A 69,058-nucleotide genomic window follows, 5' to 3' on the forward strand; every position below is an offset into this window, starting at 1 on the left:
GACGGTACAAAAGCCAGATCTAATAAGTCTTGATTATTGAAACATAATTAAAAGAAAAGACAAAACATGAAGAAGAAAATAAAGATAAAAGGTATCTTTCCTTAGGTCAAGAGTCTTCTGTTGGTCAAGATCTCCGGAGTCTTTATATGCCTTAGGGGAGACGATGACACCGAATATTAAAAGCTCAAGTCTCGGTTTTTTTGGAGAGAAAAGCGCTGCGGCTAGAGTTTGCGAGAGAGAGAGCGATATCCATCCAAAGATTCATGCTTAAAAGTCTAATTTTGTGACCCTTAAATCTCTTACTTGCACTTTTTTGCTCTAAAAAATTTCTTTTCACGTTTTATTCTTATAAAATTGATTTTAGGCATTTTAAGCCCTTCTAAAATAATATATCCATAATATCAATGAAAAGTTACATATTGCAAGTGTATAGCTAGCTTTATGTGTGTATTTTTTTTTTTTTTTTGAAAGATTTTAAGTATGTATTTAACAATATGACTAATTATATTACTAAATAAATTTCATAAAATAGTAAAACTCCCATAGTAAAAATTGCTCTTAGTATATTTTACAAAGTAAGTAGCAATATTACTAAAATACACATTATTAATATATATATATATATATATATATATATATATATATATATATATATATATATATAAAGGAGAGCTAAGACCTTTACTATCAATAATTCACTATTCACTTTCAGGTAAAACAAATTTTACCTTTAGATTTCAAAATAATGACATTTATACCATCAGAAAAATTAAACATTTGTATTAAGAATTAGAGTGTTATCACTGGATTTGTCTAAATCTTTCCAGAAATATCTTTAGTTGAACCATATATTTTATAATTTAGATATTTCTGAAACTTTTTTTTTTTAATTTTATCGTGTGTTTTTTAAACTCCCTTACTTATGTTTAAAGTAACCTGCGCATAGTGCTCGGCAAAAATAATAGGACATCTCATACATCAAAAATAATCAGCAATACAAAATAATTTTTTATTTTTCTTGTAGTGTTCATCAATGTTTATGTTATTTATATTCAATATTACTAGCTCTAAATAAGACAACACTAGTACACTTTTACCACCGCGCCACTCGAGTTTTTGTTAGACAATTGGAATGTAGAATTTACATCTTTTTGTTTGCTTGTTTGTTAAATAATGGACTGAGCATTATTAGTTAAAAAATTTATATCTTGATGTCTAAGAGACATATGCTTATAATAAACCTCTATTTTTATTTATTTATTTATACATATATATATATATATATATATATATATATATATATATAACTATGTTTTTGCAATGCTTGTCGATAGCTTGAATTGTCAGTTAGCAATATATTTGCAATTTATTGGTCAGCATGCGCATATAAACGATTTTTCCATAATTTGCCAAATTCGCATCTTAAAAACAAATCTAGAGAAGATCATCGAATTAATTCACAATCTTTTATCCAAATAATGAGGAAATATCGTTTGTACAAGCCTTGTCACCACATCTACACTCTCCTTCAAGAATTGACAATATATAGCTTCACTCACGTGAGAGGAAGAAAAATAAAATTAAATAGCAGAGCCACGTACCACATACAGTGTAGTGATATATCATCTATCTCTAAAAAAAAACGACAATCTTTTTTAACCACAATTTTATTTGCTTGGAATATTTTCTGATTTTCCGGATAACGACGTTACCAAAATCTCTTTCGTGGAACACTTTATTCAATTCACCTAGGTAATTCTTTTACGCAAGAGAATCAACTTTCAATTCTGGAAAAAAAAAAATAATAATAATAATTCGAACTTTATAAACCTTTCTATTACGGAAACCAAGGAAACGACATGAAGTTGTAATTGTTTTTTTTCTTTTTTTGCCTTCTCTAGTCTCCACATAACGTCGTATGATTGTTGCTAAAAATAAAATATCCAGTGTTTGGTTATTTTCAACAGCAATATTTGTTTATTGAGTTGCTTCAACCGCAAGGCAATGGGCAATTGAGAACGGTCAGTTTCAAGGATACCGTCCTTAATTTCTATGGGCTGAAATCAATCGAATAACAATCACTCATCTTTTAACACACGTGGCCAAACTTCATGGTCTTTTAAATATCAATTTTTTTTAAAAAAAAATGTTTCGTCTAATAATAATAATAATAATAAATAATCTAAAAGAAGACAAAAAAACAAAAATTGAGTCTGAATTTTGCACGTGGTATATATTTGGTTAAAAAAAAAAATCAAAGTAGTGGTTAACCTAAGTGATTCTTGTTATGTGAACGAAGAGCAAGAAAACTACTCGTGGAATATTTTGAGTATTATTTGGGTGGAAAGATCTTGCACGTATACCATGAATTAGATTAGTTCGTTGGAACTATTGTGGGGTCGAATAATCATGTCTCTATTATTGTTTATCCAAGATAAGACAAACCGATAGACAGGAGAAAGTGGAAGACAAATACCCTAATATTCAAACATAAATTATTTCATTGTCCGAGAACTGCTAGTTTTTATTTAATGAAAAGCCTTGGAATATCTTGATAAATATAAAACTTAAATAACTAAAAAAAGCTATATAAAAAAAAAAATCAAAACTCCTATAAAAAAAGTGAATAATGGATCACAAATAAATCATAATTATTAACAAGAAATTATTATTTTTTTTTTTTGAGGTAACACATACGATCCCCATCCATCCTAGGTAGGATCTTGGCCACTCTTGTTATGAGGGATTTTTTCTCGTCCAAAAAACATTAAGGCTCAACCCAAAAGCGAAAAAGCGCGATAAGCCCTGTCCAAGAAACAGAGCGGAACGCTCGGAGACTTGACCGAAGGGCATGAAGCGACCCGCTTCCATTTCAAAAAGTGGGGCTCGCTCGAACCCTTTGTTTCCATCTCAAAAGGCCGGGCTCGCCCGTTTCCATCAAAAAGAGGGTCTCGCCCGAACCCTTCATTTCCATCTCAAAAAGAGGGCATCGCCCGAACCCTTCATTTCCATCTAAAAAAGGGGACCTCACCCGAACCCTTCGTTTCCATTCCAAAAAGGGGGGCCTCGTCCGAACCCTTCGTTTCCATCTCAAAAAGGGGGCCTCGTCCGAACCCTTCGTTTCCATTCCAAAAAGGGGGCCTCGCCCGAACCCTTCGTTTCCATCTCAAAAAGAGGGACCTCGCCCGAACCCTTCGTTTTTATCTCAAAAAGGGGGCCTCGCCCGAACCCTTCGTTTCTATCTCAAAAGGAGGTCTCGCCCGAACCCTTCGCTTCTATCTCAAAAGGGGGTCTCGCCTGAACCCTTCGCTTCTGCCTCGAACAGTGGGGCTTGCCCGAACCCTTTCGCTCCTATCCCCAAAAGTTGGGGCTCGCCCAAAGCTCCTCACTCCCGTCTCAACTAGCGACTCGCTTGAAGCAACCCCGTCTCCAACAGGGCATGAATGACCTTAACCCCTGACCCGAAAGGAGAACCCGGGTAAATGACAAACCTACCCCAACTCCCACCACTTCACTATAAATACCTGAGACAAACACTTATCAAGGGCTGGCTTTTTCTCTCTCTAACAAGATTATGCCAAATTCTCTGCTCAGCTATTTCTCTCTCTAAAAACACCATTGAGACGGAAATCAAGAACCCAAATAAATCAAAGCCACTTCACACAAACAATTTCACACAAAAAGAGGAACAATCTACTTCCATTTTCTCTAGAGTGGGAGAAGAAAAGCTCACTCTCTCTCAAAACCCAAGGCTCTAAGCCAAATTATGTTCCCTCTACGAGAGTGTCCAAGAACTTGAGAAATCAATTCTCATGTTCTTCATTTGATAAGAGGAATATTCCATCACTAATCTCACATATTCGAAGACACGTGGCCAAGTCCGCTCACGTCACGTGTCCGTAAGTGTTAATAAAAAAAACGGCTTAACAATTTTCAACTTTTTTCAATTTTGTATTTGAAACCTTATGCATTTATTTTATATGTATAATTAAAGGAATACTTTATCTAGCTTATTATTTTATTTATTCTCATAGACCTTTTCTATGAAATCACTAAAACTTGATCCTTTCATCACCTAGAGTCAACTAAAACTATTATATAAGGAATTTGATTAATGATATAAGGAGTTTCAAAATTATATGCATAGAGACTATGAGGGTTCTTACCAAAGATTAAAGAGAAACTGACACATCTATCACCATCTAATAACTCATTTATCATTTTTCACAAAAATCATAATTTGGACAAATCTACTAGTAAATCTTGGAGAGAGAACATTTTTACCCTCCTTTTCTTTTCTTTCCTTTTTTTATGAGTCTCGCATTATTCAACAAATCTGGTTTTTTTTTTAATTTGGGTTTGTTTGAAGATTTGTTGAAATTTATATGTCAACAAGTGACACAATTTGTTGACATATATATGTCAATAAATAACAATACTGGAAAGTTTGTTGATTTGTTAACATATAGATGTCAACAAATGACATGATCTATTGACATATATATGTCAACAAATGACATAATTGTAAAGTTTGTTGATTTGTTGACATAGATGTCAACAAATGACATAATTTGTTGACATAGATATCAACAAATGACATAATTTGTTAACATAGATATCAACAAATGACATAATTTGTTAACATAATTGTCAACAATCGACATGATTTGTTGATATATGCGGTATTCCCTAATATAATTGCGTTATATACAGAATTTGTTAAAATAACTGCGGATTTTTTTTGCGATGTGCAATTTGGGATAAATGAAGACACTTACTTAATATACTCACACCTCTACCATGAGCCTTCGTACCGAAGAATCTAGTGCGGAGTTCATGCGGTATTTGTCGTATTAAAATCATGGTTCTTACCACATGGCTTCCGAAAAATCGGATCTTTTGTGCTCCAAAATAAGTAGCGACCATGGAGATTTTAAATCCTCGATTTTACTTTCTAATGGAGTCTTTTTTTTTTATTATCATCGTAATTACTGTGAGGTAGAGTTCGGCCCCATAAATAATTGGAAAAATTGTACAAAATAGCCATTTGAAACTTATTGATTAGCAAAATATCCAAAATTTCAACTTTTCAGCAAAGTAGCCAAATTTACGTTTTCAAAATTTTTTGGACAAGCAAGATTAAAATTTTTGACGATTATTATAAGCAATTTATCACTTTAAAAAAAATTAATCTTGGGGTAAAAAAATTTTTCGAAACCAGGTTACTGCATATTTTGGATATTTCACTAAATTAAGACAAACCTTGGCTATTTTGCAAATTCATAACTTTAAATTGGTTATTTAGCTACATCACCCTAAATAATTAGACAATGGGCCGTCAAAGCCCAATGTTCATCATAGCCTATTTCGTTGAAACAATTTAAATATAAACGATAAGTATTAATTGATTTTTATTTATTATTGTCGTAGGAATCTAATATGCCACTAGGGTCTGGCCCAAATCCATTTACGAGCTCATAGTGTAACCGCCGAGGTTATGGCGAAGTCGAAGTCAGGACAGGAGAAGCGATCTCGTCTTGAAACCTTGAGAGTTAACGATTTCTACCGAGCCCATTCAAACATAGAAGCGATGTGGCAGAAGAAGAGGGGATGAAGGACGAAATCACCAACACGTGTCTCCGAGGATCTCTCTGTCTCTCTCTCTATCTCTCTCTTGTATTCTTGAGCTCGTCAACCGTGTTCATAATCAATCGAGCTCATCTTGTATACTTGAGATCGTAATCTAATGAAAATCGTTTGTTCTAGAAGTTTACTTGTCCTTAAGACATAGGTTTATAATCGTCTTATTGTTTCCTTGCGACGTTTTTATGAGGTCCACATAAATAAATCGAAACAAATAACCTTTTTGTTTCCTTCGTGATTGTTAAAGCTCAAAAACGACATCAACAAATATAATATATAATATATAAAATTATTTCTATTTTTTTACAAAAAAATAGAAAAATAGCCAACTTAAACGTTTGATATTGCTAAATAGCCAAGGTTTGGTAAATATTAGGTAAATAGTCATAAATGATGACGTTGTTTAATATAGCAGTGGTTATTTACTTAATATTTACGTTTGTAAATATATAAAATTGGCTATTTACCTAATAACCAAACATTGGCTATTTAACAATTTCCAACGTTTAAGTTGACTATTTTGCTAAATTACCATTTTAAATATTAAGTAAATAGTCACTGTCATATTAAGCCACATCATCATTTATGACTATTTACCTAATATTTACCAAATCTTGGCTATTTAGCAATATCAAATGTTTAAGTTGACTATTTTTCTAATTTTGTTGTTTTTAATATTACTGCTATTTGTTTTAAGGATCAAATTGAATTCTAGTTAGTTTATGAGTGATTAACAAAAAAATTAAACTAATTGGTGTCTAACTGCATGGAACGAAATTACACTGTGGACTAAAGACTGAGTAATTGAGGCCACAACTATCCACCAAATATTTAAAATAGCTGCTTTGTTTTATTATTTTTAAGCAATTCAATAAATGGGACATTTCATTGATTTGATTTTGTAGTCCATAATCCATATCATTTGCAAGTTCCAAGGGTGAGTTGAAGCATGCAAAATTTATAATAAATCGATTTTCGGACGGTAGTTTTTCCCCTCATAAAAATAATGCTAGTTTTTCCAAGTTCAACTACCAAAAAAAAATTGCTAGTTTACTTCACGAGCGTTGAAAAAGGCTTTGGACAATCTTAATATTTCTCTGATAACCTACCTTCACTTGACCGTTACATAAAAGTCAAGGGACCGATCAAACCGTACTTTTTTTAACAACCCATTTCCTTTTTTTTTTTTCGAAGCCACTGAACACACAAATTATTGAATGAAACTAAATTAAGCGAACTAAATTTACACTCAAAAGAACTAAGCATAATACAACGAGGGATACATAAATACAAGCAACATAATATGAAACTTAACTCATATTCCATGCGCCAAGCATTATCATTGTGTTTCCTTGGCATTTAACTTAAAAAACATGTATATATTTCTGTTCATAAGAAATTACATGTTCATAGCCTGTGGCAAATACGTTCAACTTAACAATGTTTTTTTTTTTCTTTTTTCTTTTTTCTTTTTTCTTTTTCTTTTCCGTTCATAAATGATAGTAAAAAGTAATTCAAAGAGACCTGTTTCTGTTGTGGAGACTCACTGATAGCCATATGTTGGAGGCATAGTAGTTCTGGGATCTCCGGGTAGCGGTCTCGGCTTCGCGTATTCAGCGAAAATAACCCAACCGTCAAGAAACTGCACAACCAATAGAACACTCGGTTTATTTATTTAATCATGTTTTAATCTATTTAATCACTTCATACCATGTATAGATATATAATTAGGATGGGTAGTCAGGGTTCTGTTAGGAAATACAAGGAAAAAGGCAATGGAAGGGAAAATAAAGAGAGGAAATCCAAATTTTTAGTGATGGAAAATAAGAGGGAAAGAACATAAGTAAAAAAAAAAAAAAAAAAAAATAGGTGCACCTCATGTAAAAATCATGATGGATTTTATTTTCCCCCGATTTTACATGAAACATAGAATCCCTTTAGTTATATATTTTCCCTCCTATTTTCCATTCCATTCGATTTTCTTTCAATCCAAACAATTTCAAGAGAATAGGATGTATTCCATTTTCCTTTCCCTCCTATTTTTTGGGTTCCAAACGGGGCTTAGGAACCTAAGTATTGAGGATATAGTAATTATAATAAGGGATAGTAAGGGATTGAATAGAGAATACTAAGAAGTTATAGATAGCTTATAATAAAAAGGTTAGTAGAGAGAAAGGTATGGAAATCGTAGGAGAGATTGGAGCAAGGAATGAATTCAATCTAAAAGAGCACTGACCTCTCAAAAGTATAATATCACCAATTGTACTTCGTTTTGTTTATATTTCAGTTAATCCACATGTATTAGTACATATCAAGTTCACAAGCAGAATTGTTTAGTTAATTATTTTACATAATTTTATGTAGTGTTAGATTAAGTTTAAGAGACTCGGATAGAATAGCAGACCTCTCGAGTTATATCAATAAAACTATTTTGGGTCCTTTGATACGACCCAAGATAATAAAGAAACACAAAAAACTATTTTATTCATGTCCTCGAGAGGAGAAACTGATCCAATCCCTCCAGTTACACTACTCCGTCACTAAGGAAACTTAAATTTTTAATTGAAAATTACTTTTTCAACCCTTAATTTATACCAAAAAAAAAAATTAAAGAAATAAATTACTAATTTACTCCAGTCTAACACATACAGATACAAGTAAGAATCTGATAAGACCCTGAATATTCCATTACTCAGAAATAAGAAAATACAAGATAGTTACAAGCTTGGCTTGTTCTCTCCCTCGGGAAACATCCCAATTTTCAATCGATTTCTCCCTTTTTTTTTCCTTCGCTCTCCTCTTACTCATACTAACAAATTTCCTTAACTAACTATTAATGTCTAATTACGATACTACCTTTGAGGTCTTAACAGAATCCAAGATGATACCGAATATTTGACACCAATAATTGTAACTAACAAAGAAAAAACTTCGTCGGTGTATCTGAGAAACCACAAATATCTGGATTTCAATTTCGCAAAACTGTAAGAACTAAAGAAGCTTCTGAAAAGTTCGTACTTTGAGACTCCAGAGAGGTAATAAAGTAGTGGTATTCCCGTGATCTGATCCTGTTTTCTATATTGCTTTATCTCCAGAAAGAACAGAAAGAGCACAAACTTCTTCTTTCTAGAATATCTCATTTAATGTCACTTCTTACTCAACAGACATCAAACGAAAGCTAGCATAGTATCTTCAAATGGCAATGAAAAAAAAAACTAAAAACCGAGAGAGATTAGCGAGATCCGACTCACCTTTCCGTCCATGCCCTCGATACCCTTTGCAGCGTCAGCCAGAGTGGCATATTTCACGAAACCAAACCCCTTCGAGTACCCCGACACCCGATCAGTCACCACCTTTGCTGTAAATCGTCATAAATTTATTCCCCCCATAAATTAACAACATATATTTACATATATATATATATATATATAGAGAGAGAGAGAGAGAGAGAGAGAGAGAGAGAGAGATACCATTCACAATTTCGCCGAACTGAGAGAATGCCTCATGCAATTTTTCTGTCGTTGTTCGCTTACTAAGCCCTGTATTTGATGAGATAATAAGAATGGCCATAGCAAAGAATTGAACCGAAAATTTGACACACACGGAATGATAAACCCTTTACTTGTAGAATATTCTCATAGCTGGTATACACACATGTACTAATTCAAGTTATTGGACTTTTCAAATATCAATGGAATGAACTAGCTCTCTCTCTCTCTCTCTCTCTCTCTCTCTCTCACACACACACACAACCGCTTGAATTTGGGTGCTTTTGAAAGAGACTCATGAAGTTATAAATATGGATAATGAATAACACATTGACCAGATTGACGAGTGAGCAAAAAGAAGCACATCATTATTCTGTTCTCAGAAACACCTAACGATCTCAAACAAAAATGTAGCAATAATATTACAATATTACCAAATAAGAAATAAAATCCCAACTCAAAACACATGGATGAAACAAACTATGCATGGCAACTAAATTAGGGAAATCGACAAACTGACATAGAGAAATCAGAAATGAACAAAACTTAGATCCATAGAAAGAGACGAGAAAGCGTGTTCGTTACCGGAGACGAAGAGGTTAGTGCTCGGCTCGGCTTTCTCTCGACCCTGCGGCGCGGCTGAAGCCGAATTCGAGAGGAACGAAGGCGTCGAGAACAGGCGTCTCGTGAATTCGCTTCCTCCGCCGCCGCGACATGAAGCCGCCGCCGCCGCTGCCGCCGATCGGAGAGCCATGATCGTTAGCTACGGAAAGTGGTGGTTACGACTTTCGAGGGTTTAAGCTAAACCCTTTGCTCTGAAATTATTTTGGGAAAAATCGAGAGGCGCGTCTGAAATGGAGTAATTGACTAGGGCCAAAGTCTCGGCCCAATTATACAGTCCAACTAAGTAATTTTTAATTTAAACTATTATTATTAGGGTAATTTAGCAAAATAGCCAACTTAAACGTTGAAAATTGCTAAATAGCCAATGTTTTGTAAATATTAGGTAAATAACCAATTTTCTATATTTACAAACGTAAATATCAAGTAAATAACCACTGCCATATTAAGCCACGTCATCATTTATGGCTATTTACCTAATATTTACCAAACCTGGGCTATTTAGCAATATCAAACGTTTAAATTGGCTATTTTTCTAATTTTTTGTTATTATTATTCTTTTTTTTTTTTACATGGGGGTCAAGAATCAAAACTTCTACCAATTAGGAATTACGATTATGTGTGAGTAATAGTAATTGCATTGTATTGTGTGTGTCTGATTTTTTTCAATCTTCTAAAATTGTGAGATCATAGTATATCAGGAAAATGATTTAGAACACCGATTTCGAAAATGAGAATTTCAAAAATATATGTTTTTTGACTGAATTTTTTTAAATTATTAGTTTTAAGCGAGAATTTGTTTCAATCGCATAATTTTTTTTTTCTTCTTATACATAAATGCATTACTTGACCGAAGACAAAGCATTTTATTTAATTTGTAATGATTGGCTCTAAAGCAGACCTAGATTGGACCCGATTGCGTTTGGAGTTTGGACTGGGCCTTTTTGACGGTGTGGCTGGCCCGGCACGGTGGTCAATACTTTGTGAACAACTTAAGCCCTTCAATAGTCCCGAGCCGACCATTTTTCAATCGGCAGGGTCAATCCAAAACTTCTAAAAAAGATGATTGGGACGAGTGGCCCACATGCGATACAAACTCATTAATATTTTTCTTAACATGGACTTTGTTCCATCGTAACATAATGAGATGATCTCAAAATGGGTGCATTAGATTTTTTCGCTCGCGAGACTACAAATCTTGAAATTAATGTCGACCAAGTGTTGAGCAAAGGAGTAGTTCTTCATATGGTAGTTTTGATGACTTGGACGGTACGATCGGTAAGATAACCCTCATAATTTTGTCAACTTTCAAACAAGTATTTGTTTTGTTATTTTTTTTAACATTTTAGGTGATGATCAAGGTGATGAAGTATGTGGTGGTGGGCCTATTGACGTTGGCTGTTAATACGGTGGGTATACAGCGGTGATGGTAGAAACATACCACCATTAGATGAAGATTACGAACGTTTGCATCCAAATTTTTTTACACGGGGATATGAACGCGACCAACAAAGAGGTATACAAGATGTAATGTCAATATTGTCTAGCAATGACGTTGATCAATTTTTCCGATTTTTTTAATTGCTTTCACTTACTCTCGAGGGTTCGAAAGTTTCAAACCCAATGTCAAGTAATGAGTCTTATGACCTGTACAAAAATCAACATGCGTGTCACTCAAGTTATCACGAGTCTTACTCTAACAACGACTACACAGCCTCATTACCAATTTTCGGCACCGGCATCCTTGTCGTCGTCCCCGAAGGCGTTGCAATTTCAGACGTTGTCACCGTCAACAACAAATTAAATGGCGAATAATTTGTGAATGCTAGGTTATCGAGTGTACTCTATTTATTTGTGTTGAGCTAGATAACTACAACTACGACATGCATCTGCAAGTGTACTACATGACATATGCTTATCGCATAACGTAGTATGAATATGGCATAGCACAGAACGAACAACCTCGCACATTTCAACAGTCTCAATGATTTGATTTTTTTTTTTTTCGTTAGGGATTTGTGTTTTTTATGTGTATGAAAACTAATTTTTTTTAATTTGTGTAAGAAAAATATACTTTAAATATTTTTTGTTAAAACATCTCGCGGGATATATTTTTTGCGATAAGTCAAATACCGCAACATACTGCAATACGGTGGTATTCTTTAAGCCTTAGAAGCAAAAGTTCTCCACACAAGTTATATTACTCAATTCTAAGGCTTCTTCTTCTTCTTCTTCTTCTTCTTCTCTCTCTCTCTCTCTCTCTCTCTCTCTCTCTCTCTCTCTCTCCATTTTATCTTTCATGACAAGATAACAGACCATTACAGTCAAGTCAAACAAAGCCAATCCTATTCCTAAAAATAAAACGAACCAAACCAACTAAGAGTTGAAATACCATTAAGAAAACTTGAATTCAAAACAAATAAGAAATCCCTCCCTCAGTCCCCCATTTTATGTTTTATCACAAGATAAAAAGACAACTACGCTCAAGTAAAAACCAAGCCAGTCTCTTTCCTAAAAACAAAACAAAACGATTGAGACCGAAAAACCCCCGAGAAAACCTGAATTCAATTTGGCAGATGATTGACAGATGATTGTCGATAATTGACAGATGATTCAATTTGATAGATGGAAATACAAGCCAAAATTCACCGGCACACCATGCTTTCGCCGAAAATACTGAAAAATTGCTGAAATTCCATGAAGACACAGAAAATAAATCACGGACGTTCACTTGCACATGAGTAGCGGTGAAAAAAAAATACAAAAAATAAAAAAATGGCCGGCTTTTTGCAATTTCTTTTATCCTTGGACTGGAGTACAAAACACAAATCCTCAAAAGGGTCAAAAAAAAAAAAAAAAAACCAACAATAAGATAACATACATATGAAAATTTAGTTGTTCTACTCTCTGTCAGCAATAATAACCTACAAAAGTCGGATTTCGATTTCTAGACTTTCTTATTCTGTTCCTTTTTTCTTCGATCACTTCTTGCCCTTAGCCTGCTTCTTTCCCTGGGGCAAGGACTTGGTGTTTTGGACCCGAACTTTGCGATGTCGAGTCATCGCAAACTCACCGAACTTGTGGCCGACTTTGTCCTCGGTGATCTTGCAGGGCATGTGGGTCTTCCCGTTGTAGATCTGGAATGTACAGCCCACAAACTCCGGCAGAATCGTCGATCTCCGTGACCAGATCTTCCTGTTCATCAGCTGCTCTCTTTTGTTCTTTGCCTTCAACAAGAAAGCGTCCACGAAACAGTCCTTCCATATCGTTCTTTGTACCGGCGGTGCTGAGTTTCCAGTAAAAAAAAAAAAAGACTCAGTTTTTCGAACAAAGGTTATTTTTTTCGTCCATGGTTGGCTATGGAAGCTTAGTTTATGAGTAAAACAATTTGAGCTGGGACAAAATTCTTGTTGTTAGTTAGTTAATTAGCTAAGTGCCTGTGTAATGGGACTAATTAGCAAATAAAATATGAGATTAATCTTCACTCTCTATCTGTCTAAAAGTCTATCAGGGTTGGCCTATGAGAGTTCAGTTTTTTTAGGAAAAAACTACAGACAAAAATTGAGAAAGTATAGGCTCGTACCAACCCAATAATAATTTTCAAGTATCTGAAGGAGAGGCAACAAAAAAAAAGAGAGAATTCACTATCCTCTTTTGTTTAATTTACTTTCTTGGTTCACTTCCCTTCCAATGGTTATCAGCAACAAGATTAATATATACATATATATATAATAATAAAAATAAATACATTATAATAACATCAAAGACCGGCCATAGCTGAAAACTATGTCCTCATAAACAAACTGACCAAACATATTCCTCAACAATATACTTGATAAACAAAGCAAGTTCTAGTCTTGAATAACTCAATCTTAGTTATATCTATTTCTTGGACACTTGCGATTCAAAACTAAAATCAAATCCACAATCCATTGATTTCCTTTACCTGAGGACGACGATGATGCAGAGAAAAACACAGATGCTTTGATAATAAAAAAAAAAAGTTTCATTAATATATTTCTTTCTTTGCAGTGCTGACTTGTATGATTGTATATTTTTTTTCAACTTACATACAGGAAAAACGATAATCCGAGATTCAACCGAATAAAATTAGTTTCCTTCTAAAAGTTCCGGATTGTGAAATGTAAAATTAGGTATAGATATTAGCAAAAACTCATGTAAATTGGAACTATCAAACAATTCAGATGCGTCGCAACAGCTTTAATCGGCGCAGATTGTATTCACTAAGCGATTCCCCTATCACTAGATTGTTTCTGAAATTGAGCGAAGACTATTGGATCGAATAACAAAACAAAATTGAATGAATAAAAAGAACAATGAACAGTCAAATTTATAATAGAGAGAAAGAGGACATACCGGAGGGAGCGGCGGAGGTTGAGAAGAGGCGACTGAGAAGTATGCCACGCGCCGCCGTATCCGTCGCCTTTGCGGCGGCGTGGTATGATTTCAACGCCGCCATGGCGGTCGTCTGGCTCGCCGGCGATTTGAGAAAAGAAAGCGGTAAGGGTTTTGTTCTTTGAGGAAGAGAGAGAAAGAGAGCCCAGTCCAGTCCAGCCCAGCGTGGGTGTGAATGTGATCGTAATGCTTAATAACAAGAAAGGAAAAAACAAAAAGGAAAGGGACATGACTAAATTAAATTAAGGGCCGGCTAAACAACTAGTCAAAACAACATCCATATTTTAAAATTATAGCCCAACTATTGATATATTTAAGAAAATAGTCAATTTATCATGACAACATTCCAATATTCCAATAATACCCTTAAGTTAATATTATTAACTATCATAGTAAATAATATCATCCATAACAAAAAAAAATTAGTAAATCTAATTAACAATAACAAAAACTACCGTAAATCTTATTTGTCGTAAAAAGAATAACAGTAAATCTTATTTATAACAAGAACAATAGTGAATCTTATTTACCGTAACAAGAAAAAACAATAAATGTTATTCACCGTAACAAGAACAACAATAAATCTTATTCACCGTAACAAGAACAACACTAAATCTTATTTACCGTAACAAGAACAACACTAAATCTTATTTACCGTAACAAGAACAACACTAAATCTTATTTACCGTAACAAGAACAATAGTAAATCTTATTTACCGTAACAAGAACAATAGTAAATCTTATTTACCGTAAAAAGAACAATATTAAATCTTATTTACCATAACATTTTCTAGTTAATCTAACAGAAAAAGTATCAGAGATGAGGACTAGGTAATATAACAGTAAATACGATTTACTAATTATTTTCGTGAACAATCGAGAACAGTAAATCCGACAGTAAATCATATTAATCATTGAGTAAATCATTCGTTTCTATGGTAAATATAACAGTAAATCCAATATACTACATATTTTAACAATAAATATAACAAAAATTCAAAAGTTCTGATCCACAATGTGCTTCCGGATCAGAAAATTCAAATTAACGACTAATCAAATGAAAGACATTCACATTTAATCATTAAAATTCCAAAACCATTCTCTCTCAAGGCAATAATTCAACTAATAAATTACTGGATAGAAAAAAAAAATTCCAACGCAAATGAATGACTCAATTCCACACACCAAAAAGGGTCCCAAATAATATTAAAATTGGACGGCGAGTCTTAGCCTACAGACATTTCTAAACTAAAACAATCAGTCAAATTAGGAGACTTTCCAAACACCATAAATTTCTGTATAAAAAGCCCAATAGTGATGTGTAACTAAACCACGAATCTCGTCACAAGATTTTCCCTCAGTCAGGCCTTGGAATTATAGTTACCTTTGGCCTCTCCGCCGCAGCAACCACCGGCATGTCTGTGAGCGTAGCCGTGGCCGTGATGATGATGACGCGAAGCCGGAACGAAGAAGACGAGGAGGAGGAAGAGAACGAAGATAAGAGAAATCACAGTTGCGAGAGACGTGGAATCTAAATCTCGAATCGGAGTGAATCGCGATCGAGATCGGCATCATGCTCAGTCGGACATCGTCGCCATCAGCATATCGGCGAGCTTTATCGGATTTCGAGATTTTCCTCGCAGCCATGTGAATGAAACAGAAGCTTTGGCTGAGTCGACTCGGAAGTCGGAATCAGCGGCGGCGAGTTGGAGATGAAGTCGATCGAGGTCTAGATCTTCTTCAATGGCTTGGAAGCCCTTCGTTGACCGAACGCCGGAGACGACGACGGAGCTCCGAACGCCGGAGACGACGACGGAGCTCCGAACGCCAAGATAAAGGCGGAGTTCTTCTGAACATATGATTCGTGTGCGTCGCTGGAGAAACAGAATTGGTTAATTGGGAAGGGTATTTTAGGTACAATATTTTATTTTGGCTAATTTATTAATAAAACGCAAACCTTGGCTATTATTTTAGAAGACCCCTCACTAAGTGGCTACTTGTTTACAAATCTCTTAAATTAAGGTACATTTCCATTTTTTTTTTTTCAAAAATTTATCAAATTAGGACTATTAAAAAAAAAAATTCTTTTTCTCGATGGGTTGAACGGGAAAATAGAAAAAAAGAGAAAAAAATAAGAGATTTTATTGGGGAAGATTGTAGGTTGGTAATTAGTATGATGGTACAATAGGTAGAATTTTGTGTATCTCTCATTTGACTTTTTTTTGACCGGTCCTGGTTTGGTAAATTTTTGAAAAAAGTAGGAAAATGGAAATTGGCCTTAATTTAGTCATACTTTTGGCAATTTTCCAAAAGGAAATTACAGTGCTTATATAAATCTAAAAAAATACTTAAATTAATAATTGTGTACACTAAAATTTGTTTAATAATCATAAAAATATAATAATAATTTTAAACAGATAAGTTATAGGTAGGGTCTTGGGTAGGGTACTTAAAAACCATACCCTACTCATACTCATATAATTTTAATGGGTAATACCCGTACCCTATCAATTACCCATTTATTTAGATAAGACCGTAGGGGTCTTGCGGGTACGTGTGTATATGGGTAAAATTGTCATCGCTACACATAACTTATTTAAACTCCCTACATTAAAATTTTAGTCGGGAATTTCTAAACATTAAGAAAATAGCTCAAACTCAAGTAAGACGCATGCGCCGTATTATGAAGACATAAACATGAATTAAACTATTTTTTTTTATGTTTGAATAATTGAACTATAATTTTCATTGAAGGTAACTATTTTACTATTTCATATATATTTTTTTTTAAGTGCTTATAAAGATATCGAACTCAAAAGTCCAAATCATATTAAGAATTAGTATTCAAAGTACAACAAAAATAGCACTCGAATTGTGAACAGCAAGACAAACAAAACATTGTGGTTTTGGTAAACAAAAAAATAACAATTTGATTTAAATTCTCAGTGCTAACGGAATAAATTTATTACAAAACAGCAATTAAGAGCGATTCTAATGGAGAATGTTCATGTTTAAGTGGAGCTTATCTGGATATCATCTCGAATTGTTATTGCATTGTGAGTACCTTATAGTCCAATAATCATTGGAGCAATAGTGCTCAAATATGACATCAATGCTCATTAATATTTTATTTATAAATGTATATAAAGTGAAGATAAAATTAATGAATAATAAATAAAATATATTAAAATAATAAATGGGCAACTTTTAATGATGCTTGTATTGGATCATTTTGTAAAGAGCGTTGCTAATCATCACGGGCCACGACCAGGGAACGATCCACACATATTTTGACACGTGGCACTGTGCTGCCACGTGTCAAAATATGTATGGATCGTTCCCTGTCGTGGCCCGTGTCACAAAGCTTTTCCGTTTTGTAAAAATATGACATAAAAGTAATAAAAATATATTATTTTTTATGATGTGTTATATATAAACATCTTCTAGCATTGAAGTTGCTCTAACAACAAAGTGTGTAGCAACAAAACACAGACATGTTCAAATTAAAAAAAAAAAAAAAAAAAACCATCTAATTACTAAAACAAAATCATCTAAATACCACCAAGATACCGTTATTGTTAATTTTTTCTTACTGAGAAAAAGTAATTTCAGGTATATACTGAGAGATACCAACTATATTTTAAACCTCGGGTGAGACTACTTTACACAGTACATGATTAGTTAGTCCAAAACTTTAATTCATGGACTAAATTGGTACAACACTAATAGCTTAGGGACTATTTGAGTAAAAAACATAACTTTGTTTTCATCTTCTATCTGTCAAAGTCAAGTGTTTTTCCTTAACCCCAAAATTGGTATCTTAACTTATGCCAATAAAAAACAAAAGACCATAATAAACGGTAAACTCTCTCAAGTCTTCTACCTTTATAAGGCAAAGAGAGGACCAATGTTTGCCAATCTATTCTTGTAAATGAAACAAAAAAGCTCTCTTAAGCTTTACGGCTAAGATAATTCATTCTCTTTCTCTTGTATACACATATGTATATATCTAAGATTATTGAGAACAACAAAGCTAATTAAGTTTCTGAAGATTCAGCAACATGAAACTTATCATTGGGATCTCTTTATTGCTTACAATCATCACAAGTGTTGAGTCTCTTAGCAAAATTGATTTCCCAGATGGCTTCATTTTTGGAACTGCTTCTTCAGCTTATCAGGTAACAGATTGTGAATATATATCGTAATAGTATTTTATACTTTTAAAATAAAAAATTGAAATACTTTGTATAGTTTGAAGGAGCTGCAAATGAAGGAAATAAAGGGCCTAACATATGGGACACATTCACAAAACTGCCAGGTGTGATTTTATTTTTTTTTATTATTTTTTTTTGCAGTGCCTTAATAGGAAGGCTTATTTTCTATTTTTTATTTTATTTTTTTTATATATATATATTTTTTTAATTTCTGGGCTAACAGGGAGGATTTTAGACTTCAGTAATGCAGACACAACTGTTGATCAATACCATAGATTTGAGGTACTTTAATCTAAAGCTTTGATTTATGTCACAACCATGATTTCTGTGATTACTTGGAATATAAGTTTTTTTGTCGAATTCAAATGAAATCTGCGATTTAACAATCAAGTGGATGTATTAAGAACAAGAGAATCTATAGAGAACCTATCATTGTGAAAATAAGAAACAACAAGAACAAGAAAAGCAGTTTTAATAAGGAGATGAGGATGACCTGAGGAGGATGATGTGTCACCAACCTAATATTCTTAGAAAAGTCAATGTCATAATCCAACATATTATTATATCAATAACTGAAGAAATGCTTTTACAATTCTAAATGTAGAGTGACATAGACTTGATGAAGGATTTGGGAATGGATGCTTACAGATTCTCAATTTCATGGTCAAGAATTTTTCCAAGTAAGATCATTTTTTTCCAAGCCAAAATGACACCAATAATTTTTTTTTTTTTTTTGTTTCATAGTAACTAATTACTTCCTTTTCAACAGATGGCACAGGAGAACCAAACCCAGAAGGGATAAGCTACTATAACAAGCTCATTGATGCTTTGCTTGAAAAAGGTACTTATTTTTTTTACACATGTTTGTCTTTGAATGTTGTAACATAATAGATTGAATGATTGATATGGAATTGAAATCCAACGTGTGCTTTTTTCCAATTAGGAATGAAACCCTTTGTGACTCTATACCATTGGGATTTACCACAAGTGCTAGAGGACAGATATGAAGGATGGTTGAGCAAACAAATTGTGTAAGAATCAATTATAAAAATTAATAAAAAAAAATCTATTTTTTTTTTATATTGGGGGTACTTAGAAGAAATTTCAAATCATGTGACAGAACGGATTTCGAGCACTACGCGGCGACGTGCTTTAGGGCTTTTGGGAATAGAGTGAAGAATTGGATTACGTTCAACGAGCCTCATGGTTTCTCAATACAGAGCTACGATCTAGGCATCCAAGCTCCCGGGAGATGCTCGATCCTCGGAAACTTGTTGTGCAAGAAAGGAAATTCCTCCGTCGAGCCCTACATCGTGGCTCACAACATCCTTTTGTCCCACGCTGCGGCTTATCGTTGCTACGAAAAAAACTTCAAGGTATTAAAAAAAAAATTTCAAGCATTACATTTATACCAAGTTTTTCGATGAATAACATTGTTGATTTTGGTGCATAAATAGGAGAAACAAGAAGGCCAAGTAGGGATAGTCTTAGATGCCAAGTGGTATGAACCGATTTCGGATAGTGAAGAGGACATCGATGCAGCGAGTCGAGCCATAGATTTCGAGACGGGATGGTAACATTAAACAAAACCCTTTTTCAGTATACTACAAATAATACTCGCAAAAATAATTTGACAATTTGTTAATAATAAAAGTATAATAATAATAACGAAAACTGAAAACGAAAAAAAAAAACAAGTGTTATTGCGACGAAATGAGCCAATCTATATGGTTACATTTTTCCAACATGAATTTTTTTGAAGCAGGTTTCTAGACCCACTTTTGCTTGGTGACTATCCTCAGTCGATGAAGAGGCTTGTTGGGGTGAGATTGCCGAAGATTTCTCGAGCAACATCTAAGATCTTGTTGGGTTCTCTAGACTTTGTTGGCCTAAATCACTACACCACATTGTACGTTCGGAATGATAGGACTCGAATCCGAAAGTTCGTCTTGCGAGATGCCATATCAGACTCGTCAATCGTCACTTCGCGTAAAAAGCGCCGCAAACTTTATTTTATTTTATTTTTTTTAAAGTACTAACAATATTTTTTTTCCCTTATGAAGCATACAAAGGAGGAATTGCAATAGGGGAAAAAGTATGTCCCAAGGATCTCTAGTTAACTAATTAACTACTAAATATTTTTTAAGAGTACAATTAATTTACTTTTTTTAGGCAGCTTCTAGTTGGTTGCGAATTGTACCGTGGGGGATTAGGAAGTTGGCCAACCATGTCAAAGACAAGTACGGAAATCCCCCAGTAATTATCACCGAAAATGGTTAGTTTCTTAATTCTTTTTTTGGTTCTTAGTTAAGAAAATTAATTTACGTATTTTCCCTCTTCAGAGAAAAAAGAAAAATCATTATTTAACATTGTTCCGATTTATTCGGGAAAAAAAACACAGGCATGGACGATCGGAATCGACCTTTTAGTTCGTTGAGCAAGGCTTTAAGGGACCAAAAAAGGATAAAGTTTCACAAAGATTATCTGTCACACTTATCTGCTTCTATAAGGTGATTTTAAAGAGTGTTTATTATTATTAACATTATACTTGCTTAACACAAAATCCCAATTTAAATACAGGGAAGATAAGTGTGACATTAGAGGGTATTTTGTTTGGTCAATGCTTGACAATTGGGAGTGGAATTTGGGCTACACTGTGAGATTTGGACTCTATTATGTTGATTACAAGAACAACCTAACAAGGATTCCTAAAGATTCTGTCCAATGGTTCAGAAGATTTCTCATGTCATCTAAAGGTGAACTAAGCTACAAGACCATTTGAGTTGAGCTATAGGAGAGCAAATTAAATGTCTCTTGTTTAATTGTTTTGTACAAAATGTATTGATTCATTGATGGGAAATGTAACAAAGAAAAAAAAAAGGTCATGAAGATGGGAGAACTCACCAATCTATAGATTACAAAATTGTTATGTATATGCAGAACAAAGTGGCCATTTATTGTAATAGTCCCTGTAGATTAAAATAAAATAAAAATATCGTACTATTCCATGAACGATTGTTAGTGTAATAATCTAATAATATATAATATTCCATGAACAATAAGACTACAAAGAGTGAAGAAAAAAAGTCTTAGTCATATCGCTTAATAATAAGCGGAAAATAAAAGATAAATTGTAATAATATAACTTAAATATATAATGAACTTCGATCAAAAAAAAAATATATATATAATGAACGAAAACTATATAATAGATAGAAATACCAAAAATAATAATTTAAATCAATAAAATCGGATAAAGCTAAAATTAGAAAAAGGAAATGAAGAGTGTTGAAGCTCGTTTGACGATTTTCTTAATGCATTCTCGCTCTTTTATTGGGTGCTAAAAACATAAGCAACCGTTTCTCAAGATACAACGTACGAGACAAACAAAATACCACATGTGTCAGAGACTACCACCAAACCGAGAGAATCGTATAGACATTTATTTGTGTGTAAAGCTAGCTTCAGCTATCTTCTTCTCGCCCCAATTGAGGAAACCGTTGGCCTTTTATAGACTTAACATCAATCTTGAAAATGGGCAACATCAATGCTCGACAATAATAAGTACGTAATGAATGGAGTTACAAACATTAAGCATAAAAAGGTTAAAAAAATTAGCCCAATCTTAATGCCACGGTTAAAACACTTAGCCCATTAGTGCACACTTAAAGCCACATTAAAACGTAAAAAAAACGTTTTTAACATATTATAGTTAATGAAGGAAAAATTGGGTTGCCTTTGGGGACCCAAACTCTTAGTCAAGAAAATTATATATAAGCACTACAAAATAGGCCTGTACATCGGGTTAGATTTTTCGGTTTTATACTCTTGTTTAACCCAACCCGAAATAGTCAGTTTGCCAATTTTTAAACCAAAACCGAACCGCTTAGAATACGGAAACCAAACCAACCCGAACCAATAAAGAACGGATTGGTTTGGATTAGTTTGTTTGGGGCGGTCTTGGTGTGTTCGAGTTATTGTATATTAGTAACGTGAATAAGTGTAAATCAATAATAAAAAAAACAACAAGTCAATAGTAATCTACACACAAGAGTTTTTAGATAGCCTTACATAGAGATATCATTACTATAACTCAAGTTCAGTGTACCTTCATGAATTTAGATACAGCCTTGCAGACACATCCTCAACACAAAATAAAATTTACAGATACAATCAAAATAATATATTTCCTATTTGTTCAGTTTAGTCTCTCATGCTCAACACAAATTAAAATGTACAGACAATTAGCAATAACATAAAGGTATTTAACATGAGAAAAGTTGATGCACATAACAGAGTAGCTTCACATGTGCAAGAAAAAACTACAAGAATCGCTTATGAGAACATCATATCAGAACAATAATAACTTAATGAGAACAAATGTTGTTGGTATTCGTCTCAAGATCACTGCACAGAGAGTGACCAAGGCAAACACACACAACACATTATTTGTATTTCTCCATGAACAAGAAAGAAAAAAACGGCTATTTATATTCACAAGCCTCTGGTTTTGAAACTAAAAATAAACCTAACCCAACAGTAAAAAAAAAATCACATTTGTAATAAAATAAAAATTAGAACCTGATTTGGTTTACGATCTTCGATTGAAAATCGTTTCTCCGATTTGGGCATCGGTGAGCGTCGGGGGTCAGAGGTGTACGGCGGACTCTGATTTGATTTTAGAATCTTTGAGTGAGAAACAAAGATATGATTTAGTCGCAGAAAGTCATATTAGTAGTACTATGAAGTGAATGGACTGGAAAGTTGGAAACATTAGGTTAAGAAAATTTAGGGCAAGAACTGAACCCGATCGTCGAACACCCACGGTTTGGTTTGGGGAGAGCCGAAAATGGTCGGGTCTTTGCGGGTCGGCTTCGTTGGGTCAGCCGGGTGGTTTGGCTGGCCCGTTTCCTCGGTCTCGGGTTACATGCCTACTACAAAATCTAGTGGCATTTGCGGCTGAAGTCACAACTTCAGCCATTTCTTGCATTTGTGTCACTTATTTGCTAAAATTGCATCCGTATCACTTATTTGCATTTTTGTCACCTATAGAAAGTCTAAATTACCCTCACCTACAAAAGAGGCTGGTTCCGGCGGAGATTCGATGAGATTCAGTGCGATTCGAACGTAAAATTCGCTTAACTCACGAGGATGGTGGAGCGGGTTCTGCAGACCGCGCAGACCAGCCCGCCGGAGAAGGAGGCTGGCGGCCGAGTCGCGCCGGAGCGTCCAGGGGTGCGAGCGAAGGCGACGGCGTTCGGAGATGGAGTGGATCTGCAGAACCGTGCGACCTCGTCGAGCGTGAACCCGGAATCCGGCGCGATTCTTAGATCTAGATCTAAGAATCGCGAGGAGGAGGCGGCGACGAAGCCGTGCTCGGCCGTGAAGGCGTCCCTGAGGGACATCGGAGTAGCGGCGGCGAGCGTGATGCTGGCCGGGAACGCGATGGCGATGGACGTCCTGCTCGGAAGCAGCGGCGGCGGTCTCGTGTTCGAAAGGAGTCTACTTTTTTTTTTGAAATATTTGACTGTGAGTCTACTTTTTGTAATTTGTTCTGTGAGTCTATTTTTTTTTCGAAATATTTGACTGCGAGTCTACTTTTTGTAATTTCTTCTGTGAGTCTACTTTTTTTTGAAATATTTGACTGCGAGTCTACTTTGAAATTTGCGTAAGGGTATTTTGGTCATATTTTTTTATCAAAGTGACATCTATGCAACACCTTTTTTCGTCGTGACTCATTTGCAATTTGGAGCCGAATTTGTGACTTTGATGCACATCTCTCCAAAATCTACGTGCCAAATCCATGTGAGATTTTTGCATGTGTACAGCCAAACATAACATGTCTTTTTTTCTTTCATAATTTTTGATATTTTTCAATATATTTTGAGCATCAATTTCTCATTTATCTTAGCTGCAATTTAAAAAAATAAATAACCGATATTATATCTACAGTAATCCGTCTAAACATTTCAGTTTTGAATTGATAATTGGAGCCCGCCCGCTTGATTACTTGCCACAAATTGGCAATAAATACAGATAAATTATGTAATGTACATGTCTGTTTACAATTTGAGTATATTAAGTGAGATTTATTTATTTAGGTTATTAGCGCAAATCGTTCATAATTATTCATGTTTTTATAATTTTTCTCTATAAAATAATTAAAAAAATAAATTAGTCCTCAAATTATTAATTTATACCATATGCTTTTAGTAAAATCTTCTAAACACTACTTAAGAAGAATAATTTCTAACTTAAAAAAGTTGTTCTATTAAAAAAAAAAACTAGTTTATAATCTGAAAATGTTTCATTTCGTAAAATTTAATTAAGTATATTTATCATTTATAGTTAGATTATAAGCTAAACAAGTTATTTAGGTTTGGCAGCTGAATCACTAAAAACGACATGAAATTATGTAAAACGACATACTCGTCACTCGCTTCATTGCCAACGAAAATAATCGGATACGTAAGAGACCACAGTAACGCAATAGTCTCACTCAACCAGTGTTAGGTTCTGAGTCGCAATTTGTTTAGCAGTTTGGTCTCTCTCTCTCTCTCTCTCTCTCGTATTCTTGATTGATTCTTTGTTCTATCTCTCTGACCGAAACCAGCAAGAAAACAAAAACTAGTTAGTGTCTTTCACTCATCCCTGTCTTCGCGATACACTTCGATCGAATATTAAATCATAAAAAAAAAAATTAACAATAAAGCTTCTTTCTTTCTCTTTTCCTTTGTCGACCCACATTTAACAAAAAAAAAAAAAAACAAATTGCCCATGAAACGAGGAAATTCACCGTCCACTTCTTCTCCTGGACCGCCTCAATCCAGAATCAAACATAATCCCGAAGGTTTTTTTTATTTATTTTGTATTTTTTATTTTTTTTATTTACTTGTCTTCTTCCTCTTTTATCTATTTTGGGATTTCTTGAAACTCTGGAACAACCTTGTTGCTGTCAATTTCAATCTTCTGTTTGATTTGTGTCAAATGGATTTTAATTATTAGTTTGTGTAGCTGAGAAAGTTTATTACTTTGTGGCTGTGAGCTATGAGATGTTGTATTGGATCTAAGCTTTTAAACTTTGAGGCTCTGTGTGAAAGCATTGAAATTGGGACTTCCAAAATTGATTTGACCATCAAAATGTAGCGCTCCAAAAAACGTGGAGAATTCTGAGAGATAATAGAATTACTGATATATTTTTGTTTTTGTTTTGGGGGGTTTTTACGTATTCTTGTGTGTAGGCGATAGGGAGTTTTTGGAAGATGAGAACACGAAGAACTTTGCTCGTAAAGTGGCCGATCATTACAGCGCGAGGACGAACCAGACTCTGGAAGAGAGAGAAGCCAGTGTGATCATCCATTTGAAGAAGCTCAACAATTGGGTATTTATATATATTATATACATATATATCATTGTTATTAAGCTCTTGAAGTTGAAAGACAATGTTGAGCACTTTTTAATCATTTCTTTTATTTATCGTGTTCGTGTAACAGATAAAGAGCGTGTTGATTCAGCTCCATACTAAGAGAGGAGACGCGGTTCTTGATCTCGCTTGTGGCAAGGTTCAGTTGATGTTTGGATTTGACTTGATTTTTCTATTTTTATTTTTTATTTTGTGCTCTTCGATTAAAATTTATATTTTTCTTATTGGTCTATGTAAATTATGGTTGCGCTCGCTAGGGTGGCGATCTCATAAAATGGGACAAGGCAAAAGTTGGATATTATGTCGGCATCGATATAGCCGATGGATCGGTAAGTGTTAAAGGCTTGCTTACTTTTCCATTTTATTTCGTTAGTTATGGATAAAGTTTTTTTTTTTTTTTTTTTTTTTTTTTTGGTACTACGAATTATGGTGAAACCAGCTTTTATAGTCATGTTTGTTCATCAGATAGAAGATTGTCGTAAGCGATATAACGGCGATGCCGATCATCACCAGCGCCGGAAAAAGTTCTCGTTCCCGGCCCGTCTCATGTGCGGAGACTGTTACGAGGTGATTTCCCTTTAGATACATCACGGGGCTCCAAATATCTCGTCCTTTTTTTTAAACGATAAGATGCGATTCACTTTACCAGTCTATGCGTGCATTGTGACCGTAAAAACGAGACAAAGGCAATAAGAATAACAAAGCCTTTTCAAATTGACAAACATTTCTGTGCACGTCGAACCCAAAGCACAACAAAAAAAGGTAAAAAAAAAAAAAATCGAAGGTATGTTGGTCAAGCGTTCAGGTCTTACGTGTTCTAATGGAACAATTGTAAGTGGTTTTGAGATCCCCAAAAGTTGCGGGCCTAGGGGCTGAACCCTAGTTTTATTGAATAAATAATAAATAAATAAAAAATTCTGAAATAAAAGAGCCTTTGAATTTGGCCTGAGCCGGTGTTATAGTCAAACCGCTCGCTCGGTCTATATTCTTTTATTTCTATATAACCCACGAGGCCCTCGCAGCTCAACCGAGAGACGTCTCAGTAGTCCCAAGTTTCTAGGTCAATATTTTTTTTCTTTCATATATTTCAGGTTCGCCTGGATGAAGTTCTGGCAGAGGATGGACCGTTTGATATATGCAGTTGCCAGGTAAGTGATGTATTTGGTAAATAATCTTGCGTGTATTTTGTTATATATATAGCCATTTGAAACTTATTGATTAGCAAAATAGCCAAACTTTCAACTTTTCAGCAAAGTATCCAAATTTACGTTTTCAAAATTTTTTTGACAGCCAAGTTAAAATTTTTAGACGATTATTATAAGCAATTTATCACTTTCAAAAAAATTAATCTTGGGGTCAAAATTTTTTTGAAATCAGATTGATGCACATTTTGATTATTTCACTAAATTAAGACAAACCTTGACTATTTTGCAAATTCATAACTTTAAATTGGCTATTTAGCTTTTTTTTGTGTGTGTGTGTGGATGTTTTGTAACTATTCTTATGGATTTTTTTTTTAGTTTGCGTTGCATTATTCGTGGTCCACCGAGGAACGAGCACGGCGAGCCTTGGCCAACGTATCGGCGTTACTTCGTCCCGGCGGCGTTTTTATCGGGACAATGCCAGACGCCAATGTGATTGTTAAGAAGCTTCGAGAAGGTTTAAACCAATTTTTTACTTGTTATTCATCATGGTCGCTAGCGATAAGATCGATGGACCTTTCCAAAAAGATCTTAGGGGTGGGGGGGTTAATTGTAGTAAATAGTAGATAATCGAGGGGGTTAACATAGAATACGTAGAAGGTGTATTAGTGTGTAAATAAGAACGCTTTCATTGTTGGAAATCGCAGTTGATGGTTTGGCCTTTGGTAATAGCGTCTATTGGATACGCTTTGACGAGGAATTCACCGAAAAGGTGAATTTTTTTTTTTTTTTTTGGTCTGTTTTTACGGTTTTGAAGTAGCTGAGACGCTTATTCTGCTTTCAGAAATTTAAAAAGTCTAGCCCATTTGGCATCAAGTACAAGTTTCACCTAGAGGTATGCTTTTTTTATTTTTTATTATTGATTTATTTATTCCTCGTGTATATATATATATATATATATTTTTTTTTAATTTTCGTTGATGATGCTCGGCACAGGATGCTGTTGACTGCCCTGAATGGATTGTCCCGTTTCACGTATTCAAATCCTTAGCAGAAGAGGTGTGGCAATCTTGGCTTGAAAATGGAATATATTCTAAACATATACGAACGAAAGATTGCTAAAATGTATCCGTGGTATAACTAGTTGGGTTTATTGGCTCTTTTACAGTACGATTTGGAGCTAGTTTCCGTGAAGAACTCACACGAATTTGTCAACGAGTACATGAAAAGGGCCGATTACATTGAGCTCATGAGGCGACTCGGTGCCTTGGGCGACGGTAACCAAGATCAAGGTAAGATTTATATTTAACTCGCTGTAAAAATGTTGGAATCAAGCAAAAGCAATCCCTAATTATTATTTATTATTCATTTATTTATATTTCCTTTGTTGTTTTTTAGGCACCTTATCGCCGGATGAATGGGAAGTCGCCTATCTCTACTTGGCTTTTGTGCTGAGAAAGGTGCTTTCTCAAATCCATTTTTTTTTTCTCTGCAAAATCGCAACGATTAAATTACCTTCTTATTATTGTATACATATATTATGGGTAAAATTCAACAGTTACTTTCTTAGAATATCTCCCATTTTCAAACCTTATATGAATAACTATTTTCTTTCTCAGACGATTTTGATATATTATTCTAAATGAAACTGTAAACAATGGAAAAACAAAAGTCAAAGACAACAAAAAAAAAATTGCTGTAAAATGAGTTATTATGGAATAAATAAATAAGAAATAACTTATTGGTGGGATTAAGTTTGAAAGAAGATTTTGGAGGTAATGTCTATTATGTTGTGTTTCAGCGAGGCCAGCCCAATCCGACACGGACGAATGAGAAGCGAGAGAGGGGACAACTGAATATAGCGAAAGAGGACATCACGTTTGTCCGTTAACTCGTCTATGGACGGAATGTTGTCTTTTGAAGAATTTTTGAGGATCATAGGATTTTATGTATAATAAACCATTCAATTTTGTAGGTTTTGATGAAATAAGACTGTATTGAAGTGTATCCTATCATTTTCTTGCCCTCCCCACTACTTTTCGAGAAGGGAGGCTATAAGTGGAATTCTTTTTCCATGCCGGAAGTTGGAACCTTAAAAACTCTTTTATGGTGTCCTTTGTAATTTTTTTTTTTTTTTTTTTAAGATTAAAACGAAATTCAAGGGAAATAGAACTTAAAGAGAAAATGTAATATTAAAATTAGGGTTCATCTTGAGAAGGCCTGCTCTCCTTGAATCTGTCTCGCGACACATATTTCGGAGAAAACTTCTCATTCTTGGTCGCCATCAAACTCAGTTTCTTCCTTTTTCGTCATGAAGAATTCGAATTCTCCCAATTCTCTCGACCCAAGATTTCTGAGACTTTATTACTAGTAGATTTTGATGATGAAAATTTCATTTTATTCTCTTTAAAATTTGATTACAGAATTTTGATTTTTTTTTTCTTTCATAATTTTGATTAAGATTCCAAACATAGCCTAGATCTTCCAGGTAACTCTTGCTAACCAAGAAAGGGGTTTGTGTTTGTTTGTTTGTTAAGAAAAAAAACCCTCGAAATTTCTCCTCTGTCATAAAGCTACATTCGCAACATGTTCTTTGCTACATATGTATTATCGGATATTGTTTGCTTGTTAGATTGTTAGAAATAGTTTGTTCGTACTTCACGCTTTTATCACCAAATCCGTCACGTATTTTTAACATTGCACTTCGCTACCACATTGTACGTAAAAATATTAGTTGGTCATAGATTTGGATTAATTTGAACTTATTTGATTTTGGTCCATAACTAGTGTGAATGTCATATAATATAAATAATCCCTAAATTTTGTCCCTAAATGGAATGCTAAAACCGTCCAAATAATACCACATCATCATAATAGTTATTCACTTAAAATTATAAAAATTGGAAAATTTTGGTGACTTTTTTTTTTGGTGACTTAATTACTCAGATAAGCATTTGAGTAATTGGAAAATTATAAAAATTGGAAAATTTTGGTGACTTAATTACTCAGATAATGCATTTTATAATGTGGGGATGCCTTTAGAAGGAAAAAGCAAAATCTATATATATATATATATATATATATATATATATATATATATATATATATTCAACAAAACATAAGCATTTGGTAAGCAAACAAGGAGGAAAACTATCTTTGTTAATTAAGATAAGCATCATCATAACCACAACCCATCTGTCTAACCAAACAGAGAAAACATGGGTTTCGTCTAAGCATATTATGTACATCAAAACAGAAGCTATTATTCAAAAAACACACATTTTCCATCATCATCATCATTCTTGAAATCCAGAAACACAAAAAACGAGACCATTCATGGCATTCTAGTTTGGTCGTGTTGTCGACAAATTACCTTTAGATGCGTTTGAACACCACCACCATGATGACCATTGTGGCCAATCCTATGATTGAACGTGCGATCTCGAAGCTCCCGTCTTTCTCACCCTTTTTTTCGTCCGACGGATCAAATATGTCTTGAAACTTACTCGAGAGACGATTGACCACGTTGACCGTTGAGAGCTTGGCTTTTTCAAACATTCCCTTGAACCAAGACCCCGACTCTTTCGCCTCGGGTAGCTTTGCTGATGAGTCATTATCATCCTCAGTCTTCTCAGGGATAAGTGGCTCATGAAACTCCACATCTGTAGCCGGTTTTTTTTAGCATGTATCGATACAATGAAGAACAAGATGTTATTCAAGATTAAACACTCACTGTTCTTGTTAGATTGTATGAAATCTTGGAGCACGGGATTGCTCAGAGCAGCGTTCCATACGTTCTTGTCAGAGGCAATGGAAGCCACAACGTCCTGAAAACACGAACAAAAGCAAAGACGAGATTCGTTTTTAGGGTTTTAAGTACTGAATGACATCTTCGCCAAGTCAAATAGCTCGATAAGTTTGTAAAAAAAAAAAGACTTAACAATAAATAAAAATTAACAGATTTGGATCGTTATAATAAATTTGTGTTTTTAATGAAACTCTTTGAAATTACAAGTTATTCAAGTTTGAACATGCTTTATGTTTCGGTGTTGGATTTATTGAAAAAAAAAAATAGTTTTACATTTGTATGTAAATGAAGTAAAACTACAAAATAAATAGTCTGAATCTTTGATGATCATTTTGTTTATAAAACTAGTTTAAAGACCAACATGCCACAGCATAAATGTTCAGCCATTTCCGTTTATAACCTAGTTTTTAAGCTAATAAATAAAATGGACCTAGAAAGGAAAAGTAAATACCTGAGCTTCAGAGCTTGAACTCAAAAGTTTGAACGCCGTCAACACGTGATTCGAAACGGTAATAGTTCCATTAGATTTTTTCTCCGCATCAGATTTCGAAATGAGAGACAGATCAGATAGGTCCTTGGATTCAGTCGGAGACAAATATATCCTATAAAAAACAATGAGTTCCATGAGAAGAGAATAAAACTCTGTTTCTATATTGACCAATGCCCAAATCCTATCAGGGTAAGAACAGATATGAACTTAAAATTCGTCATCTTAGGTTTTTTAAATTAATTTTTTTAACTCGACCTAAGAACCCAGAAAAGTATATGTATTTTAATGAACTCCAAAGACTTAGCCATTTTTTTTCACAATAAACAACTTTCTAACCTTAAAAACAGAGCTATCTTAATATTCAGAGAGTTCAAACACATGAACCTCGTAACATGACTATACAACAAAACCAACCAAAATGCTTTGCTAACCTAAAACAATTTCTTCAATAAAAAGCAAAAAATATGATAAAAAATATAAGCTACTCCATTTTGTATGGTAATCATGATGAACTAAAGCTATCTTTGACCCTCGAAACTTCGTTCAACCCATATTAAAACCTAATCCACTACTAGCCCCAAATTAAAGCCCTATCTTGGTGAAAATTTCTACGAATTTCTAAGTTCCTGATTCCGACAATACACACAAATCATGAACAACATAACACCATTTCAGAAATTCAATAAGATATACGCGATTCATACTTGTCCAAAGCATCCTTCAATTCGAGAGTGGCTTCCTTGGCCTCATCACGGCTCGCAACCCCAGCGAACACAACCCTAGGCATCGCCTCTCCGGCCAGATCGTCCTCGACGCCGCCGGCGAACTCCCACGCCGGCTTCTGGATCGCCGCCACGTCAGCTACGCTTCGGGAAGAAGACGAAAGTGTCGCCGAGACCGGAATCGAAGACTTCCGCACGGCCTTCTCCGCGGCGGCCGGCGCGGCGGAGCCACGGAGGCCGGCGTGGAGGACGCCGCCGGTGAGTCCGGCGACCTTAGAAGCGGATTGCATGGTTGCTGTTGCTCCTCCTCCCATGGCAGTGAACGATGAAACCCTAGCTTTTGTTCGAGTCGTGTGAAGAATATCTGAGCTTTCGAAATTCTGATGGACGTGAATTTTATTCGTCACTCTCTTTGCGAGGCATATAAAGTATAAATAAATATAAATTAATTTTATATAAACGACAAGCGATTGTTTCCTTCCTTCCGAAGTCTTGAGTAATTTCATTATTTATTTCCCCACTATAAATAAATATAAATTTATATTTTATATAAAGGACAAGCGATTGTTCCTATCCAAAATTTCGATACTTGATAACATTTTGTCCTTGAATTGTTGCGCTCGTATATTTGGTTAGGGACAAAATAAAGGTAGGGAATAGAATTGATTCATAAACCTTAAGGCATGTTTGGTAAGCAACTCAAAAACTGTTTTTTAGTTTTTGAGTTGAAAAAATTGAAAACATGTTTGGTAAAGTGTTTTCGGAAAAAAATTTCAAAAAATTTTGAAGTTGTTTTGGAAAAAAGTAAAGAAAACTGAAAACAAATAAAATGTGTTTTTGAAAAAAAATTTATTCTCTTCTCTCCTCTTTCTCCTCATCTTCTGTTTTCATTCTTTCAAAAACAAAAATGAAAACTATACCAAACACTTTTTTCAGTTTTTTAACTTTCTCAAAAACAAAAATGAAAACTGTACCAAACAACTTTTTGAAAACAACTACAAAACAGTTTTTCAATACAACTACAAAAATTAGAAAACAGAAAACAAAAAACTTTTTGAGTTAACTACCAAACACAATATTCTTATGTTTGGTTTATTTTTAAATAATAGAATTATTATTCCACGGAATAATCATTACTTTGATTTGAGCTAATCAGCATTACGTAGCAAAACCAGTGAAATTTTACCATATTATAATACCTATTGAAATTTCAAAAGCAACACGATAAAAAAAAACATCATTAAATTCATTTAAAATGAAAAAGGTTATAAACAAGATGTTACGGACCACAATGGAGAGGAATATAGATCTAATTTTTCCCGTGACAATTTTATTTGTTTGGTAAAAAAAATGTATAGAAAATAAATAAAAAAAATTAGAGAGAGTGTAAATTCACGGCCCATTACTGTTAATTACTCTTAATTTTGAAAGACAAAAAAATAAAAAAAAATTCTAACAATTCATTTACCTAATATTTTTCTTTTTTGCCAAAAAAACAAAAACAAATAATACACCGAAAGTCTAAATATTGCTAAATAAGCCAATTTTTTTTTATTATAAATCTTTAGTAAATAATCTTGCGTCTATTTTGTTATTCTTTGTGTGTGTGTGTGTGTGTGTGTGTGTGGATGTTTTGTAATTATTCTTATGGATTTTTTTTTTAATTTGCATTGCATTATTCGTGGTCCACCGAGGAACGAGCACGGCTAGCCTTGGCCAACGTATCGGCGTTACTTCGTCCCAGCGGCGTTTTCATCATGGTCGCTAGCGATAAGATCGATGGACCTTTCCAAAAAGATCTTAGGGGGGGGGGGGGGGGGGGGGGGGGGGGGGGGGGGGGTTAATTGTAGTAGATAGTAGATAACCGAGGGGGTTAACATTGTGACGACCCGGATTTCCGGACCGTCATACTTATCTTAATTCTCTTACTTAGAAAAAAAAATAGTGGATAATTTTTTTTTAAACATCGTTTAAATTTATAAAGTTTTGACTTTAAAATAAAACAATCTTTGAAAATAACCAACATTTGAAATCTTACAAAAATATTTTATGAATATAAGAGAAATACTTAATTCGGAATCCCAAACTAAAGTAGATGGTTGGAATATTCAACGGAAATAAAACCATAAAAATTTAACTTCGGTTTTTCAAAACTAATTAAACTTGGAAAATATCTTAAGCATAAAAATCTCAAACCGAGTGTTTAGAAAATTTCGTAGCGGAAGTCTTTTAAATAAGTGAGCGGAACCACAACCCAACCCCTTAGCCATCGAATGCCACTGATCCACCCTCCTCACTTGTTCATTTGTTGATTACATACAATACGGACGAATACACATAATATGAGCTAACGCCCAGCGAGAATAACTATGACTCACAAAAAGAGATGAGTAATGCAATGCATGACCGATTAATTAGTGTTTTAGTTCTAACGGTGTCATGGTCTTTCGTATCATAAATCTTATCATATTTTATTCGGGGTGCCCCTAGAGTAGTCGTACCAATTTCAGTGTACACTTTGGAAACGAACTACGGGGCTGCGACCTCCCATAGTTCGCACCATCTAATAAACATATCATATGAGAAAACTCCCTTTATGAGCCCGTAGGTCGGCTCGAGAGAATTCTCTTAATACCTCCATAGTTCGAGGCGGTACGACTCTCTTACTTATCTTATCACTTGATTAGTTGTGTTACGTACAAAGATGACATATGACATAAACATAAATAAAACATGCTAATAATTAGAACATGTTATGTCAAAGTTGTACTAAACTCATACATAAATTCATCATCACAAGCATAACATAATAATCACAATTCACTCAATAACACATATACACGCACATAAGAAAAATCACACAATCAATCATATAAAACGTATTAACCAATTCAGATCAAACACTCATCATAATTAATTTTAAACTAATCCGTATTGTAGTGAGATTATTCTCACCTTGTTTCAGGAACGTGCGACTTTAAACTATCGAACGATCGAAAAAAGTATTTTGCTCGGGACCTAAACGAAAGAATGACAATTAGGTCCTAATAATCAATTCTGAACATAGCCAGGTTTCTGGAAAAACACAAAGACGATACTCAATAGTAAAAAGACGAAAATGCCCTTCGCCCGAAGATTAGGGGTGGCAATTTCGTGTTCGTGTCGTAATCGTGTCGTGTTAATCGTGTTTGCATAAATAATTGTTAGAACCAAATCCGACCATTTATTAATCGTGTTTGAAGTCTAGATCCAAATCCGACCGTTTATTTTTTTACAGATCCATAACCGTTTAAATTAAACCATTTAATAGTCGTGTTAAATGGATTATTTAATCGTGTTTAGACATTCGGACATTTATTAATTGCGATGAATTATAAAATTAGTCAAAATTCCAAAATAAAATAAAATTAGCAAAAACATAATAGCCATAGGAAAATAAAATTACCATAAACATAATAGTCATAGGAAAATAAAACTCCAAAATACAATTATCTTTCAAAAAAACAAATAAAAAAAGACATACGATTAGTTTTAGTCAATACGAATACTTGAACCTTCGGATTCCACATCCTCATCATGTAACTTAAATTTCAAAACGTCTTTTATGAAAACATCGGCTTCTCCATTTGATCCTACATAAATTTTATAATTAGTTAAATATATCAATACAAAAATAAATTCAAGACTAATAAAATTAGAAAATGATAAAATAAAATAAAAAAAACGTAATTACCATAAAGCCAATCACGAGTGCAAACTAATGCCTCGATCGTACTAGGAATAAGTCGGCTACGATATGCATCCAAAACTCTACCGCCGGTACTAAACGAAGATTCCGAAGCAACAGTTGAAACGGGAACGGCTAATATATCACGAGCCATTGCCGCAACGATAGGATATCGACATTCATTTAACTTCCAATAGGCGAGGATGTCTAACTCGATGTTCCTATCCATTTTTGGCTCTTCTAAATAAAGTTCAAATTGGGTTTTTGGTTGAGAACATGTAAATTCTGAGGGAGACATATCATCAAACTCCTACATTAAATATTTAAAATAAATCAAGATAAGTTCCAAAGAAAGTGTATATGTAACTAAGTTTAAAACTATAATAAAATAAAATAAAAATTATATTTCACATACCTTGAAGATTTCATCTATTGGTTCCCGTTGATCGTTATCCTTTCTTGAACTTTTATCGGCAAGTGGTGGTGGTGAAAACTTCTTTGATATCTCACAATACTCTTCAAAGATAGAGAACATTTTCCTTTTCACTTGCATGAACTCCAAAGAATCATTTCCATGAAGCTTTCTATAACTATAATCAACAAATTGGAGCTTGTATCGGGGATCTAAGACACAAGCAATAGCTAGAATAGGATGGAAGTCGGACCAATACTTTTGAAACTTAATCCACATTTGAGTTGCCATAGTCTTCAAGTACTCATCGCCACCACTTTGTATATATTGTTGAAGAGTCACACAACATTGCCATATAGATGGAAAATATAAGTTCGAAGTAGGATATTTGGTACCCGAAAACTTGAGGGTAGCATCGTAGAACAACTTCAAAAAATATCGGATCTTTCCAACTTTCTCCCACTCCTCTTCCGAAGGACAATGCTTGTAGTTGGAATCGGTCAAGTGTAAATGTTGAAAGGCACAACGATAATGTGTAGCACTCTCGATCATGAGATAAGTAGAGTTCCATCTAGTTGGCACATCTTGACTCAATCCTTTAGTATAACCCATAGAAACCAACTTCACACAATCCAAGAATTTATCTTTTCTAGTTTGAGATCCTTTGAAATACTTGACACTATCACGAATCTTACCAATGGAGCTATCAATTTGCTTCAAACCATCGTGCACAACTAGATTGAGGATATGAGCACAACATCGCATGTGGAACAAGTCACCATCGGAAACAAGGAATCCTTTCATTTGCAATTGACTCCTCAACAACTCAACGGAAACATCATTCGAAGAAGCATTATCTAATGTAACACTAAAAACTTTTTCCTCGAGTCCCCATTCACTAAAAAAAACCATGAAGCTTCTCAGACAACGCAACACCGGTGTGAGGTGGTGGCATATAACTAAAATTTAGGATGCGCTTTTGCAATTTCCAATCCTTATCAATGAAATGAGCAGTGAGACATATATAACCATCAGAAGTCAATGAGGTCCACACATCAGATGTAAAACTAACTCGACCCGGAACATTCTCTAATAGCCTCTTGAGTCGAAGTTTCTCTTTATGGTACAATTTTATAGCATCAGCCTTTGCAGTGTTTCGTGAAACTAATTGAATATCAGGATGCAAATACTGAAATATTTCTCTTATTCCTTCATACTCCACAAAAGAGAAAGGCAGTTCATGTTTAATCATGGCTGATATAATCAATTCACGAAACTTCTCATGATTAAATTTACCTCCACTGAGTGTCAAAACTCCACAACTTTTAGTCAACGACATTTGACCACTATCTTCATTAGACCTTCGTAGACATTCTTCAAGATGCTTCTTCATGCTACCGGTTCCATTCTTTGTACCTGCGACACGAACTGCCCCACATCTAGAGCACTTGGCCTTTTGCTTTTTGTCAACTCCAATGGGAAGTTCAACAAAATAATTCCACACATCAGAGGTTTTCGTCCTTTTTCTTTTTGCACTAACTTCTTCAATCGATACATCGACGGTCTGTTCAACGGATTCAGAATCACAATCTATTTATAGCCTATAAAAAAACACCAAAAACAGAAGTTCAATACACATTCAATCAATTCTGTAAGTGACAGATATAACAAACAAAATGATACATATTCATTGATTCAATTCCAATCACATAAACAACCACACGGAATCACTTCAAAACAATCATAAACCGTGTTCTAATATCGAATTAAAAATCACCAATAACAAGATTTAGATTCGGAACTCTAAAATCGCAAGGGAAACAACCACAAAGAGTGTTCAAAATTCAGATTCAAACAATCACAAAGAGATTTCTAAAACCGGATTCAAACAACCACAACAACGAGCGTTCTAAAATAAAATTTACCTTGTGATTGAGAGAATAAATGAGGCAACGAACAACGACTACGGATCTGGCGAAGAATGACGTAGAAAACGAAGAAGAACCTGTCTCCGGCGACTAACAATGGCGATAATGTGTAGCACGTTAACTCGCGCGCAGCTCCGGCGAACCTCCACTCGCCCGCGCGCAGCTCCGGCGAACGTCCACTCGCGCGCAGCTCCGACGAAACTCCACTCGCGCTCGGCTCCGGCGAACCTCCACTCGCGCTCTGCTCTCACAACCTCCAATCTCAACCTTCTCTCTCGGTTTCTCTATTACCTAGTTACCAATCGCTGGGTTTTTTTTTGTTTTTTTTTATTAAAGTCTCTCTGAGACAAAGTAAGTCTTAGAGTTTTTTTTTTTTTTGAAAACAAGTCTTAGAGTTAGAAGATAAGGAAGGATGAAGACATGGACTTCAAGCAGTGGGACCTACCCGTACCGTATCTCAGGATATTGAGCTTTTTTTTTTTTTTTTTTTGAACTTAGGATATTGATTGAGCTTCTCTGAGACAAATTATTATGTATATTACTTTACTATTAATCTTTCCCTTTTAAAGTATGTTGCAAGTTGCGTGTACAATGAAATGACTTTTAATGATAATTACTTTTAAATTTTAATGACTTTTAATGACAAGTTGCATAGACCTAATTGTTTATTTTTTTTTCAAACAAAAAATTAGTCAAATATCAATTGAAAAAGAGAGGGAAAGTAAGAGAGGTAAAACAAAATAAAAATATTAGATTGAAATTGAATTTCATTGGAAAAAAAGGAGGGAATGTTATGGAGGGATATAATATCTTAATATTAATATAAAACTTCATAGTTACATGAAATAATAATAAAAGTTTTATAATTATATGAAATAATAATAGTTTGTTAATTACATACAAAAATATCATTGGTAATGTAAAGTGAATTAATAAATTTTCTAGGATAATTTGAATTCTGAATTGTGATTGTTCGATATTTAATTGAATTAAATATCGAACAATCAAATAAAATTGAATACGTAACGTTATTATGAGACTATTGTTAGTGTATTTTTGAATTGTGAATTATGATTGTTCGATATAAATTTAATCGAAAACAAATAAAATTGAATATGATATGTTATTGTGAGACTATTGTCTGCGATTGTTCAATATGAATTGAATTTAAATAAAATAAAAGTGAATATGATATGTTATTATGAAACTATGTGAATTGTGATTGTTCTATATGAATTGAATTGAATTTAATTGAAATCTAATAAAATTGAATATGATACGTTAATATTAGACTATTGATATTGTGATTGTGAATTGTGAATTGTGATTGTTCGATATGAATTGAATGGAAATCAAATAAAATTGAATATGGTATGTTATTATGTGACTATTGTTATTGTGATTGTGAATTGTGGATGTTCGATATGAATTGAATTGAAATTAAATAAAATTGAATATAATACGTTATTATTAGACTATTGATATTGAGATTGTGAATTGTAATTGTTCGATATGAATTTAATTGAATTGAAATCAAATAAAATTGAATACGATACGTTATTAGGAGACTATAGTTATTGTGATTGTGAATTGTGATTGTTCGATATGAATTGAATTGAAATCAAATAAAATTGAATACAAAACGTTATTATGAGATTATTGAAATTGTGATTGTGAATTGTGGTTGTTCGATATGAATTGAATTGAAATCAAATACAATTGAATACAAAACGTTATTATGAGATTATTGTTATTGTGTATGTGAATTGGAATTGTCCGAAATAAAATTGAATTTAATTGAAACCGAATAAAATGGAATACAATATGTTATTACGAGACTATTGTTATTGTGATTGTAAATTGTCATTATGAGAACACCCATTTGGCATACTAGTTAAATCAGTAATTGAAAACAACTAATTGATGAATATTGATTTTATGTTTATAGTTATAAATTAATAATTTTACATACATAATATTAATCGTGTTTAACTGGGTCGTAATCGTGCTATTACTCGTAATCGTTTTAATTGGGTCATATTCGTGCGGGTCGTAATCGTGTTTCGTGTCGACCATTTAATAATCGTGTTAATCGGATTTTTATCGTGTTATCGTAATCGTGTCGTTTTGACCCATTATTTAATCGTGTTAGCGTGTTCGACCCAATTAAGAACCGACCCATTTATTGAGATCCAAATCCGCTCTAAATCGTGTCGTAACCGTTTCGTGTTTCGTGTCCGGACCAAATTGCCATCCCTACCGAAGATTTCGGCAAAAAAAAATAATTTCCGAGAAAAATTCTGGAAATATTCTAGAGAATAGGAAATAAAATTTTAAACATTTTCTTCTTCAGTGGCAGTGCCAAAATCAGATTCTAACATGAAGGAAACTAATTTAAACGTATATTATCTAAAAATTGAGTTTTAGATAGAAGAGACAGGTCTGCGCACATGTCGGAAAAGCACTCAAACCCTTGATTTATTTCATCTACAAGCCACCAAATTTTTATCATATAACAATAACACATGAAATAAACGTGTATAAAAATTTCAGCCGAAAATACAATTTTTAGCTATTTTTAAAAAATGAATTACCACACTGTTTCAAAACAGACACAAAGTTTGCGCACTGATCGTAAACGATTTTTTAAAAAATACTCGTTTATCTAAAAATCATAAAATTTTAAGCACATCTCAAAAACACATTAAATATTCTGGTATAAAACAATTAGAGTAAAATAATATTTGTAGCTAATTCAAACTAGACGTTTTCTTACTGCCCATAAGTTGATAGAATCAAAACATGTTTAAATCAATATTTTTCGTAAATAAAATATATGTAACATTAACATGAACATCAAAAGAGTGATAAATGAAATTATTCTAAAAAATAAAGTACCTTAGGGGTGCTGAAAAGTTTGCTGGAAATAATAATTTTAAAGCCTTTGAAGAATATTCAAGATGAGAACTATTTTTGGTGACTAAAGAGTTTGTCTCGGTGATGAGCAAAAGAGAAGAAAAGTAATAAAAAAAAGAAAGAAAGTGATAAAGAGGTTGTGTGGGTGAGGAGAGATTGAAAGAGACGTGAGAAAATAAACTCGTGTAATAGGAGAAAAGGTTTTCACAAAAAGTGCAATACATATTCTAACATTAATGCACATAAATTCTATACATAAATTTCATACATTAAAAAAGTAAGTATCTATTACTTTCGTTCTTTCTAAAAGTCTAAACGTATACTGGTAAGAAAAAGGTTGTACGTACTCATATATATTTACATATATATATATATATATTTACGTTTATAATTAATTAATTACATCTACGTGTAATTATTTGCAAATATATATATATATATATATATATATATGGATGTATACATGTAATACGACTTACTCATTTTTGTTATATATATATATATATATATATATATATATATATATATATATATATATTTCCTTGTGTATGTGTATATATTTTCAGGCAAAACCATACTGGAGGGGTAAGTTTTTAAAAATTCAATCTCATTTAAAAGATTGAGAAAATTAAGCAGTTGCAATTATGCATATATCTATATACGTATATATGACTTACTATAATAAGGAGAGTTAAAACAAACGTATTTTTATTTTCTCTCTGAAAATATTCATTTAAAAGACAAAAAAAAAAAAAAAAAAAAAAACCTACCAGAATACAACACAACTTAAAAAAAAATGATACAAAAAAAAAAATTATTTTAGAATTATCTTACCTAGTATTGAAGGGAGGTAATTGTCATAACTTGAAAATAGACTATACATGCATAGCACATAACAAATAATTAAAATTTGTAAAAAAAAACATCACGAAATTTCTAATTCTTCGATGGTTAAGTTTCGGGGTTTCACAAACATAGAATACGTAGAAGGTGTATTAGTGTGCAAGTAAGAAAGCTTTCATTGTTGGAAATCGCAGTTGATGGTTTGGCCTTTGGTAATAGCGTCTATTGGATACGCTTTGACAAGGAATTCACCGAAAAGGTGAATTTTTATTTTTTTTGGTCTGTTTTTACGGTTTTGAAGTAGCTGAGACGTTTATTATGCTTTCATAAATTTAAAAAGTCTAGCCCATTTGGCATCAAGTACAAGTTTCACCTAGAGGTATGCTTTTTTTTTTAATTGATTTATTTATTCCTCGTGTGTATTTTTTTTTAATTTTCGTTGATGATGCTTAATAGAGCATCAGCTGAGTCAGTTGACACGTCAACAAGATCAATAGCCAATCACGTTAAAGGAGTAACATGATACGCACGCTGGCTGAGAGTTTGTTAGTCAGTTATTCAGTTAGAACTGTTAGAAGCAATACCATGTACATATACTATATTGTAAACTGAATTCATTTATTTAATCAAATACAATTGATCTCGAGAAGAGGATTTTCTCTCTCGATCACAAATCTCTCTCATCTTCATTTCTGAGATTTATCTTGGTATCAGAGCTATTCAACAATGGCGACTGAAGGTTTATCCTCTCCGTCATCCTCTCTAATCAACAACGACCTGAGGCCGGCGATAGCGGTCAACTCACGCTTCGCCACAACTCTGAACACGGCGGTTTCGGTGAAGCTCGATCGAGAAAATTACTCGGTCTGGAGATCGCAGGTACTTCCGACGATCATAGGTCATAACCTACAAGACTTCATCTACGGAAACAGATCTCCTCCGCCACAGTTCATCGAGGTTACAGACGAACAAGGAATCAAGTCCTCGATCTCTAATCTAGAATTTGCTATCTGGCTACGCGAAGACCAACTCTTACTCAGCTGGCTTCTATCGTCCCTCTCAACTACGATTCTCCGATCAGTCACTCGAATTCGAACGTCACATGAACCGTGGAAGGCGCTAGAATCTCTGTTTGCAGTCAGATCCAAGGCGAGGATCATGCCGCGCAAGCTTCAACTTCAGACCACCAAGAAAGGTTCTCTCTCCATCTCTGATTATTTTGCCAAAATGGAGAGCATCGCAGACTCTCTGTTTCTTGCTGCGAGCGAAATCACAGATGACGAACTGATCTTGGCTGTTCTGATGGGATTGCCATCGGAGTATGAGATTCTCATCGCCATGGTCAACGACAAACTGCAAGGTCATGAGGTGAAGGGCACAGAGATCTCGATTCAAGAGGTCTTAGCCATGGCTCTCTCTTAGGAGACTAGGATCAAGCAGTTGGCGAGCAGTGTGGATAATCATGTCCATGCGGCTATGGTTAATCATGTTGAATCTCGAGGACGGGGAAGAACTCGTGGACGAGGAAGAGGCAGAACCAATGGTACGAGAGGCTCCAACAACAATTCAAGACCGACATGTCAGATTTTTAACAAGGTCATACCGCGATTGCATGTTGGTATCGCCTTGATGAGTCCTACCAGGCTTCATCACCACAGCCACATCAACCAGCACCAACTCAGCAGCGAGAGGCTTCGGCACCATCAGCGTTCTATGCAGGTCCGGAGATGGTGTATGATCCTTCGTGGTATGTGGACTCTGGAGCAACAAATCATGTTACTTCGGAAATGGACAATCTGCAAATGAGTTCAAGCTACAAAGGAAAAGGGAAGCTCATGGTTGGGAATGGTAATTGTCTAACCATCACTCATCTAGGACAGTCAAATATAACTGGAAAAACTGGTGATTGTTTGCGAAATAAGACTCGTGAAATTAAGCTGAAGAATATTCTGAGAGTACCGGAGATTAAAAAGAGTCTAGTGAGCATATCTCAGCTAACCACAGATAATGATGTATTTGTGGAATTTCATGATGATTATTGTGTTGTTAAGGACAAGACGACTGGAATGCCTTTTCTTTGAGGAACAATTGAGAACGGACTCTACTTGCTCGGAGGCTCCAAACATGGCAATGCTGCTAAGCTCACTCCTCTCAGTCTCACGATCACAAGTTGCAAGGCTCACGTTGAAGACATCTCTCCCAATCCACCACATGTACAAGCAGGCTTTGGTCGAAAGGGTCTTTCTAACAACTTAGCTGATAGAGACAAGTGTTTACAGTCTTGTTTTACAGTTAAAAGTAGTAATCACTGGAAATTGTGGCATAAAAGGCTAGGTCATGCCTTTGAAAATGTTGTACACAGTGTGTTGAATAAGTGCAATATTCCTGTTTCAAAAAGGCTTACAACAGATTTTTGTTCAGCTTGTCAATATGCTAAGAGTCATGTACTACCTTCTATCTTGTCTTACAGCTTGTGCATACCGATTTATGGGGACCGTCACCAATCGTCTCAAGTCAGGGACACAAGTATTACATCCACTTTATTGACGATCACACCAGGTTCACATGGATCTACCCTCTCAAGGCAAAGTCGGAAGCATTTGGTGTCTTCAGGAGCTTTAAGAAATTTGTGGAAAAATCCCTCAATGCCAAAATCTGTTGTGTTCAGTGCGACTGGGGATGAGAGTATTGACCACTAGCTCATTTTCTGACAGAACATGGGATAGCAATGAGACATCCATGCCCTCATGTGCATTCACAGAATGGAAGAGCGGAGAGAAAACATCGCCACATTGTAGAGCTTGGACTGGCCATGCTAGCACACGCACACATGCCACTCAGTTTTTGGTGGGACTCTTTCTCTACTGCTGTTTTCATTATCAATACACTACATACACCTGTTTTAGGAAATCTGAGCCCTTTCCAAAAAAATGTATCATAGAGTCCCAAACTATAAATTCCTTAGAGTCTTTGGTTGTAGTGTCTATCCTCACCTACGTCCTTATAATCACAACAAAATGGAATTTCGATATGCAAAATGTCTGTTCCTAGGATACAGTGCTCAACACAAAGGATACAAATGCCTTCACCATTCAGGAAGAGTCTATATCACTAGGAATGCAACCTTTGATGAATATGAATTTCCATATAAAACTCTGTTCCCAGAAGAAATTCCCTCTACTGATGAATCAACACCAGTTATACTCCCATTTTCTCAGCATAACACCAACCCAATACCGACATCCCCAATACAAGGAAACTCAGAAAGAACCATTATACCACAAACTAGAAACACCAACAATATCACAATCCCTCATGATCACTCAGCTATATCCCCAACTGTTTCAACCAACCCCGTCCATGATGACCATCCTGAACCTGAAAGTCTACCCACCCCTGCTAGCTCAATGCAAGGTCCATCTCAAACCAGTCAACCAACAGCCAATGACGTTCAGCCCAGCCAAATACCTCCCACACCACCCACTTACATGCATACCAGGTCCAAGTCTGGGATCTACAAGCCTAAAGTTTTCACTGTATCACGCCATCCACTGAGTGTCACTCCGGGCCCACGTGAACCAGATTCAGTAAAACAGGCTTTGACCAACCTTGACTAGACCTCGGCCATGAAAGCTAACCATACCTCGTCCATTGTACCTGCTCCAACGGCTCATAAAGTTATTGGAAATAAATGGGTCTTCAAGGTCAAGTATCTTCTCAGTGGAGCAGTTCAAAGATTCAAAGCACGGCTTGTGGCAAAGGGATTTGCACAGACCCCAGGGGTTGATTTTTCAGAGACATACAGTCCAGTGGTCAAGCCTTGCACTGTTAGACTTGTTCTCACCTTGGCAGTGTTTAAAGGGTGGGATGTGAAACAGTTAGACGTCAACAACGTCTTTCTCAACGGAGTGCTCACGAATGATGTGTACATGGCACAACCAGATGGATTTCGAGATGAAACAAAGCCACACCATGTGTGCAAGTTACACAAGGCGCTATACGGGTTGAAACAAGCACCAAGGGCGTGGTTTGAATGTCTTCGCCAAGCCTTGCTTCAGTGGGGTTTTGTCGAGTCTCGTGTAGATATTTCGCTGTTCATCTTCATCAGCAACGGTGTATACATTCTTCTGCTGGTGTATGTGGACGATATACTTGTCACTGGGAACGATGACCGTGTAATCGCACAGCTAACATATGACATGCACACTCAGTTTGCCTTTAAGCAACTTGGTTCTCTGCATTACTTTCTTGGTATTGAAGCAACGCGTGATGCTACATGTCTGCATCTTTGCCAATCAAAGTATATAGCTGATCTTCTGCAACGCTTGAACATGAATGGTGTCAAGCCATGTTCGAGTCCATCAGCTCCGAGTGAAACACTCTCAAAATGGGTTGGTGAGCCCATGGAAGATCCGTTTATCTACAGAAGCACAGTTGGTGCGCTTCAATACGTGACATCGCCCGGACATCTCTCATACTGTCATCAAACTAAGCCAGTTCTTACAGGCTCCCACAACAACTCACTGGTTAGCTTGCAAGAGAGTCTTTCGTTATCTCAAGGGTACAGTGACGCATGGCTTAACGTTCAAGCCATCCAAATCACTGTGTCTCACCAGCTTCGCCGATGCTGATTGAGCTAGCAATCCAGATGATCGTCGGTCCACGAGTGCATATTGTGTCTTTCTTGCGAATTGTATGATTTCTTGGAGCTCACGCAAGCAGAATGTTGTTGCTCGCTCAAGTACTGAATCTGAATACAGAGCATTAGCTCATGTCTCTGCTGAACTTGCGTGGCTCCGCTCACTCCTACGTGAACTTCAGGTCTCGTTGCCCTCCACCCCGATCGTCTGGTGTGACAATCTTGGCGATGCAGCTATGACGGCCAATCCAGTCTTCTACGCAAGAACAAAGCATGTAGAGATTGACCTACACTTTGTCCGTGATATGGTGCTTCGACGAGAGGTTGAGATTCTCTATGTGCCTACAGTGGATCAAACTGCTGATGTTCTCACCAAGTCTCTCTCGGTTACTCGGTTTCAGAAACTAAAGGCCAAACTGCACGTCGAGTCCTCTCCGCACATTTTGAAGGGGGAGGGGGGGTAATAGAGCATCAGCTCGTCAACAAGATCAATAGCCAATCACGTTAAAGGAGTAACGTGATACGCACGCTGGCTGAGAGTTTGTTAGTCAGTTATTCAGTTAGAATTGTTAGAAGCAATACCATATTGTAAACTGAATTCATTTATTCAATCAAATACAATTGATCTCGAGAAGAGGATTTTCTCTCTCGATCACAAATCTCTCTCATCTTCATTTTTTAGATTTATCTATGCTCGTCACAGGATGCTGTTGACTGCCCTGAATGGATTGTCCCGTTTCGAGTATTCAAATCCTTAGCAGAAGAGGTGTGGCAATCTTGGCTTGAAAATGGAATATATTCTAAACATATTCGGACGAATGATTGCTAAAATTTATCCGTGGTGTAACTAGTTGGGTTTATTGGCTCTTTTACGGTACGATTTGGAGCTAGTTTCCGTGAAGAACTCACACGAATTTGTCAACGAGTACATGAAAAGGCCCGATTACATTGAGCTCATGAGGCGACTCGGTGCCTTGGATGACGGTAACCAAGATCAAGGTAAGATTTATATTTAACTTGGTGTAAAAATATTGGAATCAAGCAAAGCAATCCCTAATTATTATTTATTATTCATTTATTTATATTTCCTTTTGTTGTTTTTTAGGCACCTTATCGCCGGATGAATGGGAAGTCGCCTATCTCTACTTGGCTTTTGTGCTGAGAAAGGTGCCTTCTCAAATCCATTTTTTTTTCTCTGCAAAACCGCAACGATTATATTACCTTCTTATTATTGTATACGTATATTGTGGGTGAAATTCAACAATTACTTTCTTAGACGATTTTGATACTATTCTAAATGAAACTGTAAACAATGGAAAAACAAAAGTCAAAGACAACAAAAAAAAATTGCTGTAAAATGAGTTATTATGGAATAAATAAATAATAAATAACTTATTGGTGGGATTAAGTTTGAAAGAAGATTTTGGAGGTAATGTCTATTATGTTGTGTTTCAGCAAGGCCAGCCCGATCAGACACGGACGAATGAGAAGCGAGAGAGGGGACAAATGAATATAGCGAAAGAGGACATCACGTTCGTCCGTTAACTCGTCTATGGACGGAATGTTGTCTTTTGAAGAATTTTGAGAATTTTATGTATAATAAACCATTCAATTTTGTAGGTTTTGATGAAATAAGATTGTATTGAAGTGTATCCTATCATTTTCTTGCCCTCCCCACTACTTTTCGAGAAGGGAGGCTATAAGTGGAATTCTTTTTCCATGCCGGAAGTTGGAACCTTAAAAACTCTTTTATGGTGTCCTTTGTAATTTTTTTTTTTTTTTTAAGATTAAAACGAAATTCAAGGGAAATAGAACTTAAAGAGAAAATGTAATATTAAAATTAGGGTTCATCTTGAGAAGGCCTGCTCTCCTTGAATCTGTCTCGCGACACATATTTCGGAGAAAACTTCTCATTCTTGGTCGCCATCAAACTCAGTTTCTTCTTTTTTCGTCATGAAGAATTCGAATTCTCCCAATTCTCTCGACCCAAGATTTCTGAGACTTTATTACTAGTAGATTTTGATGATGAAAATTTCATTTTATTCTCTTTAAAATTTGATTACAGAATTTTGATTTTTTTTTTCTTTCATAATTTTGATTAAGATTCCAAACATAGCCTAGATCTTCCAAGTAACTCTTGCTAACCAAGAAAGGGGTTTGTGTTTGTTGGTTTGTTAAGAAAAAAAACCCTCGAAATTTCTCCTCTGTCATAAAGCTACATTCGCAACATGTTCTTTGTTACATATGTATTATCGGATATTGTTTGCTTGTTATTGTTAGAAATCGTTTGTTCGTACTTCACGCTTTTATCACCAAACCCGTCACGTATTTTTAACATTGCACTTCGCTACCACATTGTACGTAAAAATATTAGTTGGTCATATATTTGTAAAAATATTAGTTGGTCATAGATTTGGATTAATTTGAACTTATTTGATTTTGATCCATAAGTAGTGTGCTGTGAATGTCATATAATAGAAATAATCCCTAAATTTTATCCTTAAATGGAATGCTAAAACCGTCCAAATAATACCACATCATCATAATAATTATTCACTTAAAATTATAAAAATTGGAAAATTTTGAATAATGCATTTTATAATGTGGGGATGCCTTTAAAAGGAAAAAGCAATATATATATATATATATATATATATATATATATATATATATATATTCAACAAAACATAAGCATTTGGTAAGCAAACAAGGAGGAAAACTATCTTTGTTAATTAAGATAAGCATCATCATAACCACAACCCATCTGTCTAACCAAACAGAGAAAACATGGGTTTCGTCTAAGCATATCATGTACATCAAAACAGAAGCTATTATTAAAAAAAAACACATTTTCCATCATCATCATCATTCTTGAAATCCAAAGAAACACAAAACGAGACCATTCACGGTATTCTAGTTTAGTCGTGTCGTCGACAAATTACCTTTATATACGTTTGAACACCACCACCATGATGACCATCGTGACCAATCCTATGATCGAACCTGCGATCTCGAGGCCCCTGTCATTCTTACCCTCTTTCTCGTCTGACGGACCAAATATGTCTTGAAACTTACTCGAGAGACGATTGACCAAGTTGACCGTTGAGAGCTTGACTTTCTCGAACATGCCCTTGAACCAAGACCCCGACTCTTTCGCCTCGGATTGCTTTGCTGATGAGTCATTATCATCCTCAGTCTTCTCAGGGATAAGTGGCTCATGAAGCTCCACATCTGTAGCCGGTTTTTTTTTAGCATGTATCGATACAATGGAGAACAAGATGTGATTCAAGAAAGATTAAACACTCACTGTTCTTGTTAGATTGTATGAAATCTTGGAGCACGGGATTGTTCATAACAGCGTTCCATACGTTCTTGTCAGAGGCAATGGAAGCCACAACGTCCTGAAAACACGAACAAAAGCAAAGACGAGATTCTTTTTAGGGTTTTAAGTGCTGAATGACATCTTCGCCAAGTCAAATAGCTCGCTAAGTTTGTAAAAAAAAAAAAAGACTTGACAATAAATAAAAATGAACAGATTTGGATCGTTATAATAAATTTGTGTTTTTAATGAAACTCTTTGAAATTACAAGTTATTCAAGTTTGTAAACATGCTTTATGTTTTGGTGTTGGATTTTATTGAAAAAAAAAAGTAGTTTTACATTTGTATGTAAATGAAGTAAAACTACAAAATAAATAGTCTGAATCTTTGATGATCATTTTGTTTATAAAACTGGTTTAAAGACCAACATGCCACAGCATAAATGTTCAGCCATTTCCGTTAATAACCTAGTTTTTAAGCTAAGAAATAAAATGGACCGAGAAAGGAAAAGTAAATACCTGAGCTTCAGAGCTCGAACTCAAAAGTTTGAACGCCGTCAACACGTGATTCGAAACGGTAATAGTTCCATTAGATTTTTTCTCCGCATCAGATTTCGAAATGAGAGACAGATCAGATAGGTCCTTGGATTCAGTCGGAGACAAATATATCCTATAAAAAACAATGAGTTCCATGAGAAGAGAATAAAACTCTGTTTCTATATTGACCAATGCCCAAATCCTATCAGGGTAAGAACAGATATGAACTTAAAATTCGTCATCTTAGGTTTTTTAAATTAATTTTTTTAACTCGACCTAAGAACCCAGAAAAGTATATGTATTTTAATGAACTCCAAAGACTTGGCCATTTTTTTTCACAATAAACAACTTTCTAACCTTAAAAACAGAGCTATCTTACTATTCAAAGAGTTCAAAACATGAACCTCGTAACATGACTATACAACAAAACAACCAAAATGCTTTGCTAACCTAAAACGATTTCTTCAATAAAAAGCAAAAAATATGATAAAAAAATATAGGCTACTCCATTTTGTATGGTAATCATGATGAACTAAAGCTATCTTTGACCCTCGAAACTTCGTTCAACCCATATTAAAACCTAATCCACTACTATCCCCGAATTAAAGCCCAATCTAGGTGAAAATTTCAACGAATTTCTAAGTTCCTGATTCCGACAATACACACAAATCATGAACAACATAACACCATTTCAGAAATTCAATAAGATATACGCGATTCATACTTGTCCAAAGCATCCTTCAATTCGAGAGTGGCTTCCTTGGCCTCATCAAGGCTCGCAACCCCAGCGAACACAACCCTAGGCATCGCCTCTCCGGCCAGATCGTCCTCGACGCCGCCGGCGAACTCCCACTCTCCGGTCTCCCACGCCGGCTTCTGGATCGCCGCCACGTCAGCTACGCTTCGGGAAGAAGAAGACGAAAGCGTCGCCGAGACCGGAATCGAAGACTTCCGCACGGCCTGCTCCGCGGCGGCCGGCGCGGCGGAGCCACGGAGGCCGGCGTGGAGGACGCCGCCGGTGAGTCCGGCGACCTTAGAAGCGGATCGCATGGTTGCTGTTGCTCCTCCTCCCATGGCGGTGAATGATGAAACCCTTGCTTTTGTTCGAGTCGCGTGAAGATTATCTGAGCTTTCGAAATTCTGATTTCTTATGGATGTGAATTTTATTCGTCACTCTCTTTTCGAGGCATATAAACATACACCGTGTTAGAACTTAGAATTAGGATTTTTTGCTGGGTCCCACTATAAATAAATATAAATTAATTTTATATAAACGACAAGCGATTGTTTCCTTCCTTCCGAAGTCTTGAGTAATTTCATTATTTATTTCCCCACTAAAAATAAATATAAATTTATATTTTATATAAACGACAAGCGATTGTTCCTATCCAAAATTTCGATACTTGATTACATTTTGTCCTTGAATTGTTGCGCTCGTATATTTGGTCAGGGACAAAATAAAGGTAGGGAATAGAATTGATTCATAAACCTTAAGGGGCCGTTTCGTTTAATTTTCTAAACTCGTTTTCTGTTTTTAAATTCTATTTTCTGATTCTAATTTTTAAATTTAAAAAACAGATTTAGAATTACGTTTCAGAATATTTTAAATGTTGTTTGGTTATGTTTTCCATTCAATTGTATAGAGATAAAATAGAAAACAACTTTTCATTGTTTTCTGTTTTCTAAACAAATTTCAAAGAAAACAGAAACATGATTCTAAATCTGTTTTCTAAATTCATAACCAAACAGTTTTAGACTAGAATTTAGAATCAGAAAACAGAAAACGGGAACAGAAAACATAACCAAACGGTCCCAATATTCTTATGTTTGGTTTATTTTTAAATGATAGAATTATTATTCCACGGAATAATCATTACTTTGATTTGAGCTAATCAGCATTACGTAGCAAAACCAGTGAAATTTTACCATATTATAATACCTATTGAAATTTCAAAAGCAACACGATAAAAAAAACATCATCAAATTCAGTTAAAAAAAAAGGTTATAAACAAAATGTTACGGACCACAATGCATTATCTTGTTTGGTGGAGAGGAAAGAGAGGAATATAGATCTAATTTTTCCTGTGACAATTTTATTTGTTTGGTAAAAAAAAAATGCATAGAAAATAAAAGAAATTTAGAGAGAATGTAAATTCACGGCCCATTACTTTTTTACTCTTAATTTTGAAAGACACAAAAAAAAAAAAAAAACAAAATTAACACACCAAAAGTCTAAATATTGCTAAATAAGCCAACTTTTTATAAATATTTGGTAAATAGTCACTTCAGATTATTTACGGCACTAAAAAATACAAAATTATCAAAACAAATATTTCCACTTTTTTTTTAATCTTTTTTAATATTGTAAATAAGTTGAGGTGACTAATTACAAAAAATTAATAAAAAGTTGATTATTATACAAAACACTATAAATTAAAGGGTCCAGTGGCTATCTAACCATATGAAACGTTAGAAATTTTGAAATAGCCAACGTTTCGTTAATTTTTTATAAATAACCACATAAATCTATTTACTCTATCAAAATAATAAGAAACACAAAGTAAATTTCTAGTAAATACGACTATTTACGAAATATTTACAAAAGTTTTTGGCTATTTACGAAAAATTTACAAAACGTCGACTAAAACACAAACGCATATGTTTATGTGGCTTATATCGCTAAATCTTTGTAAGTTAAATGGTTATACGACTAGTTAATAGTTATACAACTAAAAGAAAAAAAAAATGTTTCAATATTTTTTTTCCCATTATTTTTCCTTGTAAAAATGATATATTAACTCTCCGTCCTAGCAAACGGACTATATGGGCCAATCTTACAAATAACTATGAAACGAAGTAGCTTCCACAATTACCGAAGGTTCAGAACACAGAAAACCGGATTCTGGGCATCGAAAAATGGCGGCGGAGGATAAACACCCTCGACTCTTCCTCCGGAATTTCCTCTCCCTCCACGAATGCAAGGTTGACCCCACTTTTTTTTTTAATTTTTACATCATATTTTTTCTTTCCATTTTTACATGTATTGATATAATACAAAGCTCAGGAATTGGAATTTATTCACAAGAGTTGCAGCACAGTGGGATACAGACCCAATGTCTTCTCAACAACTCTTTCCCATCTCATCGCTACGAACTCTGCTCATTTTCTTTTGCCCTTCGTGCCCATTAGAGGTATAATTACAAAAATGAAACTAAACATCTTATTTATTGGGGTTTTTTTTTTTTTTTTTTTTTTTTTTTTGCTTTGACATAGAACCAGTCGCAGAACTTGATGGATTATTAGCCCTAACTGTTCAATTTGAAGTTTTATTAAATAAAAAACAATTGTAAAACCTATTTTTGTTGGGTTTCCATTTTTTTTTTGTTATATGAGATGGTGAATCTATAAATAAGGAAAAGAGAATACAAAGGATGAAAATAAAACTTGTTTTTGAAATTGGAATTTTGGGCATAGAGAGGTTGAAGGAGAAAGTGGAGGAGTATTTCGGATGCGAGTACGAACTCTTTGTCGAATTCACCGGTTTGATTAGGTTGGTTCTTTCTTCGCATATTCTTTATTTTCATGTCGGGTATAATTGAAATGCTTTTCTTGGTACTGGGTTAAGGATCTTAGACACTTATAATTTGTAGGAAAATCTAGTTCCCTTCTTAAACAAATAATAGAATCCAAGAGCGCCTAAATTTGACGCATAATTTACTCAAAGCACTTGAACTTTGTTTTCGAATGTAAAGTTTGATTTTCTAAATTTTAAGTTGGCACCACAGAGAATTACATATTGCTCCATAAATTGTTAGAAATATAAAATTATCTTATGCTTTCATGTTTCTTCATTAATAGTATGTTTCACTGATGTAATTACTGAAAATCTTACGTAACTGTTTCGTAAATTCAGCTGGGTCAGAGGAGCAAACATTGGATGGCACAGCGATGATAATAGGCCGTATCTCAAACAACGTGACTTTTCGGTGTGCAAATCATGCAAATTTTTTATAATATGTGACTTAAAAAGTCTTGTGATATTGCATTGGGAGAGAACACGATAGCTCTTTCGCCCCCATTAAAGACACAAGTCTTTCATTTTTTTTTTTTTTAAAGAATATTTTCTCTGTTTCGGCCCGAATGTTCCACAGTAGCGATATCCGATCTATAATTTATTTTTTCATTTCTCGAGATCTTGTGGTTTATCGTTGGAGAATTACCATTCTAATTAATGCCTTGCATTGGAATTTGCCTTCAAATTTTTTTAATTATTATTATTTCTCGTTTTTTTTTTCTGCTTATAATTAACCTGATTAGTAATGGTTTGATTGTACAGGCAGTTTGTTATCTAAACAACTACAAGGGTGATTTCAGTGGAGGACTTTTTCGGTTTCAGGACGGAGAACCACCCACTATTGAACCATCACTTGGAGTAAGTACTAAGTAGAGATAACTCGATGCCATTCGAATATGCTTAAGACTAAAGCAATGATCTTTATGGAAATGTCGGTTGCCGATGGAAAAGGCGATGGATATTCTTCAAGAAATTTAAAATACCGATTTGAAAATTTCTCCATTGTAAAGAAATTTCGTTCTTTAAAGAAAGTCTTCGCCGGAATTTTGGGTTTTCGCTGAAATTCGATAACGCCATGATTTATCGGACACTTTGTGGCTTGTGGGGGGCGGAAAACGAAATTTAGCCTGAGAATTCTCAGTATTTCGTGATTGTTTTATTGCTGCTCTGTAGTACTGATAGAATGTAAGAAATAATGAATTTTAGTACAAATGTAAATTACCCCTTCATCTAAATACAATATACTATAACTTAAAAAAATGACTTTTAAGTACAAATATATTTTACTTTACTAAGCAGTTGGATTGTTTCAGGACGTAGTGATGTACTCAGCTGATAGCCGCAATGTCCATTCCGTTGACGAGGTAGCCTCTCTCTCTCTCTCTCTCTCTCTCTCTCTCTATAGTACACACAGATTTTAATTAGAACTTACAGGTTATTGATGGTGAAAGACTAACGCTGTCACTATGGTTCAGTCGTGACAGTTCTCACGACGAAGACGTGAAACTTATCTCTCTCCTCTCAGACAGTGCATTGCATAGCCAGAGAAGAAGCGGTTCATGGATTCCTTTGCCAGCATCGAGCAACATGTACTGGTTCTCACCGGGAAGATCAGGTTCCGATGACCGGTCGTTGGGTTTCGATATATGCTGGGCGAGACTGTACGTGCTCGGTTTCGACGTCCTTTATTCACGTGATGAGATTGGTGACTCTGATGTGTCTGAGTTTTTTATGGAACCACTGCGACTATCGAGGGGAAACGAATTGTTTGACCACGAATTCGCCAACATTTTGCATGCTCTCCAGGTAGTGAAATCTATGAAAACCTTGCTCTCTTTTTTTTTTGTGTGTGTGTGTGTGTGTGTGTTTCCAAGTTCTACATTGAATAACTTGTACACGAAGAAGTTGCACTTGAAAGTCTGAGTAATCAGATATATAAATTTTTTTTTTCTAGAGTTGACTTGCAATCTATTCACTTAGGGTGTGTTTGGAACCTGTAAAACGTAAGGGAAAGGAAAACGGAATCCGTCATATTTTCTCTGTCTTAATGGATTGCTTAAAAATTGGAGGTGAAATGAATAACTAAAGAGGGATCAGAGAGTGGGCAATGATAAAAAAAGGATAAAGATTGAACAGACATTAGAATTTTCATTTTTCCCTCCCATTTTCATTTTCCTACAATTTTTTTGCTTTCCCTCGCGTTTCGGGTTCCAAACAGACCCTTACAATCCAGACGTAGAGTTTCGTGGCGTCTTAATTTTTCTTGTTTGATATTGAAATCACAGAGCTTGAACACGGTGAAAGGTGTCCCAATCATTTGGTTTTTTTAATACTAAATAGTCCCTAAACTACTATGATTATGCAAGTCTCATTTTTAGTCTTTTAAACTAATTTTGTTTTAGCGAAATAATAGAAAAAAATGATCTCCATGTCATTTCTATGCTGTGTAATTAAGCCTTATCTAATGATCTTGAAGCAGGTAGTACAATTTTACTGTTGGAGAGAGTCCGAAACAGAAACTACCATATCTGAAATCCAAAGCAGCAAAGTGGTGCTCTTGTCGGAGTCGCAGCAGCAAAAGATCAGGACCCTCAAATCGATGTTCTCTAAGGACAACCATCTTGTAGAGAATGTCTTCGGTGGAGTTTCTCAGCGGTGCTTTGATTGGACAAAGTTTGATTCGGCTATTTCTGAGTGCGTTAAGTATGCGAGCATTTCTTACGGAGGAATATTGAAGAGCTTGCCGTATTGGAAAACACAGCAATCTATGTTCACTGTTTCATATGGAGAGAACAATCTGGTAGTATAATGTTCACGTGTTCTTCTGTAATTAAGTATAGAAAAATTTGTTGCAATTAGTCAATTTTCTAGTTTCTATTAAAATTTTAGCTAATATAGAAAAAATTCATTCAATTCAGTTAATTGAATTTAGGTGGACTTTTTTTTAATAAAATAAAACTTTGCTATTTTTTAAAAGGCGGGTGAACTATTGAGCTAATGGTCTAATTGTCCCTTAAATATAACATAGGTTAACATTGTCTATTAAAATAATATAGACAGAATATAGCTAAAGTTTGCTTCTTTTTTATTTATTTGTTATGCTTTGGTGAGATGTCTTTGGCATGGATACTCATCCATTAACAGGACCTTAGATGGCTGTTCCATTATTATTATTTATGATATTTTCCCATGAACTCTATTTATTTTCCTAATAAGCTCAAGGATTATTTTAAAAGTATGATTATTTTTGTAGTGTTTCCTATTATCCAATATGGGTTATTTATTCTATACTTGAATGACAAAATACACTACTACAAATTAACATATTTGGTGCGGAAGGGTATTAGGTGCGACATGTCGCACCTAAGCCCATATTAGGTGCGACATGTCGCACCGGATACTCGTCCGGATGACTAAAATTTTTGCTAATGTTTAGTGTTATTCGGTGCGACAATGTCGCACCTAATATGAAATTGTCGTACCTAATACCTTTAGGTGCGACAAATGTCGCACCTAATACCTTTAGGTGCGACAAATGTCGCACCCAATGAGTTTTAAAATTAAATTTGTCAGCGAATCCCGCCGAATTTTTTTTTGGATCTGGGATTTCATATTGGGTGCGACATTGTCGCACCCAATATGATTATTAGGGTTTTAAACCCGACTTTTCTCATTTTTTCACACATTCACTCACTCTCTCTCTCACCGTCTCACAAGGTCTCCCTCTCTCAGCCAGCCCCCGCCGCCGTCCTTCCCCGCTCCGCCGCTGCCGGCCCATCCTGGTACGTCCACATCTCTCTCTCTATATCTCACCGGCCGTCTCTCACCGTCTCACTCTGTCTCTCTCTCTCAGCCAGTCACCGCCGCCGTCCCTCTCCGCTCCGCCGCTGCCGGCCCTCCCTGGTACGTCCCCCTATATTTCTTTCTCTCTCTGTCTCACCGGCCATCTCTCACTCTGCTCTCTCTCCCAGCCTGCCCCGCCGTCGCCTGGACCAGCCCCGCCCCGCCGCCTGGACCAGCCCCCTTCCCGCCCGCCCCACCGCCGCCTGGACCGGCCCCCCACCCCGCCCCACCGCCGCCTGGACCAGCCCCCTGCCCGCCCGCCCCACCGCCGCCTGGACCAGCCCCCGCCTCGCCGCCTGGATCGATCAGCATCCCCCCATCTATTTTTGATTTTGTAATTTTTTTTTATTTAAAAAACATATTAGGTGCGACATTGTCGCACCTGATATGTCGCACCTAATGCCTTTTGCTACGGGTTATCTGGTGCGACGCCGTCGCACCTAATAAACTTTTAGGTGCGACATTTGAAGTATTCGGTGCGACATTCGTCGCACCGGATAACGTTTTTTGTCCTAGTGATATCATGAAAAAGTTATTCTTAATTTAACGGGAAACTAGAAGAAGAGGTGTATATGCAGCCTCCTCCCGGGTTTGAGGACAGATTCGAGTCAAGAATATGCAAGAAGAGAAGACACTATACGGACTCAAGCAATCACCTCGAGCATGGTTTGAGCGGTTCACTCAGTTCGTCAAGGGACAAGACTACTGCCAAGCCCAGTCTGATCACACTCTCTTCACCAAATTCTCGAAGGAAGGAAAGATTGCCATTCTCATCGTCTACGTAGACGATATCATTCTCACCGGAGATCATCATGAGGAGTTGGAAGACTTGAAGGAGAAGATGGCGAGGGAATTTGAAGTTAAGGATCTAGGAGAATTGCCTATTTCCTCGGCCTGGAAATTGCAAGATCCAAGCAAGGTATCGTAGTCTCACAACGAAAATATGTCTTAGATTTGCTTACAGATACCGAGATGAGTGCTTGCAAACCGGCCGATACTCCTATTGATCCAAATCAAAAGCTTGGGATGATCGTAGAACAGACTCCAGTCAATGTGGAGCAATACCAGCGATTGGTTGGTAGGCTGATTTACTTGGCACACACTAGGCCCGATATTGCCTTTGCTGTGAGTCTTGTCAGTCAGTTTATGCACCATCCATATGAAGAACATCATGTTGGATAAGAAGAATGTTCTTCCGGGTTTGAAGAACGGCTCTTTGAAGAGGTGTACTCATTGCCTAACAGGAGAGCAAACGAGGGTGGCTTTCAAGAGGTGTCAACCGCGAAGGAAGTCAGGTATACTTGAATTGGTTTATTCTGACATTTGTAGTCCTTTCAGGACAAAAACACTTGGCCTCTGGGTTTGAAGAGAAAACAAATAATCAAGGATGTGCATATTTCAAATCCAAGAAAACAATACTAATCGCTAAAGCAAAACTACACGTATGTATATATGCAACATATTAATTATTACTTTAATAAAACATCTGTAAAACCTAGATCATAATATATATACTTGAACTTTTTTGAAATGTAAATATATTTATTTTCTTGCTTAATGAGGTTTTTTTTAAGTGATCATTGTCACGAGGGCAAAGATGAAATGTCAAGGCACTACGAAAAGATGAGTTATCTTGTATACATGTTATCATATAATATTTCGGTTGGTTTCAGCCTTCAGACCCATAGAGTTTAAGTTAGCACTCGTCTAAAAATGGTAGAGTCAACACTTACTTTTGTTTGCTAAATAACTGTGTACATCTGATTGTGCAGGAAAGAAGTATGGCATCAATCGTGACTGATCGACGTTTTATGTTGAATGAATTCATACGTCTTTGGGAGAAGAAACAATTGTGAAAAGAACCTCCACATCGTAAATGTTTTTTTGTTTTTGTTATACAACTCTCCGTGGAAGAGTTCATAGAAGCGAAAAGCTAATATTATAGTGATTATATAGAAGACGCAGACACTGATGAAAGTAACAACGATTATTATAGTGATGAGATCGACGCCGCTTCCGTTGTCGACTAGGATTCGAGAGACTTCGCATCCGGACATATTTAAGGTTATCACGAGGGCGTCGTCTGGTCCATCCAGCTCGTCTGTATCTCTCTTACTGAATGAGATGATGTCTTCTGGGTAGTTTGTCTGGGTCGCTCGTTTAGCCGAGTCGTTTCCTCTAGTATGCCTTGATCGAGTTCACCGATTCTTGATGGAGCCTCGATCCGCCCATGATTACCTCGACATGGGTGGATGAGGGGTATGACCGCGCCCTTTGTGAGCTGGATAAAGAAAACAAAGTGGGAACTCGACGTTGGGCGGTGTAGTTCGCCGCGATCTTCCTTCTCTTTAGCTTTGTTTTCACAACTGTTTCTTCTCCCAAACACGTATGAATTCATTCAACAGAAAACGCCGATCAGTCACGATTGATGCCATACTTCTTCCTGCACAATCAGATGTACACAGTTGTGAGATGAGTGCCTTGAGACCACACATAATCAAGAAGTCATCGATAACCACCGTGACTTTGTCACCATCGTCGTCGTCGGTGTTGCGGCGTTCATTCTTCTTTCAATTTTTGTTGTTGTTGTCACGCTTGAACTTTCGTCAATACTTTTGAGTATGCTCCTTTTTGCCGCAATAATAACACTTGAAACGACTATGAGAGTTGCTACCATTTTTGTCCTTCTCGCCGTTCTTCGGACCTCTACTCGCACTTCTCGCCCTATTCTCCGCAACTAGGACCTCTGACCGTGAAGAAGAGCCTTGAGTCTTCTTTCGCATCTCTTCATTCAAGACATCACCAAATTCATAGTCATCACACCATCCGGGGCCCAGTTTGACAATGACGTACGAAACGTTTCCCACGAGTCCGGTAATGTACCAAGTAACCACAAGCCTTGAACCTCATCCTCGAACTTGATCTTCATTCTAGCTAACTGATTAATGACCCCTTGGAATGTATTCAAGTGTCCGTCATGGTCGTGCCGTCTTGATACTTCAATTCCATCAGATTGGAAGTAATCCCAACATAAATAAAAGTCCTGAGCATCCGAAGAGGATACGCAGACAAGAACGAAGAAATGAACTCCACCAACCCGCAGAAGAACTATCCTCAATCTCGTCACCATACCCTTTCATGAAGTGGTCAATGGACATCGTGAGACCATTCCCACCAGGCAACGCTTCTTCATCTCGTGGAAGACGTAGTACACTAATCTCATCGTCGGTTGCACTTCATAGTCGACCAATCGTAGGGTGGTGTACATAGGCTAAAAAATGTAACATGCATAATCCAGATCTTGCCAAAACCTACGATTCATAAATGTCTTGGTGGTGACTCAACCCGCAGGTTTTGAGCTCAATTTTAACTCTTCCCACCATTGACTAGTGAACATTGTCCTCAATGCAACTTTTTTCTCTCAAAGACTTCTAAGAGGGAGATAGTTGAAGAGGAAAAAGAATGATCTGTTGGATTCACATCCAGATCATACACATGCAACGACCCCTAATCACTGGGGAGAGTTGCAAGACCGCGCCCTTTGTGGATTCGGATCCAGATCATACACCTGCAACGACTCCTAATCACGGGGGAGAGTTTCAGACCGCGCCCTTTGTGAGTTGCCTATGTACCCGCGATTTCAGAATATTCAAACCCTAAAAATGTGACATGCAAATATCTCTCTCTGTAAAACACTCTTCAGGGCTTTCTTTGTAACTATACTTGAAGGCTTGAAAGTGAAATAAAACTGTGATTCATGATCGTTTTATTTACACTCTGCTTTCAAGTATGCTATAAAGATGGCCATGGACAGTGAGTCAAAATCTCGAGAGACGTTTTTACCCTTTTGCTTTCCAGATTTTTTCTTCGCTGATCTGAGAAATATAATTTTTTTTTCATTTGAGGTTCACCCTTAGAAACGACACTGAAAACTTCGGGGCCGTTTGGTTTAGTTTTCTAAACTCATTTTCTGTTTTTAAATTCTGTTTTCTGATTCTAATTTTTAAATTTAAAAAACAGATTTAGAATTACGTTTCAGAATATTTTAAATGTTGTTTGGTTATGTTTTCCATTCAATTGTATAGAGATAAAACAGAAAACAACTTTTCATTGTTTTCTGTTTTCTAAACAAATTTCAAAGAAAACAGAAACATGATTCTAAATCTGTTTTCTGAATTTATAACCAAACAGTTTTTCTAAAACTGTTTTCTAGAATTTAGAATCAGAAAACAGAAAACAAAAATAGAAAAGTTAACCAAACAGGGGCTTCACTTTTTTTTTCTTTATGTTTTTATTTTATAAATTTTCCAGGAACACAAGTATACAAATAAGCGAAAGAATAATTAGAAAATACATAAAAGGGTTTCAATCACATGCGGTTGACCTATTGGGAGAAGTGAATCCAGCGCTGGTGACAAAGTCACGGTGGTTATCGATGACTTCTTGATTATGTGTGGTCTCAAGGCACTCATCTCACAACTGTACATCTGATTGTGCAGGAAAGAAGTATGACATCAATCGTGACAGATCAGCGTTTTCTGTTGAATGAATTCATACGTCTTTGGGAGAAGAAACAGTTGTGAAAAGAACCTCCACATCGTATTTTTGTTTTTGTTACACAACTCTCCGTGGAAGAGTTCATAAAGGCGAAAAGCTAATATTATAGTGATTATATAGAAGACACCGACACTGATGAAAGTAACAACGAAAATGGAAGTGATTTTGGTTGGTTGTTAGATTAGAAATTGTGCTTGATGGTTAGGTTTTAGGCTAAAAATCAATGGGTTTGGGTTGTGTGTATCTCTAGTTAGATTAGCTACCTAATTATTGAATCTTAAGCTTGTTTAGAAACTGATAGGTAATAAACGAGCGTGTTCTACCCATCCCATCATTCACCTACCTAGTGCTATAGAAAGTCTAGGGGTTAGATGTAGTTGTTTGAAATCTTGGGCTAATTGCGGTTGTTTGCTTTAATAGAACTCAAACCGAGAGGTGTAAGTTTGACAAATAGCTAGGTTTCTAAAAACTCGAGAGAGATTAGCGAACACTTTAGAGGGATTGAGACTAAGTTTATATTCTAAAACCGAGATTAGAATCGTACCAAGCTCTTTATACAGTCCCACTCTATATCGGAGCACAATCGGAGCTCTACAATACCTCACCAGTACTCGTCCGGAGATTGCCTACACAGTCAACAAACTCAGTCAATATCTCTCGGCACCAACAGTTGACCATTGGTCTGCGTGCAAGAGACTTCTTCGCTATCTGCGTGGAACTGTGACTTATGGCCACACATTTCGTCCGGTCACTCGCTTTGTTCTCAAGTGCTTCACTTACGCTGATTGGGCCAACGATACAGATAATAGACGCTCGACTGGTGGTCATTGTCTCTACCTCGGTGACAATCTCCTCAATTGGAGCTCTCGAAAACAGCAAGTGGTTTCTCGCTCCAGTACAGAGTCGGAGTACAGGGCTCTTGCTTCGGCGGCGACGGATGTTCTCTGGTTCAAGTCCCCGTTTCAAGAACTCGGTGTGGTCATCGAACAACCACCAGTACTGTGGTGTGATAACATTGGCGCTGGTTTGTTCGAATCCGGTATTTCACCAACACACAAAACACATCGAAATCGACATTCACTTCGTTCGGGATCGAGTGCTCAGCAAGGAACTTGACGTGCGATTTGTCTGCTCTGCTGAACAAATTGCTGATGTGTTTACCAAGCCTCTCTCGGTAACTCAGTTCACCTACTTCCGCGACAAACTCCGCCTTGCTGAAGATCCTTCCTCACGTGCACCGGAGTCCAGATTGATGGAAGCTATCGAAATCACTTAGGCTAATATACACATCAGCCAACCTGGCAAATAGATGTGTACCATGTGGACTAACTTATATCCCACTAGTGTAATTAGTTAGAGTTAGTTACAGTCAACAAATTGTAAACAAACTCTGATCTTTGTATATAAGCTCAATGAGCCAAACAGTGAACAATTAATGAAAGTCAATTCATTAACACAAATCTTGAATGCAGATCTGATTCTCCAATTGTTTCATATTCAATTTAGCATAGTTTCTTTTCTTTTCTCGTCTTTCCTTTTCTTTCGAGTTTTTAGCATTGTTTGAATTCTTAGATTTCATCGGCGCGAATTCGAGGCCCATCAAATAAAAATAAAACGATCCGTTCGTGACTGTTTTGAATTTGGATTCTTACCGACTTCAACACTTATGTAATTGGATTTTGTGTATCAATGCTTGCTCTTCATTAAATATTTAGCAAATGTTTTTTTTTATTATCTATATATATACTGTTTTAAATAATTAGCCAATAAATTGAGTTTAATTTACCAATAAATATTTATCAGTTTGTTAGGTTACCTCCATCGTCGCTTTTGATTCCATTTATTTTTTTTCCTCACTGCTTTTTGCTAGAGAAGCATAGTCTATTGGATCTTTCGTTACCAAAACTCAATTTTGTATATAGTAACTGACGGAAGGATGTACATTGATAGTAACTAACGGAAGGACGAAACTTCTAACTAATAAAAATTCAGGGATGAAATAACCAAATAAAATGTTTAGGATGAAATCGTCAAAATGTCAAACTACTGAATTGTATATTTGGTTCATTTTATTTATTTGATTTGTTTGTTTTATTGTAAGATTGATAAGAGGCATCCTTTAGAGGACAACCGGTTCAAATCGGAAGAAATACAATATGTGGCCGACTCTTACCCCGGATTCGTAAGTTTTCTGTCGACCGACCGACTCACATTTCTCGTAATTTTTTTTAAAATTTCAACTATTATTTCATCTCTTTTGTCATAGATGGGGTCTTTGCCCAAATCATGGACCGATGAACACGAAGAGATACTTATGGATTTTTTGGTGATGGACAAAGCAATAAATCCGACGCCGAATGAGCTGTCTAACTTATCTGATTGGATCAAAGTAAGCATTTGCTACTCTTGGAACAATATTTTAGAATTAGCAAAATTAACAATATTTTTTTCTCGCAGGCTAATAAAGCAGACGTCAGGGTCCTGGAGATTTCTCCGTCTAAATATGCTAAGTTGCTAAAAATATTTCCCGAGTTTCCTCCTGCAATCTCTTCAAAGAGTGATTCTGAAACTGTACAGTGTTCAGAGTCTAGTTCTAGGAAGCGCTCAGCTTCCAAATCACCTTCAGCTTCCCGATCAGCTTCGGTTTCCAAATCAGCTTCAGCTTCCAAATCAGCTTTGGTGGATGCAATTATGCAAGAATTCATAGCCAAACTAGACCATGTCCAAGATGAGATGAAGAAGATCTTTCTTGAACTTCACCATAATGTTTACGTTGCTGAGCATGAATTCAAGTATATTAACTCTTGGTTGGCTGATCTTACTAAACGCGTCGATCGGCAGCTTTTGTGCAGAGCTGAATACCTTAATAAGAAGTGAAACTGAATTGTTGAATTTACTACTAGTTTGATCATAAGAACATTTAGTGATGTGTTGTCCATGTAGTGAATCTGTAGTCTCAAATTCTTCTTCTTCTTAGGATTGAGAATAGTTGACTAAGGTTCATATTAAGTTCTTTGTATGTGTCTTGTAGTTGGAATTTATTTGTGTTTTTTCTTAAAACTTCAAACTGTTTGAAAAGCCATGACATGCGTGACAAACACTGGAAAATATTGGCAATTGCTTATAAGGAAATAAACTATTTTGTACATTCCTCAATGAATGTCACAAAATTATTATTTTCACCTTTCGTTGGTCCATAAATCATTATTGAAAAATTTCACTTATGTGACTGAAATCATAATTTTGTTATCAAAATAAATTATTATTTGCATTGTGTCAATACTCACATGACGAAGTCAATCTATACACAAGAAGACATGCAAAAATAAGCCTTTTGAAGGAAAATCTAAACATCTTTTTTTTTAAAACGAGAACATCATTCTATTAAAAATTAACATTCGAAATCCGATTACATGAGTGGCTACGGGAAAAACCCGAAACAAGCCCCAAAAAAGGAAACAAAGAGAAAAAAAAAAAAAAAAAAAAAGGGACACCCCAAAAGCAAACTTCCTACAAGCCTATTAGAGAAAAAACTTCCTAGAGTTGCAAAACAAAAACCCGCTCGCTGCTCCCTGCTCCCTGATCCGTAGGAAAACCAAAAACACCAAACTGAAATCCACGAAAACCAAAATCATCCTCCGAACCTCCTCTCAAACCAAGCGAAAAACTTCATAAAAAACCGGAACATATCCTCATGAACTTCGGTTTCCGTAAGCTGAGTAGATAGGCCATTTTTCGAAGATCTCTTTTATCCATTTCAATCCTAAACATCTTCTTATGGAAGACAAATATAACGGTCAATTTTGCTAATTTTAGACAAAATATCTTTGGATTCGGTACTTGCTAGTGCTTCTAATCTATTATTCATTCTATCAGCGTCTCTCCTAAAGCTACGAGACATTCCATCCAATTTCTCACTCAAGTTATTAACATATTTTTTTACCCTAGCTGATTCGTTCGGCTCATCCTTGATCATTGGACAATTGGACGTCGAAGGCAAAGGAAACTGAGGAATGGGCTCGTCATATATATACTTAGCCCCAAGTCCAACCATCTCAGAAGTCATCTGGAATACCTCGCTATGTTTGTGTTTTTTCTGTGAGAAAAAATATAAAAATGTGAGCAAAGTAATATTAAGCAGAATAATGATCCAGGCTTGTTATTGATCGATATAAATAAGAGATTATCACCCTAGTTGATTCGTCTGGTTCATCCTCGATCATTGGACAGTTGGATGTCGAAGGCAAAGGAATGGGCTCGCCATTTATACACGTCAGAGACCCAACCATCTCAGAAATCATCTGGAAGATCCTAAAGCTACGAGACATTTCATCCAATTTCTCACTCAAGTTATTAACATATTTTTTTACCCTAGCTGATTCGTTCGGTTCATCCTTGATCATTGGGCAGTTGGACGTCGAAGGCAAAGAAAACTGAGGAACGGGCTCGTCATATATATACTTAGCCCCAACCATCTCAGAAGTCATCTGGAAGACCTCGCTATGTTTGCGTTTTTTCTGTGAGAAAAGATATAAAAATGTGAGCAAAGTAATATTAAGCAGAATAATGATCCAGGCTTGTTATTGATCGATATAGATAAGAGATTATCACCCTAGTTGATTCGTCCGGTTCATCCTCGATCATTCGACAGTTGGATGTCGAAGGCAAAGGAATGGGCTCGCCATATATAAACTTCAGAGACCCAACCATCTCAGAAGTCATCTGGAACACCTCGCTATGTTTGTGGTTTTTCTGTGAGAAAAAATATTTAAATGTGAGCAAAATATATTAAGCAGAATAAGGATCCAGGCTTATAATTGATCAATAGAAATAAGAGATTAAATCATATTATATTGTTGCAACTACTTCTGCTAAATATCTAATATTTATTGTTATCTGATATACTGATATATGTATATATACGTAACTACTACACCTATACATCAGGAACTAGCATATTTTCTAACAACAAATCATAATCATATTAAAACAATGTTATTCGAAAATGCTTACTAGCATCCAGCCCATATATCCTTCAATGGTTCTCATGCCTTTGCCCGGGATCCACTTATATTCTTTTTCGAGTTCTAAAACCAACTCATGCAGCTTGGCAAAGCGCTTTATCTGCTGTTTGATTAAGTCCCTTGATTGCACTTCTTTGAATGAGACTAAAAAAGCATCCATAATATTGACATAATTGATTTTCTTTTTTGATTTTTTGCGTTCTTCTAAACAGCTGAGTAATTTTTCATGGTCAACGGTCCATAATCTAGGCCAAACCATATTTGACAAGAATATCAGACTAAAAACGTAACCTGCAGATACATAAAAAAAAAAAAAAAAAAAAAATTAACACTTCATATTAGAGTAATCAAACACGAGCACAGAATTTTCAACAGAAAATGGAAAAATGACATACACAGAGATCGTTGAGCGAGGAGAAGTTGCTGAAGATAAGACCGTCGAGAAGAACAAAAATCTGAACGGAAATTCCAAAATTCAATTATGGAATGAAAACAAATTTTAACTACAAACAAACAATCAACAACATCAAAAATGACATACACAGAGAGGCGACGATGCCGACGGGAAAGGTAGACGGCGAACGATGACCGGACTGAAAGACGGCGTGGAGCTGGGAAGATCAATGAAATCAATCCAAAAGTCACAAATTGAACGCGTATTCCATGAAATCAACCAATTGAACACGTAACAACCAAACCTCAACCTCAAATTGAAATATTCAAACATCAATTTCACGATTTACGTTCAAAATCCAAAAGCCCCAAAATTTAAAATCCTAATCGGACCAAACACTCTTTTCTCTCATTCTCTGATCTTCACACTTCATAGTTTAAAAAGAAAATACATAATTTCTAGAGATAACTCTTTCAACAATACATCAAATGCACCCAAACAGAGAAGCACACACCCACACGGTCACACCCAATCCCTCATTCACTCTAGAAGAAAAAACCCCTAATTTTTCTCAGAGGCAAAGAGACTGTAAGAGACCAAGGGAAATAGATAGAGGGAAAGATGAGTGATAGAGATAGACGAACCTGTAGGCGGAGGGACGGCGGAGACGCGGCGGAGACGCGGCGGACGACGACGGAGAGAGCGAGAGAATGAGGAGTGAGAGAGACGGTTACGTGTTTGGGAGGTGTCGAGTCTCTTTTAATTCATAATCCTGACATAAATATTTTCCTTTTATTTTTTCCTATTTATTTTTTGAATTTACTAAAATACCCTCTCTTTTTTTTTGGATCGGAAACTAAAATACCCTCTTATTATGGGATAAGTTATAATAAAAAAAAAAAAAGTCCATTAGGCCTCTCCATTCTCTCCAACCATATTGTAAATGCAACGGCAAATATATAGAGCGTGATACACTGTCACACTATATTTGCCGTGACACTGACACTGTTCACACGGCATTTAAAAAAAAATTATTTTTCCTTTATTTTTAACTCTATAAGTATTTAAAAACATATTTTTGAAAAATATCATGAAAAAATGACTCTTATTAGATAATGGGAAAAACATTTACAAATGGTCGTATTTTTTCGAATAATCCCATCGAGAAGTTTATTAAGATATTTTTGGATCGGCCTTGCCAAACATTGTCTCATATTTGGGGATCGACATTGGGAAGAGATTGTGCAACCGAGGACAACTCTTTGGAGTGACTCCATTGATGCAACACTTCACCGGAGGCATTGTAGAACAAAATGTTGGTGGATTTCTCGCCGATTTCCATCGACATAAAACCTTGACCATCATAGTAGAGCTTCAGC

General features: G+C 35.5%; 10 protein-coding genes across 12 annotated transcripts in view; 3 read left to right on the plus strand and 7 right to left on the minus strand.

Moving 5' to 3' along the window:
* Positions 1-6,853: 6,853 nt before the first annotated feature.
* On the minus strand, positions 6,854-9,985 carry LOC149398478 (RNA-binding (RRM/RBD/RNP motifs) family protein). The gene is made up of 4 exons (XM_089614007.1): positions 9,717-9,985; positions 9,114-9,182; positions 8,895-9,001; positions 6,854-7,285 (listed from the first exon to the last, which is right to left on the minus strand). The coding sequence occupies exons 1-4, from the start codon at positions 9,883-9,885 to the stop codon at positions 7,187-7,189; spliced, it is 444 nt and encodes a 147-aa protein (XP_089470133.1). The 5' UTR covers positions 9,886-9,985; the 3' UTR covers positions 6,854-7,186.
* Positions 9,986-12,343: 2,358 nt separating this feature from the next.
* On the minus strand, positions 12,344-14,350 carry LOC149398479 (small ribosomal subunit protein uS19m-like). Its single transcript, XM_089614008.1, has 2 exons — positions 14,130-14,350; positions 12,344-13,038 (listed from the first exon to the last, which is right to left on the minus strand). The coding sequence occupies exons 1-2, from the start codon at positions 14,230-14,232 to the stop codon at positions 12,734-12,736; spliced, it is 408 nt and encodes a 135-aa protein (XP_089470134.1). The 5' UTR covers positions 14,233-14,350; the 3' UTR covers positions 12,344-12,733.
* A 3,688-nt stretch (positions 14,351-18,038) lies between these two features.
* Positions 18,039-21,416, plus strand: BGLU41 (beta glucosidase 41). Its single transcript, XM_089615158.1, has 13 exons — positions 18,039-18,346; positions 18,420-18,486; positions 18,606-18,664; positions 18,987-19,062; positions 19,152-19,223; positions 19,326-19,413; positions 19,503-19,758; positions 19,840-19,955; positions 20,148-20,371; positions 20,446-20,477; positions 20,555-20,657; positions 20,784-20,892; positions 20,963-21,416. The coding sequence occupies exons 1-13, from the start codon at positions 18,230-18,232 to the stop codon at positions 21,162-21,164; spliced, it is 1,521 nt and encodes a 506-aa protein (XP_089471284.1). The 5' UTR covers positions 18,039-18,229; the 3' UTR covers positions 21,165-21,416.
* Positions 21,417-24,871: 3,455 nt separating this feature from the next.
* On the plus strand, positions 24,872-29,046 carry LOC149398481 (mRNA capping enzyme family protein). The gene is made up of 13 exons (XM_089615217.1): positions 24,872-25,232; positions 25,624-25,763; positions 25,876-25,944; positions 26,063-26,134; positions 26,271-26,372; positions 26,897-26,953; positions 27,326-27,464; positions 27,655-27,719; positions 27,792-27,842; positions 27,944-28,006; positions 28,116-28,239; positions 28,346-28,407; positions 28,749-29,046. Exons 1-13 carry the CDS (start codon positions 25,160-25,162, stop codon positions 28,836-28,838), a joined length of 1,107 nt encoding a protein of 368 aa, XP_089471343.1. The 5' UTR covers positions 24,872-25,159; the 3' UTR covers positions 28,839-29,046.
* A 1,043-nt stretch (positions 29,047-30,089) lies between these two features.
* LOC149398482 (uncharacterized) lies at positions 30,090-32,414 on the minus strand. The gene is made up of 4 exons (XM_089613974.1): positions 31,950-32,414; positions 31,207-31,357; positions 30,681-30,774; positions 30,090-30,609 (listed from the first exon to the last, which is right to left on the minus strand). The coding sequence occupies exons 1-4, from the start codon at positions 32,279-32,281 to the stop codon at positions 30,323-30,325; spliced, it is 864 nt and encodes a 287-aa protein (XP_089470100.1). The 5' UTR covers positions 32,282-32,414; the 3' UTR covers positions 30,090-30,322.
* Positions 32,415-35,498: 3,084 nt separating this feature from the next.
* Positions 35,499-36,733, minus strand: LOC149398483 (zinc finger BED domain-containing protein RICESLEEPER 2-like). The gene is made up of 3 exons (XM_089614595.1): positions 36,110-36,733; positions 35,701-36,004; positions 35,499-35,599 (listed from the first exon to the last, which is right to left on the minus strand). The coding sequence occupies exons 1-3, from the start codon at positions 36,716-36,718 to the stop codon at positions 35,499-35,501; spliced, it is 1,014 nt and encodes a 337-aa protein (XP_089470721.1). The 5' UTR covers positions 36,719-36,733.
* A 12,410-nt stretch (positions 36,734-49,143) lies between these two features.
* Positions 49,144-51,426, minus strand: LOC149398484 (uncharacterized). The gene is made up of 4 exons (XM_089616048.1): positions 51,012-51,426; positions 50,270-50,420; positions 49,740-49,833; positions 49,144-49,663 (listed from the first exon to the last, which is right to left on the minus strand). The coding sequence occupies exons 1-4, from the start codon at positions 51,359-51,361 to the stop codon at positions 49,377-49,379; spliced, it is 882 nt and encodes a 293-aa protein (XP_089472174.1). The 5' UTR covers positions 51,362-51,426; the 3' UTR covers positions 49,144-49,376.
* A 1,688-nt stretch (positions 51,427-53,114) lies between these two features.
* On the plus strand, positions 53,115-56,722 carry LOC149398485 (2-oxoglutarate (2OG) and Fe(II)-dependent oxygenase superfamily protein). Of its 3 annotated transcripts, XM_089615944.1 has the most exons (9): positions 53,121-53,158; positions 53,196-53,269; positions 53,352-53,478; positions 53,762-53,837; positions 54,201-54,273; positions 54,624-54,719; positions 55,175-55,225; positions 55,296-55,667; positions 56,341-56,722. In XM_089615944.1, the coding sequence occupies exons 1-9, from the start codon at positions 53,134-53,136 to the stop codon at positions 56,668-56,670; spliced, it is 1,224 nt and encodes a 407-aa protein (XP_089472070.1). In that variant the 5' UTR covers positions 53,121-53,133; the 3' UTR covers positions 56,671-56,722. The 3 variants fall into 3 exon arrangements, with proteins under 3 accessions (XP_089472071.1, XP_089472072.1, XP_089472070.1); XM_089615945.1 differs by having other exon boundaries at positions 53,115-53,269; positions 56,338-56,722; XM_089615946.1 differs by having other exon boundaries at positions 53,115-53,269; positions 53,373-53,478; positions 56,338-56,722.
* An 8,879-nt stretch (positions 56,723-65,601) lies between these two features.
* LOC149398486 (uncharacterized) lies at positions 65,602-68,425 on the minus strand. The gene is made up of 7 exons (XM_089613983.1): positions 68,324-68,425; positions 67,827-67,896; positions 67,681-67,740; positions 67,275-67,576; positions 66,873-67,013; positions 66,452-66,778; positions 65,602-66,357 (listed from the first exon to the last, which is right to left on the minus strand). The coding sequence occupies exons 4-7, from the start codon at positions 67,542-67,544 to the stop codon at positions 66,037-66,039; spliced, it is 1,059 nt and encodes a 352-aa protein (XP_089470109.1). The 5' UTR covers positions 67,545-67,576; positions 67,681-67,740; positions 67,827-67,896; positions 68,324-68,425; the 3' UTR covers positions 65,602-66,036.
* Positions 68,426-68,889: 464 nt separating this feature from the next.
* Positions 68,890-69,058, minus strand: part of LOC149398487 (purple acid phosphatase 7-like) — a 5,592-nt gene continuing 5,423 nt past the window's right edge. Inside the window, exon 7 of the mRNA XM_089614596.1 lies at positions 68,890-69,058. This exon is cut by the window's right edge and continues 75 nt beyond it. Coding sequence (XP_089470722.1) covers positions 68,890-69,058 — 169 coding nt within the window.

Source organism: Urtica dioica, chromosome 5 (genome assembly GCF_054948205.1).
Source record: "Urtica dioica subsp. dioica isolate 48M chromosome 5, U.dioica_male_clone48M_v1_H2, whole genome shotgun sequence".
Lineage (NCBI taxonomy): Eukaryota > Viridiplantae > Streptophyta > Magnoliopsida > Rosales > Urticaceae > Urtica > Urtica dioica.

What these genes read in the sequence shown, in the direction of transcription:
- BGLU41 (XM_089615158.1), top strand. Translation starts at nt 18,230, where the DNA reads ATGAAACTTATCATTGGGATCTCTTTATTGCTTACAATCATCACAAGT. An exon ending in CTGCTTCTTCAGCTTATCAG is followed by an intron (nt 18,347 to 18,419) that starts GTAACAGATTGT and finishes TACTTTGTATAG; the next exon opens with TTTGAAGGAGCTGCAAATGA. An exon ending in ATAGATTTCGAGACGGGATG is followed by an intron (nt 19,956 to 20,147) that starts GTAACATTAAAC and finishes TTTTTGAAGCAG; the next exon opens with GTTTCTAGACCCACTTTTGC.
- LOC149398481 (XM_089615217.1), top strand. Translation starts at nt 25,160, where the DNA reads ATGAAACGAGGAAATTCACCGTCCACTTCTTCTCCTGGACCGCCTCAA. An exon ending in TCGATATAGCCGATGGATCG is followed by an intron (nt 26,135 to 26,270) that starts GTAAGTGTTAAA and finishes TTTGTTCATCAG; the next exon opens with ATAGAAGATTGTCGTAAGCG. An exon ending in TCAAATCCTTAGCAGAAGAG is followed by an intron (nt 28,007 to 28,115) that starts GTGTGGCAATCT and finishes GCTCTTTTACAG; the next exon opens with TACGATTTGGAGCTAGTTTC.
- LOC149398478 (XM_089614007.1), bottom strand. Translation starts at nt 9,885, where the DNA reads ATGGCTCTCCGATCGGCGGCAGCGGCGGCGGCGGCTTCATGTCGCGGC. An exon ending in GTTCGGCGAAATTGTGAATG is followed by an intron (nt 9,002 to 9,113) that starts GTATCTCTCTCT and finishes GACGATTTACAG; the next exon opens with CAAAGGTGGTGACTGATCGG. An exon ending in TCGAGGGCATGGACGGAAAG is followed by an intron (nt 7,286 to 8,894) that starts GTGAGTCGGATC and finishes TTGGTTGTGCAG; the next exon opens with TTTCTTGACGGTTGGGTTAT.
- LOC149398484 (XM_089616048.1), bottom strand. Translation starts at nt 51,361, where the DNA reads ATGGGAGGAGGAGCAACAGCAACCATGCGATCCGCTTCTAAGGTCGCC. An exon ending in GTTCGAGCTCTGAAGCTCAG is followed by an intron (nt 49,834 to 50,269) that starts GTATTTACTTTT and finishes TCGTGTTTTCAG; the next exon opens with GACGTTGTGGCTTCCATTGC. An exon ending in CATACAATCTAACAAGAACA is followed by an intron (nt 49,664 to 49,739) that starts GTGAGTGTTTAA and finishes AACCGGCTACAG; the next exon opens with ATGTGGAGCTTCATGAGCCA.
- LOC149398486 (XM_089613983.1), bottom strand. Translation starts at nt 67,544, where the DNA reads ATGGTTTGGCCTAGATTATGGACCGTTGACCATGAAAAATTACTCAGC. An exon ending in GATATATGGGCTGGATGCTA is followed by an intron (nt 67,014 to 67,274) that starts GTAAGCATTTTC and finishes TTTTTCTCACAG; the next exon opens with AAAAACCACAAACATAGCGA. An exon ending in AACCAGACGAATCAACTAGG is followed by an intron (nt 66,358 to 66,451) that starts GTGATAATCTCT and finishes TTTTTCTCACAG; the next exon opens with AAAAAACACAAACATAGCGA.
- LOC149398483 (XM_089614595.1), bottom strand. Translation starts at nt 36,718, where the DNA reads ATGGGTTATACTAAAGGATTGAGTCAAGATGTGCCAACTAGATGGAAC. An exon ending in CAATAGATGAAATCTTCAAG is followed by an intron (nt 36,005 to 36,109) that starts GTATGTGAAATA and finishes TATTTAATGTAG; the next exon opens with GAGTTTGATGATATGTCTCC. An exon ending in CACTCGTGATTGGCTTTATG is followed by an intron (nt 35,600 to 35,700) that starts GTAATTACGTTT and finishes AAATTTATGTAG; the next exon opens with GATCAAATGGAGAAGCCGAT.
- LOC149398479 (XM_089614008.1), bottom strand. Translation starts at nt 14,232, where the DNA reads ATGGCGGCGTTGAAATCATACCACGCCGCCGCAAAGGCGACGGATACG. An exon ending in AACCTCCGCCGCTCCCTCCG is followed by an intron (nt 13,039 to 14,129) that starts GTATGTCCTCTT and finishes CTGGAAACTCAG; the next exon opens with CACCGCCGGTACAAAGAACG.
- LOC149398482 (XM_089613974.1), bottom strand. Translation starts at nt 32,281, where the DNA reads ATGGGAGGAGGAGCAACAGCAACCATGCAATCCGCTTCTAAGGTCGCC. An exon ending in GTTCAAGCTCTGAAGCTCAG is followed by an intron (nt 30,775 to 31,206) that starts GTATTTACTTTT and finishes TCGTGTTTTCAG; the next exon opens with GACGTTGTGGCTTCCATTGC. An exon ending in CATACAATCTAACAAGAACA is followed by an intron (nt 30,610 to 30,680) that starts GTGAGTGTTTAA and finishes AACCGGCTACAG; the next exon opens with ATGTGGAGTTTCATGAGCCA.
- LOC149398485 (XM_089615944.1), top strand. Translation starts at nt 53,134, where the DNA reads ATGAAACGAAGTAGCTTCCACAATT. An exon ending in TCTCCCTCCACGAATGCAAG is followed by an intron (nt 53,270 to 53,351) that starts GTTGACCCCACT and finishes TACAAAGCTCAG; the next exon opens with GAATTGGAATTTATTCACAA. An exon ending in CTATTGAACCATCACTTGGA is followed by an intron (nt 54,720 to 55,174) that starts GTAAGTACTAAG and finishes GGATTGTTTCAG; the next exon opens with GACGTAGTGATGTACTCAGC.